The following is a 60,948-nucleotide window of genomic DNA, read 5'->3' as shown; positions in this document are numbered from 1 at the left end:
CCATTCTGTGTAAAATCTAGACATTATTGGTTTGAAAATCCCATTAAAACAGCATTTGGGTTGCTGCCATGTAATTGGCTGACTGGATAATTGCATGAAAGTACTGATGTACACGTGTTCCTTGTGAAGTGGCTGGAAAGGATCTGAATGCTTTGAACGATCAGTATTATTGGCACTAGTAATGTTTTATTTAATTTAAACTCATGATGCAATGCAATGCAATTTCCGATGGTTCTTTGAACTTAATGCTTCTCTCCAAACTAATCCTTTCCACTGCTCATTCTGCTCAGTTCTGTTTGTCACAGCTCAACATTATGTCATCAATAATTATTATATCATCTATTTATACAGCAAACAAATAAAGGATATGAGAAAGGTACTAAATGAAGGCAACTTTTGCAAATTATGCAAATTATATCAATGACGCATTCAATCATATTGTCATCACTGTCTCCAAAACACACTTCTTATCCGTGACAATCTGCATGTTATCTCTCAGACATCACCCAAATGTAACAGGCTGCACTCACATTCATTGCTGCAATGGCATGTCACTATCACATAACTCTGGCACTCTTTAGAATTGACTTAATATACTAATATCAATGCTGTAACAATGGTTTAATGCAGATACTAATTAAGCACAAGGAAAAGAACAAAAATTTAATAAATTGATAAATAAATTAATAAACGAACTACAGAAGAATAATGCTACATATATATATATATATATATATATATATATATATATATATATATATATATATATATATATATACACACCGGTCAGGCATAACATTATGACCACTGAGAGGTGAAATGAATAACACTGATTATCTCATCATGGCACCTGTTAGTGGGTGGGATATATTAGGCAGCAAGTGAACATTTTGTCCTCAAAGTTGATTTGTTAGAAGCAGGAAAAATGGGCAAGTGTAAGGATTTGAGTGAGTTTGACAAGGGCCAAATTATGATGGCTAGACGACTGGATCAGAGCATCTCCAAAACTGCAGCCCTTGTGGGGTGTTCCCAGTCTGCAGTGGTCAGTATCTATCAAAAGTGGTCCAAAGAAGGAATAATGGTGAACTGGCGACAGGGTCATGGACAGCCAAGGCTCATTAATGCACGTGGGGAGTGAAGGCTGATCCGTGTGATCCCAATCCAACAGACGAGCTACTGCTGAAGAAGTGGATGCTGGTTCTGATAGAAAGGTGTCAGAATACACAGTGCATCACAGTTTGTTGCGTGTGGAACTACATAGCCGTGCCCAGGTGGTCATAATGTTTTGCCTAGTCAGTGTAAATGCTGTCATTATATGAATAGAATCATACTGCTGGTGTTTTATTATTATTATTATTATTATTATTATTATTATTATTATTATTATTAGCTTCCAGTATATTTATGCAATTATTCCCAAGTAATGTCTTTTGAATTCGTACTAATAATGTTGTCTCTGAGAACTTTGCCATTATCTCTGCTGTCTCTGTAGTGTGTAGAAACTACAAATGAACTTATCTAGCTTTATTAGAGGTGTAAATAATGTAGGATAGAACAAAAGCTGTGTTTTGTTTTTTATTTAATATATATGTGATTAATGCCTCCGGGAAAAAACAAAACAAAAAAAACAATATGATGCTACTTTGGCTAATGATGTATCTTCTCCTTTAAAGGATGACGTAGTCTCTCTGAGTTTCCAGCTCGCCGGGTGAAACCCCTTACAGAAGAAGGAGTGTTTGTTTATTTTTATTTCGGTGTCGTCAGGTGTTCGTCAAAAAAATCTGCTGCTGAGACTTCACAGACAATATGGAGTTTTTAATAGGAAACCCTTTTGGTACACCTGTAGGTCAGCGAATAGGTGAGTGAAACACTTTAGATAATAAGACTGGACGCCGATTAGCCAGTGTGTTACACTTAATAGTAGCCATTACAATGACACATGCATTTTCTTTAAGTTTATTGCTGCATATTATAAATATATAATATCTTAAAAATAGCGTTTTAACAACTCACTAAAAAAATGCACCGCATTACGGATGGAATAAAACTTGACAAGCAAATGCACCGTTTAAGCTTAATCCTAGACTGACACCGCATCTGGCCAATCACACATTGGAGGTGGGATTAAATGCTGCACCTCTGTTTCTGATTGGTCTATTGTGAATCGCTTTGCTGTAGCTGATTTATGTGTTTTTGTATTTGCTGCAAAATATAACAATTGGGAGGTTTTTCTGTTTGTGCTTTGAAATGTCTGATAAATGGGTGTTTTTTTTATTTGTTCATTTTTACCCTGTACACTCACAACGATTAGTTTCAGTAGTAATGATAATAAAAACCATAATGATAATAGTAAGGCAGTGGTTGTTATTAAACAAAGCTTTTTACTCAACAGTGTAGTCAAGTCTTACACACCCTTCTCCTACATTCCAGCAACATCCCCTCCCTTTCAGTTGATCTATTAATTTGCCTGAATAAACCAGTGTGCCCAGGCAGCTGCCAGTAGCAGCGAGTGTGCCAAACCTAATGAACAAAGAATGAATTTAAGCAACACAACAGTGACTTGGCACAAACCAAATACTGGCTCAGTAAGAGCAACCCGAATAGCAAAAGTTAATCCTTTTGTTTGGGAGTTTGTTGCCCTACCCAGGTCCCAGAACCAATGTGGAACAAGAGTGTAATCAAATGGGCAGTAAATTACAGCCTCTGCCTGAAGCACTGGCAAAGCCCTATGCATCATAGATTCTTTCTGAATTAAATCCACTTTTCATCTAGCAAACACTCCGATTCAGCCCTAGGACTCATGCCTTTGTGCAAAATTTTCATATCTTTTTTTAAACTAAACCATTAGTTATTTTAGCAGTTCTGGCTTAATATTTTGCCAACAACCAGTTCATTGCAGTTTCAAGGTTGCAGCCACAGCTCTGAGTTGTAACATGATCTTACTCTAGCATAATAAATGAGGCAAGGGAAAGAGACACCTGTACAGAATGAGCTTTCACTTTTGCTGTAGGCCAAATGCATATTTCTATGCCCAAGGCTACTTACTGTAGTTTTACTTGATGCATATTTTACGTTACCCTCCCTAGCATACTTGTGATCTTATACTATCTGTGTTTAACTTAATCATGCATGAATCTATATATAATTTGGACGGTTTCTGCATGATGGTGTGAATGTGTGTGTTAGAATATGCCACAAGTTTGCAGTCTGAAGACTGGGGACTCAATATGGAGATCTGCGACATCATCTGTGAGACAGAAGATGGGTGTGTGTCCTGTCAATTCCAGCTTTTAGTATTTGTTTTCACTCAAATAGGTCATAGTAATTTTACAACACTGTGTTACATTTTTGTATTTGCCATATATTACATTCCTGTTACTTTCCTGTTGTGTTTTTTTAGCCCTAAAGATGCAATGAGAGCAATAAAAAAGAGGATTGTGGGCAATAGAAATTTTAAAGAGGTCATGCTGACATTAACAGTGAGTAGCTTGCTTTTTCTCCCTTTTAAAAAAGTGTTCAAATAGTGAAAGATAAAGAGAGATAACACAAACGTTTGTTCAAAAAGATGATATACATATACCCTTTTGATCTTATGTGTAACATCATATATGTGGTCTATCTCTTCCAATTGTCCTACACAAAGGTATATATTTTTATCCTTTTCAACTTTGGGAGTGCAAACCTTTTAACTCCATTGTGCATACATACTTAAGTCCGCCATTGACAGTTTCAACAGTCACTTAAATGACTGTTTCACTAACTAGAGCTGGTTACTAAAAAAATATCAATACTGTTAGAAACGCTGGTTCTATTACAATATACAATACTCTAATACTGACCAACTGCATTGTTACTCACAGGAGCAACTAGCTGTATGTTTCTACCAAATAGTTTGTCCTCATTTACAAATGAGGTAATCTGTGTGGTATCATAGTAAATTTGTTTTTCCACAGTTACCATATATTGTGAAAATGTCTTCAATCAATTGTGATATATTTACACTTTTCCCCGTAATGGTATGTCAGGTTCTGGAGGCCTGTGTGAAAAACTGTGGCTACCGGTTCCATCTCCTAGTGTCTTCCAGAGACTTTGTAGAAGGGGTTTTGGTCCGAACTATTTTAGATAGAAACGAACCTCCTTTCGTTGTTCGTGACAGAATACTGAGTATTATACAGGTAAGTGTCAATGTGGTGCTACCACATTATTATTATTATTATTATTATTATTATTATTATTATTATTTTTTATTTTTATTTTTTATTTTTATTTTTTTATACAGTAGATAGATAAGTTACAGTACACTAATTTGATTGGACAAGCAGCGCTCCAGAAATGCATAAAAGCACTGGCACATATCACTCTGCTTGTCTGCATAAAAGTGTACTTATTAGAGGCTGTCATTCAGCCTGTGCACGGTAACACTCTATCCAGCTGTGGCCTTTTTTTGGGAGCTATTCTTGTAATATTTGTTCATATTGTGTCTGAAATGTCAGTCCCTCAAAATGTATGAGTTTTAATAGTGCTGTTGTGTAAAAGCAATTGCATACTTGCAATTGAATTCAACATTTGGAAACCACATCCGTGCTGATATTCAGTACAGCAGCACTCTAAAACTCTAACTCTAAATGTTTGTTGTGAGTGTCATGCCACACAAAGTGCCATCCTGGGTGTGTCCAGTACCTCCCTTACTTTCTCTTTCTCTCTATCCAGGCCTGGGCTGATGCATTCCGTAGCTCTCCAGATTTGACCGGTGTAGTTTATGTGTATGAAGATCTCAGGAGAAAAGGAGTTAAGTTTCCTGTGGCTGAGTTGTGCAGTCCAATTCACACCCCTAGCAAGGTACATACACTGGCATTTTTTTAACGTCTTATTACATTTTATGCACTACCTACAAATAAATAAGGGAATAAACTAAGCACATATTCAGTCAAATGCCTGAATCTTGATATAAGACCTTAAACAGAACTCCTGGACTCTAATTAGACTAATGTACTGAGTGTTTTAGTACCTTTATTAAAGCCTGAAGGCAAATATATGTTGTGTGACACTGCTATGCTATCTGCTATTGGTATTTCTATTTATAGCTAGATTTCTTTAATGAAATAAAGTCAAAACATTTCTCAGTCCACTTAGACCCATCTCTTAGATTTTCCCATATCTTAGCATCTTAACTAATTATGCACTGATCTAGAATAAGAGCATATAAATCCTGTCACCATTATGTATTAGATGTTTTGTATAACTTGCAGACAGAAACATGAAGAGAGTTGACTTCCTCATTGTAAACATGCCAGTATCAGATTGGTAGTGCTTTATTGAAACGTAATATTTAGAGATAGCAGGGTTGATATTGTTTATAAAGAGCTCCTCGTGTTTAATACCTATACTGTATCATTTCTGCCAATTTTGTCAGAAAAATCTCTAAATTTATATAGGCCTTCCTGGGGCTGTTTTTTCCCCGTTTTATTTCTATAATTTGTTCTGTGGTTAATAGTCATATACTGCTTTTAGGCAATCCAAAGGTGCTTTACAATACATATAACAGTAAAAAAAATCATCATGGAATACAAATGCTGACAGCTAAAAAAAAAAAAAGAGCAACAAACCTTAGGGGATAGTTTAAAGGGCAGCAAAAAAAAAGATATACTGTACTTTATAAACCAAGATTTGAAGGTAGTGTTTGAGATTGGCTAACTGCACAAAGTCCTTGGACTAGAAGCTAAAGGAGAAAACATTAAAAGTGAATGTGCTGTTTTATAGGAATTCAGACTGATTTATAGTGAGAAGCCTAGGAGTTTTAAAAGCAAGATTTTGAGCTGATAATAGCGAGGAGAAGATTACAGTGGCTTACCGATTGTCGTTAAGTTCTGTTCCTTCCATCAGATCATAGTCAAAGCTCTTATTTAAGCTGAAGCACCTTAATCAGTTTATTGTGATTGCATTTAGAGATGAAATTGCTCTCAGTATTCTACTTTGAAACATACTGTATATACTGAAGGGTGTCAAATTAAATAAAAAGAGCATAAACTGTCTTAGTAAGGTGCTGCACCACTTTAACACCATTCATGTACCTTGGAATAGCTTCTACAAGTCTCTCTACTAGAAGAACACTATGAAGTATTAACACTAGTTTTCCTAAAGATACACTATATTGCCAAAAGTATTCGCTCACCCATCCAAATAATCAGAATCAGGTGTTCCAATCACTTCCATGGCCACAGGTGTATAAAATCAAGCACCTAGGCATGCAGACTGTTTTTACAAACATTTGTGAAAGAATGGGTCGCTCTCAGGAGCTCAGTGAATTCCAGCGTGGAACTGTGATAGGATGCCACCTGTGCAACAAATCCAGTCGTGAAATTTCCTCGCTCCTAAATATTCCACAGTCAACTGTCAGCTGTATTATAAGGACATGGAAGTGTTTGGGAACGACAGCAACTCAGCCACGAAGTGGTAGGCCACGTAAACTGACGGAGCGGGGTCAGCGGATGCTGAGGCGCATAGTGCGAAGAGGTCGCCAACTTTCTGCAGAGTCAATCGCTACAGACCTCCAAACTTCATGTGGCCTTCAGATTAGCTCAAGAACAGTGCGCAGAGAGCTTCATGGAATGGGTTTCCATGGCCGAGCAGCTGCATTCAAGCCATACATCACCAAGTGCAATGCAAAGCGTCGGATGCAGTGGTGTAAAGCACGCCGCCACTGGACTCTAGAGCATTGGAGACGCGTTCTCTGGAGTGACGAATCACGCTTCTCCATCTGGCAATCTGATGGACGAGTCTGGGTGTGGCGGTTGCCAGGAGAACGGTACTTGTCTGACTGCATTGTGCCAAGTGTAAAGTTTAGTGGAGGGGGATTATGGTGTGGGGTTGTTTTTCAGGAGCTGGGCTTGGCCCCTTAGTTCCAGTGAAAGGAACTCTGAATGCTTCAGCATACCAAGACATTTTGGACAATTCCATGCTCCCAACTTTGTGGGAACAGTTTGGAGCTGGCCCCTTCCTCTTCCAACATGACTGTGCACCAGTGCACAAAGCAAGGTCCATAAAGACATGGATGACAGAGTCTGGTGTGGATGAACTTGACTGGCCTGCACAGAGTCCTGACCTCAACCCGATAGAACACCTTTGGGATGAATTAGAGCGGAGACTGAGAGCCAGGCCTTCTCGTCCAACATCAGTGTGTGACCTCACAAATGCGCTTCTGGAAGAATGGTCAAAAATTCCCATAAACACACTCCTAAACCTTGTGGACAGCCTTCCCAGAAGAGTTGAAGCTGTTATAGCTGCAAAGGGTGGACCAACGTCATATTGAACCCTATGGATTAGGAATGGGATGTCACTTAAGTTCATATGCGAGTCAAGGCAGGTGAGCGAATACTTTTGGCAATATAGTGTATCTCTTTAGTGCATCATTTTATGACTTCAGCAAGATACCAGTTTGCATCTTACAAGAACATTGTCATCTTTATTGTACAGAGAAGTCAGAACAGCTTTAACATTTAACAGAAGCATAAGCTTGATCACAAACCTCTAATGTGAGGTGAAAGGAAAAGTCTCTCCATCACTGAATGCACTCTAAATCAGTGTGTTACTGCATGTTGAAATTCTTTGTTACCCCATGCAAATGATGTTTTGCCTTGTTTTCTTACAGCTTCATGTTTCCTGCACAGGTGTTCTAGTAATCCCATTGAGGAACATGATGTTGTATGCACACAGTGCACCACTCTGACCCAAAACCTTTATATTTTTGCCACTCTAAATGCTAGAACTTTTGATTGAATTACAGAAGGCACGTTGGCTTAGTGGTTAGCACGTTTGCATCATACCTCCGGAGTTGGGGGTTGGGGGAATGATTCTTGCCTCTGTGCTGTGTGTGCAGACTTTGCATGTTCTCCCTGTGCTTCAGGGGTTTACTCTGGGTTACTCTCACAATATAAAGATATGAGTTTTATGCTGATTGGCATTTTTTAATTGTTTATAATGTGTTGGATAAGCAGTACAGACAGTCGATGGATGGAGGGAGGGATTAATTTAATTGCAAATATACTATGCTATTTGTAACTTATCTATTTGTTGATTAGTTATAAAAATAGCTATAGGTGCACTAAATTGCCAAAAGCATGTGGATACCTGACCATCACACCCCTGCCCGCTAACCACCCCCTCCTCATTTTTGCTGTTATAATAACCTCTACTCAACTGGGTAGGCTTTCCTTTAGATTTTCGAATGTAGCTGTGGGATTTTGTGCTCATTCAGCCACAAGAGCATTAGTGAGGTTGTCAAGTATGAAGACCTGGTGTGTGATTGGTGTTCCAGTTTATCCCAAATCTGTTCAGTGGCTTTAAGTTCAGGGCTCGGGCAACTCAAATTCGTTTACACTAACCATGGCAAACCATGGCTTCATGGACATCACTTTGTGCTGGAACAGGTTTGGGTCTCTTCTTTCCAGTAAAGGGAAACTGTAATTCTACAGTGTACAATGACATTCTAGATACTTGTGTGCTTAAAACTTTGTGGCAACCAAATATGGATGCACTGGTTAGGTATCTACATACTGTTGACCATATAGTGTTTATTTTGACAATTAAGTATTTATCCAGTTGGTTCGGAGCTTGAGTGTAATCAAGTTTTGAAATAAAATGTGCTTTAGAAATTTAGAATTGTGATGACGGTAGAGCTCACATGCGAGAATGTGTTTACAACATTTTTTGGAAGTTTTAGAAAAACCTACTTATCCAAATAATATTGTGCTCCCAAGTGGTCTATTTCCCCTGATGGGTGGATGGGTATAGGGGTGGCTGATAAAGCTGTACAGGGAAACATGTGGTTGGAGGTACAGTCAGTAATTTAATACCTACAGTGTGCACCCATATGGTAGCTGTACCTGGTAAATGAGTGTAGCTTCAAGGTAGGAGTAATCTAGTAACCTGCTGTATTAAACATTTGTTACACAGTGTAGCAGGTGTGCTTTCTATTCTGCTCTCCCACTGATCTCTCAGTGATTAACTGCTTTTATAATTATTGGTTCATTTTGCAGGTGAAAAAGTTGACGTCTGAACTGAAAACTGTTTACAGTAACCTTAAAGTGATGTCAGAAATAATGAGTTGTCCGGATGTCAGGAATCCTGGGCGCAATCAGCAGTCAAATACAGAACTCCTGAAGGTCAGAGAATGCAAATACATCCTGCAACATACATGTTGTCATTTAAAACAATGCTTTAACATATTAGTTCTGGCAATAATCTTGACATTTTCTGTCCTCCATGTACAAGAATGTAGATGAACCTGACTGCGTATCTTTGTTTACTTTTCTGTCAGTAGCAGTTGTACTCCACATGTAAAGAGAAGCAGGACCAAATAGTTCATCTCATTCCCAGAGTAACTGACGAGAAACTGGTAGAGCAGATGTTGGTTGCTAATGATGACATGAACACAACCTTCACAGAATATCACAGGTTAGACACAGCTTCAAGAACCTAATGATTAAACCATAATTGCAATGTTATAGTAATGCTGTCTATTTAATACAAAATGGTTGATCACTGTGTACAAGAAAAAAATTTTCGAGCAGTGGGAGGTTCGTAGAAGAATCTACTCAAGCATTTGTTGTGATCTTATCCACAAAATGTCAGTGATTTTGATTATTGTCACTCATTCGGTTTCCAGTTTTGAGAAGCGTCTCAGCAGGCAGAATTCTAAACAGTTGGTAAGGAGGTGTAATACATTATTGTTTGTAAATTCATTTTGTGTTGTGTTATATGTATATTTTTTTACAACATTCTCGATTTTATTCAGGCTGCCAACCTCATTGACCTCGAAGCACCTTTTAAACCACAATGCCAATCACAACTGGAAACTCCTGTATGTGAACCAATCAGTCAAACAGTCAGCAGTCTGTCAAGTCACATGTCACATCTGAGTAAGTACTTATATTTTGTTCTCAAACTGCTAATATTGGTGTTATGGAATCCTGATTAATTTTTCTACAGCACAGTTCTGACAGCTGCCCTGACTGCAAGCTAAAGTACAGGTTTATATAAAGGCACTCACTCTACTAAATTTGATAGCAACACCCTTCACAGAGACATTCAAGGCAGATGCTCTATACTAACTGAGTTAATAAACCATATGTTCTTTTTTTTGACATGGTGTAGTCTTATGTGAGGTCTCCAGTGGAGTCTCCAGGGTTAGCATGACCTAACAGTCAGAGGTAAAGGATAAAAACAGAGGATTTTGTGGTTTCTTAGTCACATGACAGGCTGACGCACTTGACACATCACAAGAATGGAAAAAACAGATTTTAATGTGGAATCAGTGTTTATAGCTGTTTGGTTGTTAGTTAGTACCATTTATTTAATCAGGATAAAAAATTGAGCGTCTATTACAAGAGTCACATCACCAAGGAAAAAACATACATATGTACAATCGAAATAACTTCCATCCTGATTGTAATGCCATAAATTTAACAACGAAGGCAGCACAATAAATTTAAAGTTGTTCCTCACTGATGAAGCATTAAAGTTAAAACTGTTTATTCCCAGCTTGGATCTAACACAAGCCAAGATAACGTGAAGTAATGTTCATATTTTACAGAAATAATGTCCACCAGTCCTCCAACTTTTTGATAACAGGACCTTCTCTTGCATATGATTCAAAACCTTAAATGTAGTTATTATCATCCTTTGTTAAAAAAAATGTTAATGCTGAAAGATTGTTGTTGTATAAGCGCAATAAACTTATAAAACACTCATTTCTAAGAATATTGCTCCAATTTGGGCCCTGCCCATCACACCACCCTGTCATTGATTATCTTTCTATAATTTACTGTAAATAGTAATAATTCATCCTTATTGATGATGATGATTTTTGTAGGCACAGAGGATAAGGAAATTATTCAGAGACATGATTCACCAGAGAACCTTCAAGATGGGTAAAATACTCGATCAGTTATTTACTTGATTATTCATTTACAGTATTTACTTGAGATATTTACTACTAATGACTTGAGTGTAGCAATTTTTTGTGTAAAAGTGGTATGTTTGTGTTTGTGTGTCAGGGAGAGTGTATTAGATGAACTGGCAGCAGGAAGCAGTCAGGTACACAGTGCTGGAGGGGTAAGCAGCACTGATTTTATGCTTTTCTAAAATACTTAATACATGTACTCGGAAATCCTTTCTAACGTGAGGCATTCTGATTTTAGTCATAGTTTCTAGTATAAGTGCTTTAGTAGCTTGCATAACTGTTATGCACTTAATATAATAGCTAGCATAAGCCTTATTTATGTTTGTGATTCAGGAATTCAGATTTTTTTGTAGCATAGCCATTGTTCGACATTTCTAGCTGAGTCTGATAGTATCTGTCAGTCACTGAAAAACCTGTCTGTCTATGTGAAGGATAAGAGCCTAGACTCCACCCTCCTTGGCTCCTCACCCCAGTTTTATTGGATGGTGGAAAAGGGAATGGTGGGTCTTGAGCATGCACTGTGCATGCTTTTTGAAAATGCTGAGCCTGCATGCCCATTGCAAAAGGGGTGTTTTGTATGTGGTTTCTTTTAGGAGTGGCTGAATCTCTTTCATTCTAATATGCAAAGCGGAGCCTTACAGATCATTCCCTGATGTTCTGTGAGTGCTTTTTCTAAAGGTGGCAGGTGGCAGGTGGCAGATCTCTCCTTTAATAACTATTGCATTTGCTGAATGGATCACATAATTGCTTTTTTTTTTTTCTTAAAGCAATGCAAGGCAATGTTCTGTATTCTTGTGTAGTGCTGCTAAAACTACTGTGCATGATGGGTGTCTTTTTCTTCTCAGTGGCTCAGTATTATAAACTTAAAGGTTATGATCAAATGATTTTTCAGCACCCAGCTCATTTTTTTTGTATTTTTTATTTTTTATTAGATTCCTGTCAATCAGAGTGACATGATGGAGAATATTGAGCAGTGGCTTGATGTAGATGATGTGGATGATGTGAGTGAGAAATGACGTCCTACACACAATGCACTTACACTATGCACCACCTAGCGTATGAATGTTAGAAGGGTAGTGCCTCAGATGGAACACCAACTTTTTTTTACTAGCCAGAAGTATAAATAAATGATGTAAAATGCATGACAACGTTAGCTTTGACAGAATACAATGATTTTTAAAATGTTGAAAAAGTCACGGGCTAATTTTTAAAGACATTTGTAAGATGCCTTGTCCATCTGAGTGTTGTGTCCAGCAGAGGGCCATCTTTTTCATTTTTCATCCAGCGTCAGGGCCTAATAGCTTCGCTCCTCTTCCGCTATGTAAGCAAAGCTACAAGCCTTGAGTGCATGAAGTGGCCCACATTCTACACTTCGCCTTTTCAGTTGAATAAGTGCATCATCCGGATACCTAAAGTGCACTTCTTCTTCTTCTTCTTCTTGGAATTTTCAGTGTGAACAAACTACTCACACAGTGTAAACTACAAAATGGAAATCTTGGATATACCTTTAGATTGCGAGCTATTCACTGCACCATGCATCACTCTTCATACCCAGATTGCTTTGTGAGTTCATGTGGTGTTTAAAGGATTATTGTTATAGTTACCTAATTACACTACACACATTCCATTGTAGATTTTCGTGTAAGTGAAGAGTTTGTGAGCTTCATTAGCTTCGTAAGTTCATGTGGCATTTAAAGGATTGTTACTGTTACCTAATTAAAGTACACACATTCCCTTGTAAAGTCTCCGTAGTTCATAGCAGTTACTGAAGACGCAGGACGCAAGTTCAAAAAGTCAGCAAGTTGTTTATTAGGGTTAATCCAGTCCTAGAACAGGTTTAATGGAGAAACTAAGGAAAATGTTGAAGGTCAAAACCAGGAATCACAAAACATGCAAACAAGAAAACAAAGCTTAGAATTAACGCCACGAATGTGCAGTAAGACAAACAGCCAGGAGTGTGTAAACTCACAAACTAATTACAGGCTTAACACTGAACATATTAACACAGTTGAGAAACACACCAGTGACAGGACGAGACTAGATTGGTGTGTTTCTAGAATGTGAACTCGAAACAAAACACTAAACCCTTACTGACAGTAGAGTATTAATGACTAGAATAAATTAATTTGTAAGAGCATGTCCTTAATAAATTCTCTCAGGTCTGTTTTGAAAATTCCTCTCATTAACTTTAGCTTCCACTAAAAATAGCCACTCGTGCATTCCAGTCATAACTCCTTGACATTCAAAGACACACAAACACACACAGAGTGCAGAGTTATGATCCAGATAGTGCTAGTGTGGGTGTTAACATGCCCACTAGAATCAGTGAGATGTGCACATATCAAAATTGTATATACATAACATTCAGACAGAAGGCTCTCAAAACTAAACACTTGTGTCATTAACCTTATAATGTTCAATTAAACCAGAACTTCTCAAGCAAAATTTCTGCTCCATCAATCTAATCTATAGTAATGTAGTGCTTAGGTGTAGCTTACTCTTGCATGGACTGTGACTGCAAATGCAGAATAAATGTACAGGAAATTGCATTATTTCTCAATGTACTGAAGGACAGCTTAGATTAGTTATTCTGCTTATACTCTATGTAGGTTTTAGGATTAATATTAATGATCCTAATCCTTGTTAAAAGATATACATGTTCACGCATCTTTGATAAAATTTACTGAACTGGAATCTGATCCAAGAGTGTTGTGTGCTTAATAGATCGTTATTCTGATCAGATCAACACAAACCTAGACATATAACCTGTAGAAATCCATTCCATCCATTTGACTGTTTTTATTTTTCCACAAATCACAGAATCGTTTATATCCACCAACAGGAAATGAGAAAGAAAGAGCATTCTCTCTCTCTCTGATGTAGTACTAGATGTAGAACTTGAATGTGCTTTTAGAATGCAATAAGGGCTTTTTTCTGTTTTCGGATATTTGGATTGTATAACACTTCTGCTTGTGTCTGTGATGCAGGATGATGACTTGGAAGATGGGGGTGTCACAAGTGAAGGTATGTTTTTTGTTTTTTTTCTCCCCAACATATTAACTTTTTACATTTCCCTTTAGTATTCCAAAGAAAACAGTAAATATTCAGCCTAGCAGTGTAATCCGGCGATGAAATAGGGTGACTAGTAAATATGTACAGTCAAAACAGTGAAAAATTATCAGTTTTTTCATAACCAGTAGCAGCAATATTCTCATTTTCCTTTACCAAAAAAAAAAGGTTTTTCACAGAATAGAGCCTTGTCCCTCTCCTTGACTTTCCTACAGAGTTTGATAAGTTTTTGGCAGGCAGAGCGAAAGCAGCCGAGCGTCTTCCCTCGGTGAAACCTTCATCTAATGATCACATGCCCTCACGACCATAGTTCTTTACAGGAGCACAGTCATCAACCCACCGTCAACAATATGTAGCATAAACTTCATTGGTTTGTGCCATTATGCTTTATGTAAGGGGATTTATATTGTATTTATATGGTGCTGTATCATCTGTCCTTCTTGCACATTTTTAAACTATAGGGTCATGTCGTTGTTATAATCTAGTTTATATTGTTTTGGGTTTTTTTCCTCACATGGGTACTGTGTAGTGTCATAACATGAATTTGAAATGTTCCACTGACGGTTTATTGGTTTGTAGATTTCAACTGGCTATTAGAGGTTATCCCATTACGGTTATCTGGAACACAGAACAAACTATTATTTTAATGTATAAGTTATATGCAGTTCTCACAAACAAAAAGCATTACAAATACAAAGTTCACTCTGCTTCATTCTTAAGTTTGGGTTAATGTTGGTGGGTTTCCTCAGTTCTCAGATATCTTCCTACCTCCCAAAAACATGCTGTACTGACTATACTAAATTGCCTCTAGGTGTGAATAAGTGTATGAATGTGGTTCTCTGTGATGTACTTGTGACTTATTTAGGGTGCAATCCTGCTCTCATGTCCAGTGTTCCTGGGATAAAACCATTAGGATGGATGGATGAATGGGTGGGTGCATGGATGTATGGATGGATTTGAAGGGATGGATGGGTGGGTGGGAGTATGGGTGGATGAATTATTGGATGGATGGATGAGTGGGAGTATGGATGGATGGATGGATGAGTGGGAGTATGGATGGGTGGATGGATGGGTGGTAGGATTCTATTACAATGTCTGCCAACTCTAGTCATTGTCATCTGCAAGTGGAGCTCTAACGCACATCCAGGCTCAGTATAGGTGGTGCCATATCTGCCAAGGAGTGTTGTGTAACGGACTACATGCTGAATTATATCTGATATCTGATTACAACAAAGGATTCGTTTGAAAATACACTTAATTGAACGAGTTACTTTTTTATGGATTACTTGGTTACATTTTTAATCAGTAATTTATTGAGAATGCCCTTAAACTGTCTTATGTCTATGTCACTAATGTCAGAGAGTTGCCTAGTTATCTGCTAGCTATCTACTGCAATATTAATTGATTGTCTATTTCATCACATTGCTTTCCTATTTATTTAACTTCCACCATGCATTTAGTAATCTCAGCTAATAACAGAAGGCGGTGTAACTTTTCTGTAGACAAATGGCTAGGTTCAGGTTGCTCTAGTGTACCCTTGAGTACAAGATTGTTTTGAGTTTTAAGCTGATTCTTTTTATATAGATTGGTGTATAGGTGAAATCATTTAACAAAGCACAAAGTTCACATTCTTCATTTTCAAAACAGACACTGTGTTCAGGGAGTGTTACATATGAGACCTGTAAAGCTGCTTTGAGACAATGTACCCCCCAGAAAGTTAACTAGCCAACTAGCTGGTCTGCATGTTGCATGTTTATTTGTAGATCCAAAAATTAGTTCTGTAAGTGTAATTAATATTAAATCCATATTAAACAAATAGTTATTTTTCAAAATTCTAATGGTTTAAAAGGTACATGTTCAAGAAGAACTTTTTATTTTATTTTATTTTATTTTATTTTATTTTATTTTATTATGGCACATGGAAATGTAAAACATTGTAGAATGTTAATATACAATGTATATAATTATATGTATGGGGGGTGAATAAGCCATGCTTTTAGATGAATTCTGTCATTTTATTTTCTTCTAATGAAAGGAGTGTTATTCTACATTCTCAGTACTTAAGGTTATATTACCTAAAATATAATGAGCGGGTAAACTATATGCATGTTATTAATAGTTGCTAATGTATTTCTAATTGCGCACAAGAATATGAAGCCAATAAATCGATTAGATTCAAGGCAGTCCAAAATAAATCCAAGAGTTCTCAGACTATACTCCACTAACATGATTTGTCAGTAATCTCCCCAATACCGCTGTCAATCCCCTTCAGTCAGGCACCTGGAAAAGTTATTGAAGTTAAGGCATTTTTAAAAGTTTCATTAATCAGTAATTATGGACTCCATATAGGTGAAATGTAATCAAGCAAAGTGGAGACGAAGAGTTCAACTGGGGCGAGTGGTTATGTTTTGTGTTGTGAAAGTTTGATAGTTTGTATGGTTTGGATTTGTACAAGGTTATAAAATATTGTATGTTATAGTACATTAATAAAATATCTGAAAATCTCTGGACTGTGTTTTTCTGCCTTATATTAAATACTTTAAAGAATTTTATATTAAATGCTTTAAAGAGTTTCTGGAGTAAATTAGCCGGTCATCACCCTGATTTATTTCTAATAAATAAGTGCTTCTTGACAGTACTATCCACCAGGGGGCGAAATGCTGCATATATTGTGTACAAACCCTGTCCTTCCAGAGGAAAACAAACAGTCAAACAAATTGTGGAGTAATTAAATACACTGTTTTTGTGTCTGAGAAAACATTATTACCTTATTGGAGATATCCGTTCAAAAAAATTACACTTTAAAGTTACTCTCAGAAAACTGACATCTAAATTAGACATGGGTAATATCGGTCATGAGTCCAGCTGAAGGGACGTATTAACGGACTAGGCCTCCAAGAACGTATGTTTTGTGTCTGTGCATATAGATTAGGATTAGGGCTCTGCTCTTGTACAATACTCATACTAAACCCAACAATGGTGTGTAGAACTCTAGGATGTGAACGTGAACACATCCAAAAAGTCATTGCTTAGTACAAATTCCTCTGACTGCAAAAGTGGTTGCCTGGTGATAAACAGACAGGGAAATACAAGAAATATTTTCTTCATGTAGCACTGCAGTAATTATAGAACTAAAGGAGTGAATTCTTTTTAGTAATATATTCCCTTTCACAATAAGTGAAGAATGGATGAGACCACATTAAAAAAAATACAATTAAGATCCAAAATCAAAAGTTATTATTCACACCCATACCTTACAGTAGATGTTACCTGTTTGAACCCTGAAAAGTATGTATTAATAAGTTATAGTCCATTTGGAGGACTATGCCCACTTTGGGGCTTTGATTATATATTTTTTTATATATATTTTTTTTTTTATATATTTTTCCCCCCACTATCTCTCTCTGCATCACTGAATTTAAAATATACTAGAAACAGGTCCCCAGGTCTTTTCAAAGATAACTGAATCAAAAACAACAAACAAAGAACAAATAAAACCCAAAGGTTTATAACAAGATACATTAAAAATGTTACATGTGGGAACCTAGCTATCTGGATGACAACTAACCAAACGATAAAGCATGAATATAAAAGGTGTACACACAATTGCAGGTTTTCGTGATGTAAAAAACAAAATTGAAACCAAGATAAATTATGTCAAAGCAAAAAGTTGACAATAAACCGGTTGCATAAGTATGCATGACCTTTTAAAATGGGGAATGTGGCTGTGCTAAGAACAAACCAACTTTTGGATGGACCTTATGAAACTTTAATCTGGGTCTAAATAAACAAATGCAGGCATGAATGGGGCCTGGTTTTAAATCTCATTCTCACCCACTTCCTAAGGAATGACAAATCCAGCTTTAATTAGTTCTGTTTCCTAAAATATAAACAAATGAGTCATTTAAAACCAAAGTGGTGCTACCCTGGATAAAGCAATTACAAAAAATGAATGCTCTAAATGTCATGCAGGGACCCAGTACACTAGTGGACCTCTTTTTTTATTCTCCTTCAGGTATCATATCTGACCGCCATCTCCCACCCACATGACAACACACCTGATTTAACAAATAAGCTAATTAACTGTGTGTGTGAACAGGGAAAAGACTTAAATGTGTCTGAAAGGGTTTACTTTTACTAGACCCTGTGTTCTAATACATATGAGCTTAATGAGCAATTTAATACACCCACCCCTGAATGATGCAGAAGCAAAAAAAAAAAGCCCTTTTAAAAATTATTAATCTATGACTATTATATTTCTATATATTTCAACACGTTTGCTATGTATCTGTTCCAGATCTTAATTAGGCGCGTGCACGTTTGAACCTCTCTACTTGCATTGTCGCTGCATGTCTAATACGTCTTAGAAAATTTCAGCGTTGCACGGCGTGATATTGGGTTGTTATATATGTAATATCATGTGCATTTTCCTTACTATTCCACCCCCAACTGCAAATGAAAAAGTCAGCTTAAACTTTTTCTAAACCAAAGAGAGAGAAAAAAATACATTCTCCAAGTAGGAACCTAATGTCTTGTCCTCTGTTGTTACAGTTAAAAGTCACCCCCATAATGAAGCGAGTGCTTACTACCGATAGCGGACTTCTTTAGTCGGCGAAGCAGTACTTTTTAAATCTCCATCTGTCGCATGTAAAATTGATATATATATATATATATATATATGTTTTACTGAGATCTATGATTAAGCAAGCTGACGCATTTCATAGGATTTATTTTCAGCATTATTGCTATCTGCTAGCCATAAAAACAACAACAACATCGCGCTGTATTCGGATGACGGCGAGCATCGTGTTTGGCTGCTATTTGGGAGTAACACCTTCTGCAAAGGGTGGACATTAAGTGAGCTGTTCGTATGAAAGTCAAGTACTGACTGTCGGTTGAATTATGTCCACGTTGTCTTTGGATAAAGAACTGCAAGAGCGCTTAAGAGAGGCGAGTGCTATTGGAGACCTTGACGAAGTGCGGACTTTAGTCGAGAGCGGAGTGAACATCAACTCCCAAAATGAAATCAATGGATGGTAGGTTCTGGGGTTCAGGTCACTGTGGGATTTGTGTTAATATTGTTCATCCGATTCAACAAACTGGCTCTGCTAAATCCACCGTTAGCTTAAAGCTTGTTGCACTGGAAATTCAATCAATACGAGCTACACCCTAAGACTAGCCAGCTAGCTGCCTGGCTAACCCGGCTCTGTGGTCCTGTGGTCCAGTTTTATTGTGTTCAATAAACCTGCTTTCCACTGCACACTTTGCGAATTGCAAACCAAACAGTGCTTTTCTTTTGTCATTGACGCTGTAATAAATTTGGTACAGTTTGTGTTGTAGGAGTTGTTTGTACTTGTTGTACTCTGCTTTTGGTTGCACAACTACAGATAAAAATCTTTACACACCGTATGATGGTGAAAAGTAACCAATGACGTTGTAGGCTAATTTGCATATTCATAGATTCCTCGTGATTATTTGCATATCAGACTTGTTGCAAGATTTCATCAGGATATTAAACAATAAATTATAACATATGTGTTTATGTATTTCCAAAATAATCAAACCTATTTACACAGGCAATAGAGAAGGAGTAATGTTTACACACACACATTTACATTTACACATACAGCAACTGCTGGTGACTAGATGTGGGCGTGTCTAGAGAAAAGTTTATCTTTATGCAAATATGGAGCAACTTCCAACATGAGGGAAGACAGTAGAGAGCACACTATATATATATATATATATATATATATATATATATATATATATATATATATATATATATATATATATATATAAATATTAAACCGCTGAATTTGCTATACAAACGCCATGTATCCCATCATATTGTTTTATTCAACTGATTTGTCGTGGAACGCTAGTCGTACCGCCTGCTGATAATCGTTATTACTATAGCAACAAGTGGTAGGAACACATCCTGGTGATTTCATAGCACAGTGACTGTGACGTGCAGCAGTAAAATCATTGTATGTATAACACCGCTTTGGTGAGAAGTTGGGAAAAGAAATGCTTTGGAATTAGCTCGCTTTCTTTATTTGCAAATATAGACAAAATGAAGAAGTGGCGCACAGGTGGGGTCAAAAATAGTGATCAATGATTGGTCGTTGAGGATATCAAGTGACGTAAGCACAACTTAGTCAGATTTTACACACTGATCTCTCTGTTCAATTAACCAACAGCTGTGGTATAAGAGAGAGCCATGATGTGTACAGGACAGTCGCTAGCATATGCACAAAAAGCCACTCTTTCTTTCTAGGCTCTTTTACTATTATTATTATTATTATTATTATTATTATTATTCACTAAAAAGCTATAAGTATTTTTGCACCAGTATTGTTATGTGACTAAACTGTGTGGTAATCCGTTGTATATTTTTCCACACAGGACATGTTTACACTGGGCATGCAAGAGAAACCACAAACACATAGTGGCATATCTTCTGAATTCTGGAGCAGACAAAGAAATTCTCACCGCAAAAGATGAGTTGGCCGTGCAGTTGACCTCCAAACCCGAGATCAGAAGACTGCTCGGAGGTACAGTATGTCATCAAATCCAAATGCTTAGCTTTAAGCCCTGTTTGTGCTGGTTTAGTTTAAGTAATGTAATATTTAAGGGATTTGACTGGCTGCCTTATATGGGACACTCCTACTACATGTCTGTACTTAAATTATTATATATAGCTGGAATTGACACACGTGTTATGCACCAGGACAGGTTTTTACTCGAATTAATTCTTGCATTGCAGTAATGCAGTGTTAGAAATGGAGATCTGTGTTTTACAAAGTATTATTTTTCAGAGTCGAAGTTGTAGTTCCTTTCCTTTCCTTTCCTTTCCTTTCCTTTCCTTTACTTAAGTCACAGATGTTTATAGTAATCATCATCTTAGACAAAATCTTGTTCAGCTTGAAAAAGGCAATGTTTATCATCATCTAACCAACTATTTCACATTATTAAAACAATCTGTTCATGTTTTTTAATTGACTGTTTAATGGAGCTGCATATCTGTGTTACGTTATTTCCTGTAGTGGAGGAAGAGGAGACTGAGCCTGAAGCAAAGGAAGCAGAGCTGCCGATTATTCCAAACTATATGACTAACCCACCCTTCTTGTACTGCAAGAAGGATAAGAGTGACCTGAGTATAGCACGGCATGTTTCCCAGAATGGCACCAGTGACCATTTGGAGGATGTAGGGTCAGAGCCGGCCACTTTATCCCCCATACAGGAACAGCAACAACAACAGCAGCAGCGGTTGTACTCGGACAGCCAAAGCCAACCGGCATTGTCCTACGTCTCCATGGTAGAGCCGAGCAGCATCGTGCCAAACCAGGTGACTAATGGGACTATGTCCATGGAGGTCTCCCAAGAGGTTCATCACAGCAACCATAATGATTATGTTCACAATCACAGCATCAGCCAGAACAGCCCTGTTTGTCCCTCACTCCCTTCAGCAAGCGCAAGCTCCAATCCTACCATTACCCGGCAACAATCTCTGCCTCATCAGCTGAACGGCTCTCAGCCCGGTGGCTCTATGCCTGCCTTCCAGCCCTTCTTCTTCACCAGCACCTTCCCTGTTAACGTACGGGGTATGTAACACAGAGAGCTGATTTGAAAGCACATTTTGACATGCCTATAACAGGTGGCTCAGATGATTTGAAATAAATGTTTTTGTTTTGTTCTTTCACTTCTTTTCTCCCAGAACTTGTTCTAAAGGTGCGTATCCAGAATCCACATGCCAGAGAAAATGATTTCATTGAGGTGGAGCTGGACAGACAGGAGCTGACATACCGGGCGTTGCTGCGGGTCTGCTGCCGTGAGCTGGACATTAGCGCTGAACATGTAGAGAAAATACGCAAGCTCCCCAACACAATGCTCAGAAAGGTGTGTGCATGCTTTTTGTTTTAACTTAAAGCTTTCAAAACCCATTTGGTTGCATTAATGGCTTTTGAATATGCACAAATATGAGCAAAGTTCATATTTTAACACATCGGCTGCTTATGTCTGATTTAAGATTTAACTGAACAGCATCTCACTGCTTGACATTTTCGGCAGATGGACTTTAATAGCTATTATGTCATTACTTCTGCTTGGGCAGTGATTAGTCACTGAATTAATTAAATTTACAAAAGAAATAAAAGGAGAAGCTCTGCACATTTTAGAGATTGTTTAATACAGGCCTTAGCACTTTTCATACCTATTGTGATATTGTTGGAGTATACAGTACAACCTTTTATGCTGTTTGATGATGATATTATTATTATCATTAATTCAGCCTCTCTCTATGCATCAGGACAAAGATGTGGCTCGGCTTCAGGACTTTCAGGAACTGGAGGTGGTGTTGGAGAAGGCGGAGAGCTTGTCTTTGTTCTCTGGCCCAGGAGGGCTGAACGACAGACCCTGCTACAACATGAAGGCCTCGAGGCTCACCTACTAGCTCCCGCCTCCACCCACAGCACGAGGTGGACTGACTCGCTGCCCCACCTGGGACTGTAGTTCCAAATGCCTAAATTCCATACCTAGGTTTTGTTTATTGCCATTCAACACATCAGATGCCATTCTTCCATTATCATCCTCTGTCTGTATACAATGTTAGTCATATACCCTTTCTCCCAAGCCTATTGTATTGGCCCATGCATGGTCCCTTCAGCCATCTGAAGAACGATGTGAGGCCCACCTGTAATCCTGGTTAGTTTTGTCACAAATCTTTGCTTTTAAACATTTTTTTCAGCATGACACCATTTTTGAATATTCAAAATTTTCTTGCCCGGCGTTGAGCCATATATCCAAATGTGTCACCTCCCGTGCTGCTGGCCTACATGAAGTTTTCAAATCTGCCTCGCTGCTGTGTTTGCTTATGAGGCCACTGTGTGGTTTTGAGCACAGCTCACAGGGACAGTTGTGACCTGTACCAGCACTTCTTGTTGTCAGTCATGGTCATTAACATATATATATATACACTCCTTTCCCAATAAAGCCTCTTTTAATTTGCACTGGCAAAGCACACAGCAAAATTCGCTTGATGGCTAACATTCTCTTTAAAGTGTGTTAGCTTTTTTTTTTAGTTCCACTTGGGAAAGCCATTGTAGTTTGATGTACTAAAATACAGCAGCTTCAGAATGGAGACGGGGGGGTGTTTTTCATGTTCGTTGTGTGTGTTTGCCAGATAATCTCCAGTGCACTTTAAAAAAAAAAAGAAGACAAATAGGAAGTCCTTAAAATACGCATGGGGCTTTTCTAATTTTATTGATTTTTTTTTTTTTTAATTCATCAGTGGTGTGTTTTGCTGCCATTGCTGCTCCTTCAGTCACTGCAAACCAAAAACTAAAACCGCTGGTCTAACTATCCTCACGATCTTGTATCAAGGCCTAATCATTTTCATTCTGCACTGAATAATGTAGCAAAGACGGCTGTTATTTTATTTAAAAATCTTAATTTTTAAAGGAATGAAAGATTCAAAGAACAGGGTTTCATGAATGTGAGCTTCCACAACCACTTTATTCTTTTAGTTTAATAGTTCTAATAAGAGGGACAAAGTTACTCTAATGGATATGGATATCTTTGGACCTAAATGCAGCACAGATTTTATATTTAGGAAAGCAAGATAGCTTCTTGATGACTGACTGGTCCGTTTAGCAGCAGAGCCATTTGACAAATAATTCCATCAAGGTTTATTTTGTGATTCTAGTTCCGAGATAAAACTTGCAATACTTTGTCATTTTTGTTCAAATAAAAATTGTATATAGACCAAGAGACACCTTGCAAACAGAGACAAGGGGATGTTGTACATAGTGAGGAAGTATAAATGTAGGAAATACAACAGTAGGCACTGTGTAAAAGGAGAAGGCATGGCTACATTTTTATTTTTTATTTTTTTCGTTTTAAACAAACTAATTGGAAATTCTGTTTTTGATTTAGGATGTCTAACATCTTGTGTCCTAATAGAAAAAACTCACTAAAAATGCAGAAAATGTTCAACTTTGAATCAAGTCCCTCTATATATTGTATTGCTCTGTACTATGGATTTGTTTTATATATTATTTTATACATTTGACTGGAGAAAGGAGGATAGAGAGCACACTACAGCTGAAATGGAGCCAAGCATTTGTCTGTCTGCCCGTCTGTGTGTCTGTGTATCAGTCTTCTGTTCTGTATGCTCGTGAATTCAAATGCTGTCTATTGAAGGGGTTGAGAAAGCTGCAATGTTTCTGACTGATGTAAGGCATCAAAAGTCTCTGTGTACTAACTGGTCATGTTCGGGATGATGAATACAGTTTGACTTAACCTATGCATCCACAGTCTGATATTGCATCTGTGTCCTCGCTGGATTTTCTTGTCTTTAACGACACTCAAATGAATATATACTTGCTCTGCTTTGGTTTAGTATAATGTCCCTTTGATATGCTGTCCACTTTTCCTGTTATGTAAAGATGGATATTTTCATCGACGGATGGCAAAAGTTAACTATGTAACTATGAGGGGTAGTTTTCGAAAAGGTCATCAGCCCAAGTACTTTTTAATATGTTGGATAGTTCCTCTTCTTTTAAAAAGAAAGTAGTTTATTTTATAGAATAAATACATCAGATTTATACATATTACATATACTTAATTACAATTATGCAATCTGTGTAGACCTATACAAGCTAAGATAATAAACTAGAGGTAAACTACACTCACTGGCCATTTTAATAGGTATTATGTAATCAGTTGCAAATAAAGGTCAACAGCTTCAGTTAATGTTTGGCTGGATTGATTATTTCAGTAATTTTTTGTATACCTGCCTTTTATATATACACTTCTTTTTTGCATTTTGGATAAACTAAAGAAATCAGACATTTCTGAAATACTCAAACCAGACCATGTGGCACTGATGATTATACAACGGTCAAAATAATCTGAAGCTGTTGACCTCTATCTATATGCTTTTATGCATCATGCTGTTGCCTCTTGATTAGCTGATTGGGTGATTGCATGAATGAGCATGGTAAGTGGCTGGTGAGTGTAGTTTACCTTCTAGTCCACCAGAAGTATAAAATATGCTTCAGGCTGAGAAAAATACTTTCAATAAGACTACATCATGACCTCACTTGGATACCTGTAGAGACCTTGCCATATGCTCCTTTCTTCTCGTCTTGTACACCATATGGCAATAGCTGCATTTGACAGAACGAGACAAGGGTCAGAGATACAGGTGTCCTGTCCTCCAAAGCTACTCACTGTTTTCATCTTCTACAATCTGCCACGGTGAGTCTTCTTTTCCTTTCCTTTTACCTCCATTTTTGAAGAAAGTTCCAGAAGCCCTGTGTAGCATCTATGGGCACAAGGGCAGAATGTGAGCTCAGGACTGAACTAGCAATACATCTGGCCCTAAAATTCCTTTGTCATGTGCTAGTCCACCCAGACAGTCTTGTGACAGTCAGATCAGTCAATAATGAAGGTTAAATGGCTATCTTGACCTTTCATGTTAGCTCTTCTTGCTATTCTCACTGAGATCAACTGACCTACTGGAACTGTACAATGGTGAGATGGACAGTGCATATTCCTGAGAGAGTGGGGGCTACACACAGAAGTAGATTCCTGGATCTTTTGACAGGTTTGGCAAGGTGCAGGTGGATGTTTTCACTGATTCCAAGTCATCATATTGCCTATTGTGATTCTGCTTTATAGTAAAGCTAGACAGCTCACTGGAACAGGATGCACTGGCCAATGTCTGCATTCTTTATCCACTGTAAACCTTTCAGTCTTCACTGTTGATTCTTTCCATGTTGGACAGAATTTAGGAATTAGGCCACAGAGTGTCTTAGAGTTAGCTGCCAAGTCTCTATTCATGCCTTGACCTTTTGGCAGCTTTTGCCAACACAATGGAATACAGTCAACAATTGCAATATTCTTTTAAATATTACTGTTAAATATTACTATGACCATACAGCTTCAAATTTACACCAACGTCAAATGAAACTTTTCATGACTGTGCTGACTGCTGTTCGAGCTGGTATCCTTTTGCCTGGATTTACCAACAATTCCTATAGAATGAAGCCTCCTAAATAAAAGCAAAACAAGAATTCTGCATGTTGAAGTAAGTTATCCTGGTAAATTTACTGTCTAGGTTTGGTTTCGTCACTAATGCTACCTCATTAATTCAAACAGACATATTCAGAATCGGCCACTAACTTTCTAGGTTTGTCTTGGTTAGCAGAATATTTAATACATATTTAATGAGACAAATAAACCAAATTCTATTCAAAACTGTTAATTTTTGATCAGTTATAATCTTCACTTGTACGCTTAAATATATTTAAATATCTATATATTTTGATACTAGGTTTTGCTAGATTTTGCTAGATTATACTAGATTTAACAAAATTTTGGATCCATGCTTCTACTTGTGAAAAACACTGATGCTGTGGATGGACCTGTGGGGACAGCCTGTGACCCAGGAGACAGCCATGGACAGAGCCACTTGGGGACTTTCACACCGTCACAGATCTGCCGTTACATCTGTCAGCTTGTGACAGCAAGGAATTAGTGCCTATAATGAACTCTGAAACTACACTGACCTAATAGTGACTCATGGGCTGTTGATTGCTGCTGTAGAAAGGACATTAATCAGTTACAGTTACATTATTTACTGTCCAGTGTCACCCAAGTGAGGACAGGTTCCCTTCTGAGCCTGGTTCCTCTCAAGGTTTCTTCCTCATATCATCTCATTTCTCTTCTCACATTCATATCATTTCTCTTCTTTTGTAAAGCTGCTTTGAGACAATGTCCATTGTAAAAGGCAATATACAAATGAATTTGAATTGAATTGAATTGAATTGTAACAGTAACCATGTTTTACTTCAGCAAGTTTTACGTAATAAGTAGTTGGTTTTTGCTTCCTTTTAGAAATAATACTAATTCATACAATTTGAATGCTTTTTCTAACTTTTTTTTTTTTTTTTTAACTTTCACACGTTTTATAGAAATTCTGGAGAAAGGTGATTGAAATAATCTGTGAAGAATTGTTATGTTAATGTAGCTTAACACGAGCAATATGGAATTTAGGTGATGAATAGTTTTTTTTTCTTGGAGCTAATAACACAAATTGTAAGGGACTGCATGTTTATGGTGAGTGATCACTTGGTATGTAGGGCACTCAATCTAGCACCCTAAAAAGTTCTTTGGCTTGGCCCTTTGGGTCAGCCCTTTAACAGAGGGTTTCTATTTCAGAAATGCTTCCAAGTAGATCCCCTTTAGAAAGCTAGAACAGTTAATCATCTAAAGAATGTGATGCTTGCTACAGGGCATTTAGTTTTAACTCCAACTCCAACCTAACCAGGTTCAAAAATTAAAAAATATGTGTAACTGTTCTGATTTACTGTATCCAGTATATGTATATATTGTATGTTTGGAATGGTTTGCAGAGGAAAATAATTTGAGAGAGAGAACTGAGCCTTTCCCCAAAGAGAATGAAAGTGTTTTTGGGGTGACAGATAACATGGTAAAAAGGAAAAGGTCTATAACAATACTGAGTGGTGAAGGTGGGATGGTGGTCAAAGTCAAGGTCTGTCTGTAGAAAGTATGTTTAGTAAGAGCGCTCTCTCTCTCTATCTCTCTCTATCCAATATCTGAAACAAATTTAATATGGTGTAGGTGTTATGTGTGGAATGTTAGCTCTTTGCTTTCCAGGGGTGAAGGTTTGAATGGTCTTTAAGCTTAGGGGCCACTCTATTGAAAGCAAAGTGGCAAGTGCTTTAGATAGATTGATTAATGGTATACAGTTTGTAAGTTAAGAACTTCACAATATACTGTGAGCATTTATTACTATGATATACTGTTTGTTCAATTAAATGTTTTGTGCTTCCATATATTTTCCAGAAGACAATTGCTAGTTTTTGGTTGATTTAAAGTCTTTAATGATTATGTAAAATGTAAATTAAATGTGGCATGTTCAGCTCTAGTGCCCTTTCACTGCCTCTGAGACAGTGTGTTTGTGTGTTGAGGGAAGTATGTGCATGTGCAGAGAGCAGACACAGTGGGTCTCTGAAAGAGGTTAAGGACAGGGGACTCTGGGCCTCAGTAACCCAGCATGAGCTGAGCCTGGGAAGCACAGACAGGTTTTACATATATTACACTAGCCATAGTATCCTCACTAATTGAAAATGTTTCCTTTGTGATGATTGAGACAAATGCTCTTACAACTTTTCTACAAAAGTCTACCAAGTTCTACTAAAACATTGTAAATGTAGAAAGAATAAGAATTCATAAGAATTTTTGTGCGTACCATGTTGTCACCTCACAGCTTCAGGATCCACATTTTGAACCTGAGTGTAGGTTTCTGTTTGTGTATAGTTTCTTTGCATTTTCTCTCTGCACCAATGTCAGTTTCTTCAGTTTCCTCCCATTTCACCAAACCATGCTTTGGATTAACTATGGGAAATTTCTCCTAGGTATAAATGAATGAATGAATGAATGAATGAATGTGTGTACATGGCACCCCACCATGGACCCACTTCATACCCAAGGTTCACTGCATCTCTGATCAGGATAAAGCAGTTGGTAAAGACGAATAAAGGAACAAATGAATTAACACATGTCTTTAGTTCTTTCCTTATGAACATCAACTGCCTCAACTAAACACTTCAAAGTCAAGGCTAATACTATGCAAAGACCCAATTCATGTGACCTAATACCCCTTTGTCTATATCTTTTAACCAGATGACCCCTTACTCAAGAGCTTAGAGCCTGTCTTTGGCTGAAATATAGCCAGTCTTTGGCTATTTCAAAAAGAACAATGCATACCTACTAATCATCTGTTGTACAGCCTGTAACTTTTAGCATCAGACTGCTTTAAATTCCTGACAAATCTCATACAAATGAGACCAATTACAAGTTGCTTCATACACTTTGTATTTATCAAGGCCGTTTGCATTGTCAAAGCTAGCTATTAGCATTCAGCTAGTTTGTACAGACTAGAGTTATAAATGGTAGCTAACGTTTGAAAGACTGTGAATAAAACTGTTCTTAGTTAGCCTTTGCTAACGTTTTTCCATGGTTATTTGGTGAAAATGCGCCAATTTACGCGTCCGTAACTAACGTGTATGAGTCCAGGGATACTTTTTTTTGCATCATTCTTGTACTTTCATAGTACTTCTTGTACTTTCTGTGAATCATTCTTTCTCTTTCATACTTTAAGAAAATGTAATAGTTGGAGGAACTTGAGGGAAGAGGACGTTTTTAACCATAGCCCCCCCCAACAATAAGAATCATTTGTGCTAATACATATACGGCTATTAAAGGGTTAAAAGATGTTTCTGAGCGTCGTATAAATTAATTTAACTTCAACGTGGTGCTTGGTATTTGCTTGTAATCTGTAGACAGCCTTTCGAAATCCTGTGCTAGATCTTAAACCACAGGGTTCATGCACCGCTACCTAATCTCAAAGGGCTATTAAAGGTGGTGTAGTGCATCGACTTCTCTCTCCACCACGCTAACTCTCTGGACGGACCTACACGTTCGTGTTCACTCAGAGCAAACCTATGTGTGACTATACATCGAGTTCTTTCGTCGCTTATTTCCAGTATCCTTCGTTCCGGACGTCTGCAAGAGTTTAACTCTAGGAAAGGTTTTGCGCAATTGAACGAAACATTAGAAGATGTGGTGGATGTTGTTTCCCCGATGGATCTGGTTTTGTCTTGGGCACGTCTGCGTTTTGCTCATGCATCTTCGGGTTCGGGCAATGACTGTGTCCAAGGTGGTGTATTCTCACGCTGGAATGTGTCCTAATGAGATGAACCCGAATCTTTGGGTGGACGCCATGAGTACCTGCATGCGCGAGTGCCAGTCAGATCAGGTGAGGATGGTTTCGGTGGCACGCGCCTTGCGCTCACTGTATATTGTTATAAATTGCAGTGTGCGTTCACTGTGCGGACGAAATCTGAATTCTCGACTGTGCTTTAACATAATTTATTCTAGATCATCTCATTATTTTTTTTCCCGCGTACTGCTTCCTTCTTAAATTTGCGGATCAACAGGTTGACAAACTGTTCATTTTCCATACACCCATAAAAACAAGCTTAGTTCCTTTATTTTTTTTTCTTCGTTAAACTTCCCTAAACTAACATCATGGCGTTCGTTAATTATCATAAAAAATCCAAAGCTTCAGCTTTAATAAGCTGTGTAAAAAATTTTTTTATTTAAACATCAATGAATATTTATAATATAGATTATATATAAATGTTCAGTTCATAATCCGATCGTATGATAAAATTCCAGCATGTTTCTACTAAATGTTGATGAAAAAATCTATAAATAAATATTGAAACTTTCTGTTCAGCCTCAGCTCTAATTTTTTGCCAATTAACAGCAATAAACATATTAATTAAAGACTTGGTTTATACTTCAAAAATGTATTGTTTTTTTTTTTTTTTAATTCTATATTTCATAATGGATATTCTTGTTGTTTCCTTGTCCCTTAGGACTGTGAGACATTTGAGAAGTGCTGTTTAAACGTGTGTGGAAGCAAGAGCTGTGTAGCTGCCCGCTATAGGGACCTGAAGGGAAATAAAGGACCAGTGGGAATGCCAAAAGAGGCCACCTGTGACAAGTTCATGTGCACCCAACAGGGTTCAGAGTGCGACATCTGGGATGGGCAACCTGTGTGCAAGTGCCGTGACCGATGTGAGCGGGAGCCTCGTTTCACCTGTGCCTCAGATGGTATGACCTACTACAACAAGTGCTACATGGATGCAGAGGCCTGTTCCAAGGGGGTCACACTTACTGAGGTCACTTGCCGGTTCCACCTGTTGTGGCCCAACAGTAGCCCTCCACCCGAGAAGACGACTATGCTTCCTACCACTGTTTACCTGGAAACTACCCCTATGGATGTCCAGGCTCCTACAGTACTCAGTAATCCAGGGCAAAACATTGTGTTTGTAGGTGAGACAGCAAGCTTCCTGTGTGAAGTAACTGGCAAACCCAAACCAGAGATCACATGGGAGAAACAAGTGGAGGGAAAAGAGAACACAGTCATGAGGTCAAACTACGTACAAGGTAACATAGTAGTGACTAACATAGCTCAACTTGTCATCTACAATGCCCAGCTCCAAGATGCTGGCATTTATACCTGCACTGCTAAAAACTTGGGTGGCTCTATACAGACCCACTTCATGCTGTCTGTCATACGTCAGGATCAATCCATGAATGAGAGCTTAGTGAATTCCACACGTCTTCCTGCTGAGGAGTGTCTGAAAGCACCTGACATGGGCGACTGTGGGGAGGAAACCATCAGCTGGTACTATGAAGCCAAGCGCAACAACTGCTTCACCTTCACCTATAGCCAGTGCAACAGGAACAGAAACCACTTTGACACGTACAAGTCGTGCATGCTGTCCTGTGGAGCAGAACTAGCTGCCCCTTGCTCCCTCCCTAGTGTCCAGGGACCCTGCAAATCTTATGAGCCACGTTGGGCATACAACCATCTTCTCAAGAAGTGTCAGTCATTTGTCTATGGTGGCTGTGGTGGCAATGAGAACAACTTTGAAAGTAAAGAGGCCTGTGAGGACATGTGCCCTTTCCCTAAGAACCACAACTGTAAGCTGTGCAAGCCAAAACAGAGGATGATTACCAGCTTCTGCAAGAGTGACTTTGTGATCTTGGGTCGCATTACAGAACTGACAGAGGACCACGATTCAGGCCATGCACTCATCACAGTAGATGAGATCCTAAAGGATGAGAAAATGGGGCTGAAGTTCTTTGGACAGGAACCCTTGGAAGTGACGCTGCTTAACATAGACTGGAGTTGTCCATGTCCCAACATCACTAATGCTGAAAGCCAGCTGATTATCATGGGGGAGGTGCATAATGGTATGGCGGTACTGCAGCCTGATAGCTTTGTGGGAGGCTCCAGCAGCCGACGCATACGCAAGCTGCGCGAAGTCATCAACAAGAAGGCATGTGCTTTTCTCAAGGAGATTGGCAACACACAATAGTAATAAGCTCACAGTGAAATGCAACGGACTCTGTGAGACACCATAAGTACCCGTTCCCACCAGCCTTTACCTAGGCATCAACATGAGACTCCAGCATTATCGTATTACACCAAGGCATTCAGTTCCATTCCAGTGTTTGAATCATGCAAACAAGCAAAAAAAAAAGTACAATTAATTCTGCATTAATGCATACACAGTGTTTCTCCATGTACAAATTACTTATTTACTCTGAACGTTACTGTTGTCAAGCACTTATTTTGTAAAAATTGCAAAAAAAAAAAAAAAGTTTCATGTTTTAGTTACACATATTGTGTGCTGTTAACTCTAAACTCTAATGACAGAATGCCTTATAGGCACTTAAGCTAAATCCCATGGCCTTTAACTTAGTGAATTATAAAAAGAGCTCAAATCTGCTGACTAACTTTATCCCTTCTATTTAGCATCATGTTAGTTTGAATCAATAAATGTCCTGTCCAGTTTGTCTTTGCACCTTGTATTTACATTTTAATATATTTGTCCCACCTTGATCTAAACCTTATTTCATGATGTGCTTGTTATTTATTTTACCAACCTAACTTTTCATACCTACCATGAAGTGAATTACCACATAACCCTATACATGCTTTACAAAGTTTTTGTATTTTGTAAAGGTATGGCAAACGTTTATGAGATAACTATTAATCAACAAAATGAATGAAGAAATGTATCTTTCACTTCTTTCCTTTATTCTTTCTTTTTCTTACATAACTAAGTAGTTTAAATATTTAATATTTCAGCATAGTAGTTTTTGTGAAGAGGATATTTTATGTTAATTTACTTGTTCCTTTGCTCCACTCACTATTAGTCAATGTTGGTCTTGTACTTGAGCAGGCACATTCCAGCTGGACGGTGGTGGGGGTGAGGGGGAGTTCTCAGGGGACACGGGGGGCAGTCTGATCCTTGTGTTATGTCTGGGTCTGGGGTTCTCTACTCGCCTGCTGACCTTTCATGTGAGCGCTGGGGCTCTGTTGGCCGAGCACCCCGCTGCCTGACCCTCTCATCTTCTCAGCCCGACTCCAGCCCTGCCGTGACATCGCACTGGCAGGGAACCTTTTCCGTACACATGTGTACACACACATATACACATACACTGCATTCTGGTTTAAAGTCCATTCTTTGAACTCTTGACTTGAGCTGGATGCGAGACAGAGGACCAGTGCATACTTGTTTTCCCCAAGGTGGGCCTCTGATGTTGGCTCCCTCGGGCTGTCCAATGGGGCCCCGGTCCATGACCCTGTAAGAGGCTAATGAAAAGGAGGGAGAAAGAAAGAGAAAGGGGGGAGTGTATGAGGGAGAGAATTCATTAAAGTTGTTGACAAGTGTCAAGTACAGCAGTCAGGCTCAAGTTCACTGGCTCACTTGATCTATTTTCACTAATTACGAACCTTTTAAAAATACAATGCAAATAAAAAAGACATGTTAGCATCAAGCTATCAGTTTATTAGGTATGTTATTTCCAGCTTAGGAATTAATTACACATAACCAACTTCTTCACGTTATGATTCCTAGTACTACACATCTTATATAATCTGGCGATATCATCATGTGATAACTTTGTGATGACTTTAAGGACTATATACAGTACAGTCATTGAGGCATTAGAAACCTGAATTAAAATTCATTCATTCATCTTCAGTGAAAACTTTACTCTGGTCAGGTTTGTAGTGGATCAGGAGCATATCACATGAACACTGAGTATTCAGTGGGGGCATCTGAATAGGATGGGATACTACTGAGTAGATAATACATGGTAAACAAATATGAACACATTCATTTAACCGGTGGAATAATCTTTTTTTATTATCACATTTTTTTTGCTTGAGAAATCTTGCTTGATGAAGCAGACTAGTGAGAAGACAAGACAAGCACATGAATAAGTGCATTTTTTTGAGCTCGTGAAGGCTCGTGGGAGATTTGTTCAGATCCACTGAACAAAGGATGAGGCTTCAACAGAAGCTGTTTTGGGGATCTTTAGGGTATTCATGTGGGACCATCCACAACAGCAGAAGGGGAGTCAAAGGGGAGTCAAGTGCAGAAAGTCAAAGCTCAAATGTTCCAGCTAACAGCACTTCTTTGGTTACATTCTTCCATTACTGATCATTTTGGTGTGACCAGAGGACAGAGAGGGAGATAGGTGCATTACTGTGGGCAAGTGCTGTAATGGTTTATCTGCAGTTTGGTGTGTGTGTGTGTGTGTCTGAGAGAGAGAGAGAGAGAGAGAGAGAGAGAGAGAGAGAGAGATAATATATACAATATAGATATTTCATAGTTTCCAAGAGTCCACCTATCTCTGTTTCAGAATCAGGTTACAGTGAAGGAAAAAAAAAAGTAACGACACCTTTGTTTTTTGCTATTTCAAAAACTCCCAGCAATTTTATACACTTAAAATTTATACACATAATGTCTTTTGACACTGTTCTTATAAATATGAAAAAGAGAATGTGCTCATAATCATAAGCAAAGAAAACTCATTCAGATCAGGAGTTTGGCTAAAAAATACAAAGCCTTCCTGAGTCAGTTTAACTGTATGTTTAGGGCTTGTTCCAGTTTCTTTGGCCCGACAATATAAAAATCCTTGTAATATCTCATGGTACATCACATCTGTCGTTTTTCCTTCAGTGTAATGCCATGCCATGACTCTCCCACCTCTGTACTTCACTAAATGCTTTTAGACATGTATCTACCTGCTTCATTTTTAGCTGAGGAGTTTAGGAATGGAGATGATTGTGTTGCACTTCATTGCTCATTGTTTCTTTTGATTTCAGCACCTCCTACAACCCTTTTCTAAGTGACTGTTGGCTTATAAAGTTATCTGACCTTCCTTATCATTTTTCAGAGAGCATGTTGTGAAATCTTGCATGGTACAATTGTTTCGTGAAAATTAGTTAGGGCTCTATGAACCTTCCACATGAATATTATCATGTAAACCTTCACCATGATTGCGACTTGTTGAGTGAAATTTTTCCCAACCATTGGCAACATCTTTTATAGTGACAGCAGGTGCTATATGCATGCAACTATGTACTGTAGCATGTATATCTAGAGCTGGATTCTATTTTATGTAACCTTTACAGATACAAATGAGGTCAAAATCTTACATTCATCTACAGGCTAAATATAATTAAACTCATTGTTTTCACAGCTCCACACCGTTCATGTTACCTAACAATTCTTTTGTTTAATCAGTTAGATAATGTACTTTATTTCCATAAGAGATAATTTCAGAATAAGCGCTAAAAACACATATTTTAGATTTTATTTACTATAGCAGATTTTCAGTACTTTGTAAGTATTTTGTATTAAACAGGCTTTTTAATTACTCAAACTTTTCCCCATTCCTCCTGACAGGACTGGTGTAACTCAGTCAGGATTATTCTCAGTAATGTCTTTTTTTTTTTTAGTTCAGTCCTCAAATGATCTAGGGGATTGAGGTCAGGGCATTGAGATGACCATGTCAGTGCTTTCACTTTGTTGTCTAAAGCCATTTTATTACAACTTTACTTTCTGGCTAATGTCTTGGGCTTTGTGTCAGTATTTCTAGACAATCCACCTTCTTCAGGATTCCATCAATGTTGAGTATTCTAATTCCTTTTCCAGCAAAACATCCTCACAACATGATGCTACTAATCCCATGCTTCACAGTTGTTTGTATTTTGATTTTTCATGCATACATAGCATTGATCAGTATGGTCAAATAGTTAAATATTTGTTTCCCCTGACCAGGAAACACTCCAATAAGCTGGTAATAGGACTTTCTTTGTAGGACAGCCTTTTGCGTCATGGTGATGTAGGACTATTTATGTATACCCTGATCAAGCATAATATTATGACCACCTACCTAATATTTGCTGCCAAAACAGCTCTGACCCATGGCATGGGTCAGAAACGTTGTTTCATTTCACTATGTACTGCGCCAGCTATATGTGGTTGAAATGACAATAAAAGCTTCTTGAATCCTTGAATCCTTGGTCTCCACTATAGCCCTAAAGGTGTGATGTATCTGGCACCAAGATGTAAGCAGCAGATCTTCTATGAGTAGATACTGACCACTGCAGACCAGGAACACCCCACAAGAGCTGCAGTTTTGGAGATGCTCTGATCCAGTCGTCTAGCCATCACAATTTGGCCCTTGTCAAACTCGCTCAAATCTTTACACTTGCTCATTTTTCCTGCTTCTAACACATCAACTATGAGGACAAAATGTTCACCTGCTGCCTAATATATCCCACCCACTAACAGGTGCCATGATGAGAAGATAATCATTGTTATTCACTTCACCTGTTAGTGCTCATAATGTTATGCCTGATCAGTGTATACTGTCTTTTGGTACCTTCTGACTGTTTTGTGTTTTGTAATGTGTTTGATTAAGAAATCTTTGATCAGATATCAACCTAAGCTGGGTTTCTCTTTCTTTCTCCCTTTCTTTCTTAACACCAATGATCTTCTGTGACATACAAACATACCATACACTGCATATCTCTTTTAGCCATGTAAATCTGTACGTATTGTAGTGGTACACATAACCACTGATCAGCTTCAACTAATAACTTCTGACTCTCCCCTTCATCACACAGGAAGCTGTTCTCTAACTCTTACAAGCCTTGATTGCTTTTCTGACACTTACTCATGAGTTCATGCATGGCTGAGCAGAAAGGAAAGTGCTGCAAGTGATGCAATGATCATTTCAGGTAAAAGTGAGACATCTGGCCGATGATACAATGCTCACATTGGTAACCTATTTTAGCTGTTGAACCATGTCATTTAACATGTAGCGTTTACCGTACAAATAGAATTTCTTTTTATTGTTTATAATTATATCTGATAGGACACATTTCCTATTTCTATGTTTTACAAATTTACAATAAATCTCAATTCTGGATAGGTGAAACATTGTCATCAACGTACTGTCTTCTTTTCTCCACTAGATGGCAATATAGTATTTGCCTGTTCGTATATGTCTACGCAGATTATTTTATTTTTTATAGGTTGAAGTTACATATGTAATACATGTTCCCATTGATTTATTTTTACATCATTTCTTTCTACACTGAGATACTGTTTTAGTAGATACGCCTAATAAACTGCAACCCATTGCACCACATGCTGCATTTATTATCTACAAAATGTGTGTACCTAATGAACTAGAACCTCAGTATATTACACAGTCTCATTGTGTGTGGGTTATAAATGTACAGCAGTCATTGGAGGTTTACAGATTTGGTCATATTAAAGTAGTCTGCAGGCTGGGGAAGCAATCTGCCTCTGATGTGTGGCTACAGCAATGAAACATGAGATGATGCAGAAAGCATGACCTCATTTGTCCTTGCAGTTGTTTTGGTGCCTGAGCAATGTACAGGCCTCATTAATTTACATGTAACATATAGATTTTCTTTTCTTAGCAGGCTAGAAAGAATGGGAGAATGGGCTCAGTGCGTCCTTCTGTATATAATGCCTCCAAGCACAATTTGATCAGTTGGTAGGTCCAGACCGATCCTCAATCTTGCAAATACATGCATTATTGTAGTTACTGAATATGTGGTATGGTGAATAACTGCTGAATATCATGCTTAGATTTGAGAAAAGACATTAATGTATATTATTAAGAGTAAAACATAACAAATCAAATATCTGATGCCCACCTTATGAAATATGTGCGTGTCAAGCCATTCTTCCAGCTATTTAGTGTGTGTGTGTGTGTGCGGTCTCCTACATACTATCATGCCTGTTGTAGAAAACACATCGTGGTGGATATTAGGTTCTTTATTTTGGATTCATTTTATCGACATGGCTGTTTTGTATGTATGATAAAACAACCTGAAGCTGCTCTCTTGCTTGTTTTACCTCTGGCACGCTGCACAAAATATGGAGATATCAAAATCTGTAAAGCCCACTCCACAGCTGCTCTCTGCTCTTTTTGGAGGCATGACACAGATGGGCAGTGAACTCTGCTCCACTGCTCGGTGACCTTCTTGGCTAGTAGGAGTGCATCAGCTTGTCAAATTCATGTCCCATAATTACTTATTGCTTGTAGCAGGTGGAGAGAAACAGGAGGATGTGAACGGCCTACTAACTAGAACGAAGGAGAATGGAGTAGGGAGTAATTTAGTGAATGATCAACATCATAAATCATCTGCTTTACTGATTCTGAAGTCGGGATCAATACAGCAGATTCTGGAAAGAGAAGACGCACCACACTATATCATTACGACACTTTATGAACATCCATGACATATAAGTGTTTACAAGGATAAATAAATCCTCTGTTTAATACTGCCACAGTCCATATAATGCCCTGAGAAAAGACATGTATGTGCTTTGAATTCATAATGTTCTTGCGGAATGAGATGATTGTCTGGCAGTGAGAAGAATGAGAACGCTGATTGGGTACTGTGCCTAAATATTCATATATGTTACATTATATGAGCATATATTACATGAATCATTCACCATTTGTACACTGTAGCACCCCATGGATATGGAGGAAATGAGAATGTAGCCAAGATCTCATTTAGGCCCCAAACCTGCTTCATTTTCTGTTTTGTATAAATGAAATATATTGAGGTCAGGTCATGAAATGGAATCGGAGTGCTAAAAAAAATCTACTGTCTATCTTTTATGAAACCGTTATGACCTTACTCTACACATAGGCAGATATATTTCATGCAGTATAAAGCAAAGAGACCTGTTTTAGCCAAAGTAAAAAAAAATGTATACAGTTTTGTAGTGTAATTTGTACTTTGATTGGATAGTGTATAATACTTAATCCTAGTTTATCTTCCAGATGTATTAATTAATTATTGAGAATGTAATCCACTTAATTTAAGTTTATGTACATTTTCAGTCACTAACAGTGATATCGATGTGTCAGTGAAGCAGGCTTGAATAAATTATCCTCCAGCTAATTATACACCAAATTTCGGGGGAATGTGTAATCACTCGAAATGGCTGTCAACAATACTAAAGGCTAAACTTTGGGCTAAACTCTGGGCTAGAACAGAATCAGCCCCACCATATCTGCTTTTTTTTTTTTTCATTATGACTGCTGGGGGTGTTGTTATTATTCTTTTCTCCACCTAAGTTAAAATTAAATCCACTTACAGCAAATTCTATGGCTGAAAAAACATTACTGAAACTGTCTTTCTTTTCATGAAAGACAAGAAGGGTTTAGACCTGCTAGCCCAAGTATACGAGCTAGCCCTGTTTCAGATACACAATGTTTAGTATGACCTGAGGATTCGTAGACAGTTCCAGCAACAGATTTCAGTTATATTTTAGATCATTTAATACATAAATGGTCATATTTAAAAGGTAACATCAAGTATACATATTTTACATCTATTCAGCTACTGGACCATGTATGAAATATTAGCAAGGTAAAATTATCTAGCCCTAGAGCATAGATCATGAAACTTTTTCCTATGTCTGCACTTGAGACCACTGGTAAATATAACTCCAGACTTCACACCATGACATGTCTTACTATGCTATGTGTGTGGTGTGTGTGATCATCAGGTGCTTCTTTATATTTAGAGTGAACTGCCAATAAGAGTGCATAGACTCTTGGTAGAAATCGCTGGTAGGGATCACCATCATAAGCGCTGCAGCAGATGGCTTGGTAAATCGTCCTGAATGTGCTGCACTGCCTATGAATCATCCACCAGCCCCTGCTGCTGCTAGATGTTCTCTGCTTTATGTGCTGATTTTCACTCTAGTCATTCCGGGCTACAGGTATTAACACTGCAGTATTAAAATAGAAATAAGGCACACAATGACTCTAGACTATTAAAGCTGTATAACTTGTTGTGGACATTTTAATCACAGGTAGAGCTACGCCATTTAATGCTCTGGAGAGAAGAGACATATTGAGTGGGAATATGATTATGGAGGATGGCATAAAGGAGGATAATTAAAGTAACTACAGAAAGGAATGATAAGAGAGACAGAGCTGTGCTCATCAGTTCCTCAAGTCTGTTTCTTCTCTTACTCGCTCAGGATTGTCAGCAGGAAGATCAACTGCTCTCTGTGTGTTCCCTCCGAAAGTATTGGAACAGCAAGGCAAATTCTTTTACACTGAAGACATTTGGTTTTGTGATCAAAAGATGAATATGAAACAATAGATCAGAGTTTCAGCTTTCATTTCCTGGTTTTTACATGAGTGGAGTTCAGTGGCCTCCACAGTCACCAGATCGTAATCCACTGAAATGACTTTGGGATGTGGTAAAGGCAGGAATCTTGCAGAATGAATGTGTAGCTGATGGACCAGAACTTCAAATGTAATGTTTCCAATACCAATTTCAAATTCATGAAGATTTGAAGCTGTCCTACCCAGTATTCATTTATAAAGTGGCCAGTGAGTGTAAATGCTAAAAAAAGAAGAGGGAAAATGTAGTTTGGTGACTGACCAGCTAGCAGTCAAGTACAGAAAAGAGGAAAATATGAAATACAGAGAATGACTTGGCACAAATATCAGCCTCCAGACTTGGCAGAATAGTCAGCTTCCAGAGTGAGACTGTAAATCGTGGCTAGTGGTCATGGTACTGTTGACTCAAGCCCTTAATCTTTATTTTTGGCTGTCTGTAAATATAAACCTTGTACTGTCCTATTCAAAGACTTTAAGTTGATTGGGAATTCCAACTAAATAATACTTGCTATCCTCTAATCAAACCGAAAAGACTCTCAAATTGGGTACAGTCCTCTGGATGACTTCTTGTGTGAGGCTTGAGACAGAATATTGTAGTGCTTCCAAAAAAAAAAAAAAAAAACCTAAAGTCATAGCATACACATATGAACTCAAAGACAAATGAAACAGGGTGGTGTCAACTTCACACCCTTCTGTGACTTATTGCTACTCACCAGTCTTCTTCTATTGATGTGTTCTCAGGATGAAATGGCATAAATTTTGTTTATGGTATGCATGCCATAACTCTTAGGGCTGGAAATCTTAGTGACAGAACACTCTCACACTCTACCCCTCTATAAAAGTGCTAGGTGTTGGGATTAGAAATAATTGACTGTCTGTAGGAGGTTTTTATGATGTTGATATCTTATTCCAAGTCATACATTTAGTGTCAATTAATTCAGATTGTCTCTAAAAATTATAACACATTATAATACTGTCTCACAAGACTAATGTCTCTCTAATATTGCATGTGCAAAGGTTGGCATGATGAAGATTAGGTTGAATTTTAACCTCCTAAAACCTGAGCTTGCATTTTAGATTTCTTCTACCTATTTGGGGTAATGAGGAACCAATAAATTTGATAACCAGATATTATCTTTGAACATGAAGCCACTTCTTTTGTGTACAACAGGTTCCAGTTACAAAGAATTAAGTATTATGGTGCACAAAACCAAAAATGTGATGTCCACGTATGTGGACGCCATTTTGTAGGAGGTTAAAACCGAAGTGCATCGAGGTAGAAATCTCTGAATGCAGAACATTCTTATAGGTCATTCATTCATTTATTTCCAATAACCGCTTTATCCTGGTAAGGTTCATGGTGGATCACATGTAACTCAGGGCACAAAGTGAGAGAAATCGTTCTGGATAGAAATGATTTGCCCACCCAATCCAGAGAACATTATTTTATCTGTTTTATATTCTTATGCATGTGCATGTTGACCACCATCTTTAATTCAGATCACAGGTTTTGGTTGAAAATTGTGAAACAATGACTTTCCCCCCAAATAGCCGTTCTATGTGGATTTCTATGTATGTTTAGCCTCATTATTCACCTACAGCAATGATGTCATCATAGGGCCATCAATCCTAAAACAGCTCCAGAGTGTCAATGATCCCTATATGGTGGGTGTCATTTGTTTTCCATAGTTTGTAGTTCCCATTTTTCATAAAACATTTTGATAGAGTGCATGGCCATCATGTTCAATTTTGGTCCAAATTCCAGCTGTAGCTCTACAACACAGACAATCTATCAAAACAAACAAAAAAAAATTCTGAATCAAAAATCTGAAACTTGATCTTTGGAAACATATGCATTTTCTTCCTGGTGAATGTACAAATGTACCAATTTGTGTTTGTTGCTCCACGTACATAATGTCCATTCGTCCATTGTCTATTCCCGCTTTATTCTTAATTAGGGTCACAGGGATCTGCTGGAGCCTATCCCAGCACACATTGGGCAAAAGGCAGGGGTACACCCTGGACAGGTTGCCAGTCCATCACAGGGCCACATATAGACAGACAACCACACACACACTCACTCCTATGGGCAATTTTGAATTACCAATCAACCTAATGTACATGTTTTTGGACTGTGGGAGGAAACCGGAGTATCCCCACTCAAGCACGGGGAGAATATGCAAAGGAAGGCCCTGCCTGTTCGAACCCGGGACCTTTTTGCTGTGAGGCAACAGTGCTAACCACTAAGCCACATTGTTGTGTAAATGCACTGTACATGATCCACTATTTCAATGATCCATATAAACAAAAAACACTAACTTAGTTTATGTCACCTATGTATAAAGTGAACATTGATTATAAAATGCAAGTGTGCCCATGTATAATACTGCACAGGCCACACTAATGCAGATTGTCTTATTAAAACAGTCTAACTGTTGTTATAACTGTTATAGCAATGTGTTCTGTAAACAGCAGCAACAGCATATGCAATTTCTAAGTGAAACGTTAATTGACACTAATGCTAAAACATTAATAGGTGCTAAAACAATTGTAAATGCAACTACTTAGTATATGCAGCATAATTACTTTAGTGCACAATCACAAAATATGAACAACAACCAATAAATTACCGAAAAGATTCGAATATTCTCCACAGAACCCTCCAAAATCCCACTATGGCCCTATAAAGCTTCTGTTCACTGACTCATGAGAAGGCGGGGGAGAAGTAAATTTACATTTAAATTAGTTCTCATGTTCTTCTGGGCTGTTCATGCGCTGAACGGCTGCCTTTTTGTCATTGTTGCCTGCCAATGAGGCCATAATTAGCGCAGTGAGGAGCAACTCTGCTTCTTAATCAAATGACAGAGCTGTGACGTATGCTGGGTTTTATCACTTCAGGGTGCATGCGCATATATCTCTATTGCAGCTCAGAGTGCTATAAAAAGCCTATGGAAAATACATTTACCTCTTTTGAACCTTGTGCGTACCTTTTTCATAGCCTGAGGAGACCATGCTGCTGCATATTCATGATGCGCCGTCCTGTGTTTTATGAAGCAGTGTTTTGTGTGTGTGTAAGAGTGAGTGTGTATGTTATAGAGAGAGAGAGAGAGAGATAGAGAATATTCGAGCAAGCAAAGTGCATTATTATTTTTTTCTGTTTATTTTTGTTGTATAGTGTTTAAATCCCTATTATAACTATTATGTAAGCCGGAGGGCTTCCAATGTGCTTTAGTGCATTATCAGTACACAGAGAGTGTTCCTTTAACACTAATGTTAGATATGTGGCGGCAACATTACAGTAATTCCAGGATAATATATAAGGCGAATGCTACAGCAGTTTGATGCATATCCCTGATGTATACACATGTGTTAGTAATGGGTATAGGATGATATATTTGTGTGTGTGTGTGTGTGTGTGCGTGTGTGTGTGTGTGTATATGTGCCCGCCCTCTGTCGTCAGCAGTATGAAATGCATGCATGCAGCACTTGAACAGAGTGTCCCCTGGCTGCACGCTGATGCGCCGGATGGGTGGTGTAAAGCAAGGCAGTGTTGCTATTATTAGATTCTGAAACTCTGGCCATGTTTGGTTCCTGAAGGCCTCTGGAGACCTAATGGAAAACAATGATCCAAGCACATAATATACAAACAATCTGAGGATCTGTTGCAGGACACTACCTCAGCTACCTCTGCCACACTGAAGAAATTTATGGGGATCAGTGAACATAGACAAATTTGTGAAGCTTGTTGTATTAACGTGAACATGATAATAAAGCTGATAATTAGCCCTGTTTTACATTCTGTTCTACTCTGCTGGAGCGCAATGCCATCGCTTTACCATCTCTAAAGGGTAATCATCATGCTGTTAATCAGCTTTTGGCTCATAAGAACTGTGAAACATCCTGGGACCACATTCAAAATGAACGCCTTCATAATGAATTTCTGTCCTGGAGCAGATATCCAGAAAACTTTCAAATATGACTAGGTACGCTTCTAGTAAAGTACTCACAAGGCACATGAATGTAAGCTTTGAATATATAAATAAACGTGATTTTACTTTTTATTAATCCCTGTAGCTCTTAAAAGGAAATGATTGACAGCTGTGCTCTTATTGTTTAGCAGATGCTCAAACTATTATGCATAAACCTCCATTTCCTCTCCATGTCCTGACAAAAGAGGCCCAGCCACTATAGCACTTGAGGCTAATTAATATGCAAATAAACAGCCACTGGGGGGAGTCCTCTGTCCTCTGGGCTCCTCTACCTCCAAAACTGTTCATCAGGTCAGTTGAAGGTATCTGCCAGTTCTGTCTCTGAGTTCACAGACAATCGGATGAAAGCGAAGGCATTGGTTTGCTCCCATGGCGGGATCCCTGGGCAATATCCTGCACAGCTCAGATTGGAAGGGGATAATCTTTGCTGAGAGTTATGCACTGAATTGGCACGCAACCCTCTAACATTCTGCCATGGAGAGAACTGCTCTGCATCATATTCAGTCCCTTTTTGATTTCAAAGATAGCAGCGTGAGAGGAAATGAATGTGGGCCCAAAAGGACAAGCTGTTCCTTTGGTAAGAATTAAAGGAATCACGTGATGACAAAATGCCATATGGAAAGATGGCAGGTTCAACATGAAAAAAAACAAACAAACAAAACAACAACACTGCACTTTATGGACAAATAGCCACATAAAAGTGGATAGAGAGAGGGGATTTTCAGTGCTGGCAAACATTTTGTCTCATTTTCCTTTAATAATAATAATAATAATAATAATAATAATAATAATAATAATAATAATAATAATAATAATAATAATAATTATTATTATTATTATTATTATTATTATTATTATTATTATTCAAGCCATATGTCTGCTCACTTATGTACCATTAAAATTTAATGCCATTTAATATTTATTAAACATACTCATAGTAAAGATGTAACTGCATTATTAAATGACTTTTAGCATGTAAAACTTGTAGACTTTTACCAACAGTTAGTTTCAGAATACTGTCTTGAAGAAGGCACTGGAATGCTGCAGTGAATACGAATACACATGCTTATATAGAGAGAGGAATAGAAAACACTTAACATTACAAAGAAGATGCGGTGGTATAGATTTCTGAGTCTTATTTTGTCTGGCTTAGTTTTGTCTGGCAGGAAATGTAAGACAGCCAGAGAAATATAAAAAAGTTTACAGGGTTTACAATTTATACATTCTGCTCCAATAAGAATGCAGGTGTATTAAATTATATGCATTAAATTAAAGTACCATGTTCATCTCCTGCAGCTACCACATTAGTAGAATGGGTGTGATTTGCACAGACAATCATTTTGAGATGTTTCCCTGTACTGAGAACAGAAATTAAAATGAATTTCTAATGGAAGTGGAAGTTCTGGAGCAATAAATAAAATGTTAATGTGAATTTTTTGTGGAACACCTCCATGAATTCATCGGTTAAATACATTTATGTTAAATGGCAAATCTTTTCAGACACAAGAATGTGTGTGTGTGTGTGTGTGTGTCAGTGTGCCTACAAAAGTGAACAGTTAAAATTTGGAGAATGACCAAGCAATGTTTTTTCCAGTCTTCAACTGTCCAGTTTTTCTGGGCCTCTGCCCACTGTGGCCTCAGATTCCTGTTCTTGGCTGAAATGAGTGAAACATGATGAGCTCTTCTGCTGTTGTAGCTCATCTGCCTCAAGGTTCAATGTGCTGTGTGTTCTGAGATGATTTTCTGCTCACCACGGCTTTAAAGTGTGATTATCTCAGTCACTGGTGTATTGCTACTCACTGGATGTTTTGTGTTTTTGCACCATTCTGTATAAACTTTAGAGACTGTTGTGTGTGAAAATCCCAGGAGATAAGCAGTTTCTGAAATACTCAAACCAAACCATCTGGCACCAACCATACAACAGCCAAAGCCACTGAGCTCACATTTCCCCATTCTGATGTTTGATATGAAAAATAACTAAGCTCTTGATCTGACCCTTGATCTAACTGCATGATTTTATACACTGTGTCATCGCCACATGACTGTCTGATTGGACAACTGCATTAATGTGCATCTGTACTGGTGTTTCTATATACACTGATCAGGCATAACATTATGAGCACTGAGACGTGAAGTGAATAACACTGATTATCTCCTCATCATGGCCCCTGTTAGTGGGTGGGATATATTAGGCAGCAAGTGAACATTTTGTCCTCAAAGTTGATGTGTTAGAAGCAGGAAAAATGGGCAAGCGTAAGGATTTGAGCGAGTTTGACAAGGGCTAAATTGTGATGGCTAGACGACTGGATCAGAGCATCTGCAGCTCTTGTGGGGTGTTCCCGGTCTGCAGTGGACAGTATCTATCAAAAGTGGTCCAAGGAAGGAACAGTGGTGAACCAGCAACAGTGTCATGGATGGCCAAAACTCACTGATGCACGTGGGAAGACTGACCCGTGTGATCTGACCCAACAGACGAGCTACTGTTGCTCAAATTGCTGAAGAAGTTAATGCTGTTCTGATAGAAAGGTGTCAGAATACACAGTGCATGACGGGTCAGGGCTGTTTATTAATTAATATTAAGCAGGTGGTCATAAGGTTATGCTTGATCGGTGTATATGACTTATGACAGAAAACATTTTATAAAACCGATATGCAGTACACAGTTAAAATATCATGCATCTAGTCACATTCATCTAATATTTCTTATAATAAGATTACACAATTAATATTAGTCCTAATTAATACTTAATATTATTGAAGATAAACCAAATCTAAGATTATTACACCCATTTTTAGACATTTGACTATTTATTTTTCTTTTTATCTTTTTAAATAATTTCTAAAAAACAACAAAATATCTGCCGATGAAGCTAAAAACTAATGAAATATGCCTAGAAATAGGTTTAATAATCTTAGATTTTGTTTTGTTGATCTTATAAAAAAGAAAAAGTAGATAGAGTTGAGTTGATGCAAGATATTTGAACTTTTTCAAAACATTTGTGGATGGATGGATGGATTATAATTATAAGTAAGACTTCAGCAACAAGATTTTCTCTTGTTTTCTTCAAAAAAGCAAATGTTTGTGAAATCCTTGTGGTAATCACATATAATGAGGAAAATTCTGCAGAGATTAGCTTAAAATAGCAATGAAAGATTTCTATAATCTTACTATTATAGCTTACTATTTTAACTACAACTGTTTTTTTGTTTTTTCTTTTATCAATTTGTTGCCCATTAATAGTTGAAAAAGTGTTCTCTTGAATCACTTTATGAAATCATTTGCAGTGCAAATACAAAGCCAAGAGGATCTAGAGCACTCAGATTAATCTCAGCCAAGCATCAAAAAATAATGAGCCGTGATTATGAAACAATCTCCCTAAACAACACTCCCGAATACAGGACAACTCTGTCAGCTAAATCACGCCCCTCCAAGCACTGTCACCATGACAACGGCTCGCTATGCCAGTGTCCTCAGGCAAACATTTGATTTCATTTCTCCTGATTGCCTGTCCATGTAACCGTGGGATGAGTTGGCACTTGGCAGGTGAAGTCCTTAGGGACAGCTCATCAAAGTATCTTATTGCCTCACCAACACAGTAAGAACAAAAAGTGACCTCGTGGACTAAGTTCGGTTATAAATACATTATAAAATATAAGAACATGATGGGAAAGTGGCACATTGTTGCCATCACCCAGCTCCGGGGTCACTGGTTTGATCCTGATCCTCAGATTACTGTCTGTGTGGAGTTTCATATTCTACATATGACTGTGTGGCTTTCCTCTGGGTTCTCCAGTTTCCTCTTATCTTCCAAAAACATGCTGGTAGGAGGATTGGCTATTCTGAATTACCGCTCAGTGTGAATGAGTGTGTGAATGTGTGTTCATGGTGACTGGTGATGGACTGGCATTATGTCTGTAGTGTATTCTTGACACGTGCCTATTGTTCCTATGAAAGACTCAGGATATGCGGTTAATCTGGATAAGTAAATGAATATAAGTTCACACCATTGTCTTGGAGAAACTGTTGCACAAATTTATTGTGAATGTTCTGTTTTTCAGAAAGAAACACATGGCGCAATGGGAAATTGTCTCAGCTGTACTGCACTCCTCTGCTCTCCCACTGTTCATCTCTAAAATCCTTAACATGTGTAAGCACAATCTCTCTCTCTTTCTCTCTCCCTCTCTCTCTCTCTCTCTCTCTCTCTCTCTCTCTCTGTCACGCATACATACACGTGCACAAACACACAGACACACACACAGACCCAAAACTACCTCTATTACTAAAAATGCATGCACCAGATGTTCTCGATGTGTGTATGTTTGTCGACTTCAAATTGCTGCCTTTCCAGTTTCTTGCTACTGGCTGGCTCAGAGACTATTTCTCATAAAGGGCAAACATTTTATTAGACACAAAAAAAATACATATTCATACTGGCTAAAAGCATAAAAATGCTCAGCTTAAACATTAACATCCTCTTGAAAATGTATTTTCCGTCCTGCTCTAAATTATCTACTGTACTAAACAATTTAACTACTAACCAGAGCTGTAATTTTCACATTAGGAGGCATTTTGTTGTAAGACAGTTTTGAAATAATTCCAGGGAATTTCAGGTGCGTAAGATAACAGAAGTGAGTATATTTTTGAGTGAAATATAAATCCAAAGAAGTAACTGGTTTTATAAGAACAATGAAATGCATAATAACTGCTGCACAGGAAGAGCTTTAATCCTCTTAAAGTACCATAGATACTTTAACACACACACACACACACTATAGGAATAGGAGTACACAGTGAATTGATCCTCATTATATAACACAGGCAATGTCCTTTGCTGTACGGTCAAGGTTGAATTGCTAACATCTAACTACTTTATTTCTCCCCCCATTTCTCTACAGTTAATCCAATTCACACTCTGTTGCCACTGTTCTCTCATAGACACTCTGACTGACATGAAATCAATAAATATAAGTCCAGAACACAATAAATTGTAAGTGAACTGAATCTGTGTGTGTGTGTGTGTGTGTGTGTGTAGAGCGGTTGGGCTAGAGGAGGGAGTATGTGTTTTTTGGGGGCCAAATATCCGCTTGATGCCAGGACATTTCAGGGAAATTAGCACATCACCATGGAAGATTGCATTAATATAAAAATACATGTTTAATTTAAAAAGCAAAGGGGGGCAAGGGTGAGGTTTGACAATAGGGATTGATTGTTATAACCAGAGGGAAATAAATCTTGCATATATGGAGTTTGTTTGAAAAAAAAAAAAAGAATCAAACTCTCTCTCCTGCCCCCCACCTCTCTCTCTCTCTCTCTCTCTCTCTTTTTCTCCTGTCCATTGTAATGCCCAGTTGTTTTCTCTGAGCTTAGGGCAGCCTGCCTGTGGGGCCTCCAACCCTGACCTCACCCATTTTCTAGCACCATATCCCATCCGCTAAACACACACACACACACACATACACACACACTCACACACACACACATCGCACACATACACACACACAATACTACTGTCACCACCAACGCAGCACATGCTAGCAAAAAAGCAACCAATCACTGAGCATATGTGAGGGGGCCTATGTGCAGAGCAAGGCTATGGCTTTTGTGCTTGTCCTTCCAGAACAGGCTGCCTTTCATTTCGCTCGGTTTTGTTAAAGAGCCTACATATCAGACATTCAGAATTCAGCATTGTCTGCCAACTGTGCTGTCGTTCACATGGAAATTAGTACTCTTTATGCAGGATGTGGAGGCAACAGTGGAGTTGGCTGCTTTAAGAGTGTGTCTTGGTTCAATTCTAAATCAATTCTATATTTAACTGTAGAGGAAAGAGCTGTGCAGAAGAGTGCATGTTCCCAGTGGGACTTTAGGTTTCCACTGCTGCAGATTCAGGTTGTGTGCTTGTTTCTCCACAGGGAATGCGATGGAAGGTTTTCATCTTAGAAAATAACAAAAGCACAATCGAAAATGCTTACTTTAACATGTGCGATAATAAAGCATGCTGCTTTCCTTTCTGTGAGCTAGCAGGGGCAAGCCACTAAACATAAGGACAATATAGTAATACAGAGTACAAGTACTTTTATTCCGCATCTATACTTATCTTTACAACAACAGCCACCCGCAAGAACCATAATTCTGTCTGTAAGTCCTTTTTTTAAACTTAAACATAAAATTCAGGAGGATTTTGAAAACTTGTTCAGTTTGTACTTAAGGATCGTCTACCACAGAAAGAGTTTCTCTGGAGAAAAGGCGTTTGCTAAAGAAACGCTGGAAACATTTTCTGTGAAGTCATTTTCTGTGAATTCAAAGGATTGTACAAGTTGTTAAAACTATTGTTACAAACTTTATTGTGCTAAAAAAAAAGTTCAGCATTTCCCTCATATATGGTACTTTCCTTGAACTCATAATGTTTAGGAAATGGCAGAGATCATTTTTCATGTGTTTTTTGCAAGCATCAAATAACAGAAAGTAACATACTGTAATTTAGCTATGCTTGAGACATGTACTTGAGATACATCAGACATTTCCTACCATTATAATTTTACACATTTCTCACAATTGCATCAAGCCTATAATTACACTTGAAACCATGAAAACACTGAATAATAAACAGACAGTCAACTACATACTGCATACTGCAGTTATTAAAACACAAACACACACACACACACTCATTAAAAGCAATGAATAATAGACTACTCAAAAGGAAACCAGGATTATTTTGCTATAAAAAAAATTATAAATAAATAATAATAAATAATGCTGTAATGTTATGCACAATAAACAATAAGAAATGTGTAAAGTACCTAATTAATACATTATAATAAACACATATAATGTAGTTCATAGTTTGGTGTATATAAGGCCTACATAGAAAGTGTAACCAACATGCCTTTTAATACAATGTACAAATGTAGAATTGATTTTTTTTCCTTTCATGCTAACCCTCACAGAATGTAAATCCATGCAGTTCCTGTAGTCCGGTTTGTTTTGAGGCTCCTGAGTTGTTTTGAAGGTACGTAATAATTTGCTCCCTCGAGAAGGGGTATGCATGAGTCACTTTGCCAATTAAAGCAATAAAAACAAAAGTACTATGAGGGGAAAAAAGGGAGGAGAGAGGGGAGGGGGCATATTGCTTGCTTTAATTTGTATGATAGAAAACTGTGCAGGAGTCTCGTCCAACATTCCCAGCTTCTCTTATTGAAGCTTCACGGTATGTTTTGTGATAGTTTAAATGAAAAAATCAGGTGGTCTGTTAGTGGAAAAGGGAATCCCAGTTTCCGCATTATCTTGGGGAATTTGAGTCTGTCGAGGGGGCAGTTGGAGTAAAGTGGGAATGCACTTTGGAAGGGAAACATCATCTGCATTTAGAAATGAAATTAGCATGCCAATGTGGCAACCAGGTACAATTAACCTCTTGATCCACCCTCAGAGGATCAAGACTTACTTTTTCTTCATTCTTCATAACTAAGAAAGTAAGGAAAGTTAATCCTTTATCCTATTCAGAATTACACACCGCAACATTCAGATTATTCAAGTCATCTGCACTTTATTGTCAGAAAAGTTGGCAGAATTTTTTTAAGAATAGGTGTCCAAGACAGGGTTTTCTCAGCAGCTTCTAGAAAACCGACTTTAAACAAGCTCAGAACTGTATGTAACTAAAAAACTCCTGGGATTTTTTTTTTGTATTGGGTGTGTAGTTCTCGTGCAAATCTCTGAATTATCTGTAGTTACTTCTGAGATTTAAGTTTCATTAACACATTAACTCTGAATGGAATGTCTCCCAAATATTTTATTATATTTGTGACTGATTTATTAATAACGGCTACTGAATAATGTGCTTAACGATAAAGAAGTGCATAGTAAGCTAAAGGTTTTAAGTCTGTAAGCAATTAATACAATTAGTAAAATAAATTTTATTTTGTTTAATAAAAAACATTTCAGTGGAAAAAAGGAAAAAAGCGAAAACAAATTATATAAACAAATAATTGAAAAGGCAAAATGTTTGAGATTTAAAAACGTTATAACAAGTACTTGGTTTAGTTAAGGGTTAAACTACAAATGCAATGCAAACATAGCAAGGACTTATGCATTTCGTATATTCTATAAAATTATATAAGAAAGAAAACATCAGGTTTATATTGAGAATAACAGCCACAGGCATTTAATGATGACAGCAATAAATAATATAACCTAAGAGTTGTATGGATGGCTGTTACTGAATCTGTATCACTGGCTCTGAATAAAAGTTAAGTTTTAAATTGAAGAAAAGTCCACCAAACTGACCTTGGCATGTAACAGCCTTGGCAAGGATCTTATAAAGGCCAGTAGCAATGCTTACAGTATGTAATAAGACCTTTTGATGTACATAGATCTTCTACATAAAAGCAGTGGCAGACATGTAATAATCGCTGTGATTTACTGCTCTGTTTGAGTTATGTCTCTCAGAATGTCTTTTTCTCCTTCTAAGCCGTCAGTTATTGGTTGTCTCTGCAAACTCTGTGCTGCTTTCTGTGTGTGTACTGGTGAGTGTGTGGGCAAGCGTGAGGTGACCCTGTAGATCAGTGTCTCCTCAGCACAAATGCAACCGGCTAACCACAGGCTCTACTATAATCATAGTGTCGAGCTAAGCAGAGTGAAAGCTCAGGAAACAGTAGCAGGGCACAGTGCAGTCCATTCAGTGGGGAGAGGAGGCCCGGCCTGGCCAGAAAAGCTCAGATTACAAGCCACATAAAGGTAAACCTGTATCAGCAGGGACAAGGGTGACCTCGTATTATACAGAAAGTCCGGTTGTTTGTGTGAGCAAAAGCGTGAGAGGCGGAAATGCTATTGTGGGCAGCTGCTTCATGCCAAGTGGCAGAAAAAGACAAAATGTGTGATAAGACAGCTGTCAGAAATGAGCTGTCTATACATCCTGGTTAGGGAAGTTGAGGTGGAGGGGAGAAGTGTGGAAGAAGTGAGGCCAAGTGCACAGTGTGTTTCTGGCAGCCTATGAGTCAGCTGAAATATGCACTCTTGTATAGCACAGTGTTATCTCAGACCTTGCAGAGAACAGCGCTAGCACAGCAGGTTTATAGATGATTTTTTTTTTCATGGAATCCTGTCATTGTGTTCAGTCATTTACTAACACAAAAGGTACCGCCTATAGGAACCACATAGCTATCCTAACAGTTGCTTTAAAAAAAAGACGTTTGCACTATATATTACTATTTCACTTAATATTATGCCCAGCATTCATCAGCACATCACATCCGAAACTGAATCTCTTCATCCTGGGTCACTGCACTACATATGCACCATATGCTAACCTTTGGCAGTGCTCAACATGTCTGACATTTCTCAGTACACCTCTATGAGTCAGACATGTTCCAGTGCCCGCAGGAAAGGTCCTTTAGTCTCCATTCCTTGTTCCATGTGTACATCCTTGTACTTGTTGCACATTTTTAGGATTCATGGTCACAGGTTAAATTTCATATGAGAAACAAGTCAAGTTCGGCTTGTCTTTTGTTGTTGTAAACATATCTCTACTGTATGTGCATTTTCACAGAGAAGGATTGATCAAGACCAGAAAAGCTAAAGTCCATTTGCTTTAATCTCATTTTAATGGCAGTTTTTTTCAGGATTCTACTATTAAGCATTTTAAATACAATATATGGCCAAACGTTTACAGACACATGGCTTTCACACACATGTTTTGTGAACATAACATTCTAGATTTAGTCTGCTATTACTCTCATAAAGGCTCTCTGCTAGATTTTGGAGAGTGGCTGTGGGGATTTGCTCATTCAGTTACAAAAGCATTAGTGAGGTCAAGCACTCATGAGGTCTGAGGTGCAGTCAGTGTTCCAGTTCATCCTTAAGGTTTTCAGTAGAGTTGAGGTCAGGGCTCTGTGAAGACCACACCAGATCTTCCATTCCAACACTGGTTAATGTAATGTATTCATGGAGCTTGCTTTGTGCACAGGGACATTGTCATGCTGCAGCATGTTCAACTGAATTGTAATATTACAGCATATAAAGACATCCTGTCCAAATTTGTGCTTCCACCTATGCGTCAACATTTATGGGTGTGCTGAACACGTATCCTCAAACCTTTGTGTACGTAGTTTAAATTCAGAGATGCAGCTTTTATACTCTAATTAATATCTTTAGATGATTAGATGATCCAGATTTGAGAGAATGTCTTACATAAGCTGATTTTGTGGTGACCATGAACAAAAATTAAAGGCACTTTATGTTTATGTAGCCCACCTCTACAATGACCAATGATACAGAATCAGTATTTTATTTACAGAAACCTTTGACAAGATAGTGAATTAAAAGAATTTTACAAAAAATATCTGTTTATCTTAAACACAGTTTTTGGAATGTGAGTTTCTCTATGCAGGGAAACATGATGAAATCACAAAATGCTTTTATGGGTGGCTAAAAAATTTGCTTGGAAAAAATGTATTAGTCATTCGAGCCAAAGGTACATTAACATGAATTACTCCATAACCTCCCAGAATCCCTTAATGTATAAAGCTTTCTTTCCTGTTCAAACAGCACTCCAACATCTCCAGCACTGTTTCTTTTTTTTTATAGCAAGACTGATGAGAAGAGAAACAGAGAGACTGCATTGCCTAATGAAGAAATCAGAATTAAGTGTGGAAATTTCCTTGGCCCTTCACAACTAGTGAGAAGTGCAGCAATAAAAGCACTGTAGAATAAGAGGAAGGAAGTGCCTTGAAATGAAACAACACAAAGTAAGTCCTTGGTTTCTTTCAGGTTTGATTGAATAGAAACCTTTGTCTCATGCTTTTGAGTAAAAGAACCACTTTTCTAAGCCATGTTTTCTCTCTCTCTCTCTCTCTCTCTCTCTCTCTCTCCCTCTCACAGATATACCATAAATAGTGAGTTCTAAAATCTGACAGCTCTACTGACAGTGCTTCTATTTTGCATTTGTTTTTCTAATTCAATACAACAATTTTCAAACTGTACACAAGAATTTTACATGTTATATAATTGACAACAACTTGAGTAAAAAGAAGAATCTCATTTTTACATGAATATTTAAATGAAGCACCGAGTTTCTTAGTGTTTGTTTTGTCTCTTTCTTTGCTTCACTGACAGTGTGCTGTATGGTAATGGACTCCAAGCTTGTGCAAAACCGTATGATTCATTTTAGATGAACTCCAGAAGAGATTATACATGAGAAAAATCTGACCTTTTGTACAAAGTAGTTAACATGGTCAGTTAACATAGTATGGAAGTATAATAGTGCCAAACATAGCACAAATTTGCTTCCATTTAAATAGGAATAATATCTTGAATATAAAGACAGTGATTATTTAGTTTATTTGTTTTGAAGATCTCAGGATACTGAAACCATGTTTGTTTCCAATTTTTAATTGAAAAGAGAAAAAAAACATACCAGATTTCAATGTAGTCTTCAACTACTGTAGATATGCATACATACATGGCTTGTACATGGACACGCATACAGTGTCCATACACACACACACACGCATGCAGACACAACTAGAGATACACAAACTGTGGGTGTCCTCTGGCTTTGTAGGACACTGCTGTGATTTGCAGTTCCCTGAAGTGTTTTTGGCTGTGGGTGCAGGCATGGGAGATAAAGGGGAAAGAGTACATCCAAGGCTATTTATACACAAACAGACTCTATTTGACTCCTGAACTTGGAAAGAAACAATTATTTGTGTGTTTGTGGATTTGCAGTTGGGTCAGGGCTCAAGCTCTCTACGTCAAGGCTAAACCAAATACCTGGCTTTAGACCAGTAAATTTCAAGTTCGACCAGAAACAGCTGTACTGACCTCTCAAACTGACTGTGGATGGACATTTAGAACGATCAAGGCATGTTATGCCCCGAGACAGAGATTGTTATGTGTTAGCATGGCAGACCTGCTTCTTCTGTGCAATACATTTTCATGGAGAATGTGTTTTCACATTTAATAATCCAGGAGGCTGTGGTTTGCAATTTTGGTAGCTGATCCCCTGCAGGCAGTAAGAAGATGCTTTCTTACACACAGACTAGCCTTGGCACTGGGCACAGGACATTTTACTTTCAAAACATTTTACGTTCAAATCCAAACACCTAATAGTACTCATGTGGTGAAGATAAAGCTGCTGTGGAATCCATGTTGACAGACTTTTACAAGTAAACTGATGATGTTTACACATTTACTTTGAATTGGGATGTATTTCATTTTTGTACAATTTCTTTTTTAATGTCTAGTTCCACTGTCATTAAATATTTAAATATTCATAAGTAATAATTCATTGAGAAACCACTATAATGTCTATGAGTACACTGTATTCTGCTTCTTTTTGCCCCCCAGAAAGTTACAATAAGCAAGTTTTTGGCTGGTTGCCTGGACACACCTCAGGGCCATGACTCTCTCTGAGGTGGCAGTTTTCGGTTACAAACAAAACAGAAGCTCTGATTCATGACAGCAGTTCCCCATTTTAACAACTTCTTTAGGCCAGGACTTTATGTTTAAAGATGTTTAAGGAGGTGGATCTAGTTATTGGTGCAATATGTCAACCTCCAGCTGATAGCATTATTGCAGATGAACTTTCATAAAGTAAAAACTGCTATTAAAGATCATTCAAAATAAGGACTGTCTATTGGCAACCGGGTGAAAATACCATTGGACACAGTACAGCTATTTGTATCCTTATAAAGACACACACACATACACACATACACACACACACACAATTCACCTTTAATTCTTGACATTATTTTATGTTTAGAATAAATTTAAAGATACAAAGGTCAGAATTAATCTTATGCTTAGTATAAAAGTACTTTTTGCACTTTACTTGCTAAGCATGGGGCTGTGCTGGTAATTAGCTTAAAAGATGACTTAATTTTGCAGCAGTCTGTATTTGATTTTAGTAATTAACCAAGTTCAACCTACCTAACATTAGGTTAATTATTACACTACGTAATTAAACCAATGATGAAATTCATGAAGCTAGTAAGTCTTTTTAGTGTGTGATTAAAAATAATTGCTAGCAAGGAAGCTAATTTTAGGTTACTGTGTTATATTTGGAATAGCTCGACGTAGGTGTATTGAGTGTATTTCCATTGTTTACAGAAGTACAAATAGCATCTGGCTTAAAATATGAAAAACAAAAATGAATGTAACTAAGGTTAGGCTGTAATGGAGCACAAGTAAGGCCAATTTCCAATACAAAGCAGCCATTATGAAAAAGCAGAATTGAAAATACATTTACTTTTTACATTCCCATATAGTAATATTGTAGAAAACATTACTGAATACATTTAGGAATGTGCATTCAGTACCATCTGCTATCGATATCATTTCAGGGTATGTGATCTTTAACATTATATGAACATTTTAGAGAGATTTCTGTCTTATAAACCTTTAAAACATGGGCAGAAATGTAACTGACAGACACCAAGTCATAAAATAACAAGCTGAACTTTTGACTGCAGGGCAAACAAAGTTAAAACTCTATAACTGTACTCTCCTCAAACTTTCCAGTGCCAGCACACATAAAGATGTCCTGAAGCGAGTAAGGTAGTTTTAACTAGCATGGTGGAGGTGGCATAGAAATGAGCTCCGCTATGTCCTACAGCCAAGCGGTGTGTTCAGCTACTTAACAAAATCAGTGTGTGTGCTGGACGCTGCAGCCTTCTGTGACACGAAAGCCCTTCAACATTCCTCCCCACGCTTGCATGTTGCCAGGAAACAAAGTGTGTGTTTGTGCACGTGGGAGGATGAGAAAGAGGGAGGCGAGAGAGAGAGAAAGAAAGAAAGAAAGAAAGAAAGAAAGAAAGAAAGAAAGAAAGAAAGAAAGAAAGATGGGTGGTCATGGTGGAATGTTACACATAATGTCCATTTAAGGTGTTCTGAGAAAGTCAAGGGCAATAACTGAAAGGTTGCAGTGAATCTTTCGGGGAATGGCAAGAGGTGAAAATGAACCAGTAGGCAGAGAGTGAACACTTTTTCTCAGGTTATCTTTGTTTTCGTAATAAACTCCACAAGTGCCAGAGACAGCTCAGGGTTGATGAGCCTGGCTATGAATAATTCACATTCAGTTGAATAAATAAATGCAGATTAGCCTATCAGTATTGTAACAATGGAGAAGCTGTGATGTAAGAAGTTTATGCAACTCACTCTGCTTCAGTAACCTGAATTGAAAATAAAGCAGTGGCTATGAACCATGTTCATTTTTCCATACCAAATAACAAGATACATTTTTCATATCAAAAGTAATTTCAGATGGTTATTACTAGGTATATCTTCTCTTTAGAACTTAACAATTAAGGACGTCTTGATGTCTGTGTCACCGGACATCAAACATGGGTTTGTGTTAGTAAGTCTCAAACTCAATCGGTAAGTCTCAAACGTCTTCAGTCTACAGCCAAAAAACAAATAAACTGGCCTTGATTTTCCTATAGTGTTGGAGGGTATATATATATATAACTGCATGATTTTATACAGTGTCATCGCCACATGACTGTCTGATTGGACAACTGCATTAATGTGCATCTGTACTGGTGTTTCTATATACACCGATCAGGCATAACATTATGAGCACTGAGAGGTGAAGTGAATAACACTGATTATCTCCTCATCATGGTACCTGTTAGTGGGTGGGATATATTAGGCAGCAAGTGAACATTTTTTCCTCATAGCTGATGTGTTAGAAGCAGGAAAAATGGGCAAGTGTAAGGATTTGAGCGAGTTTGACAAGGGCTAAATTGTGATGGCTAGACGACTGGATCAGAGCATCTCCAAAACTGCAGATCTTGTGGTCAGCTCCCGGTCTGCAGTGGTCAGTATCTATCAAAAGTGGTCCAAGGAAGGAACAGTGGTGAACCGGTGACAGGGTCATAGATGGCCAAGGCTCATTGATGCAGATGGGGAGTGAAGGCTGGCCCGTGTGATCCGATCCAACAGACGAGTTACTGTTGCTCAAATTGCTGAAGAAGTTAATGCTGGTTCTGATAGAAGGGTGTCAGAATACACAGTGCATGATGGGTCAGGGCTGTTTTGGCAGCAAAATTGGGACCGACACAATATTAGGCATAAGGTTATGTCTGGTTGGTGTGCCTTTGTGAGGTTCATCTGCAAGGACATTCACTCCAAAGGTTTCTTTCACTAAGAAGACTGACCTTATGTCTTCAGTGTTCCATTTATGTTAGTTGTTGAAAGACATTTACTACCTTTTACTAAATTGACTAAAAAATATTTTTTTAATGTGCATTTATACATTTACCTCAGAAGGTTTTGCCTAAAACTCTGTTGACCTCCCTGAAAATCAAATTTCAGCTTTTAGGATTCAAAAATAAAAAGTCTTGGTTTCAGTCTAAAGATCAGGTCAGTAATGCTTCAAATGGAAAGGGTTAAATGGGAAAGTGATTTATTGAGATCAGATTTGTTTTGGCTAAGTTACATATGTTATTTTTCCCGTTAAAAATATGAAAACCTTTGAAGCACATTTGTAGATGTTTGCAGAATTCAGCATCAAAATAACAGAATATAAATGTAAAGGTTTTTGGGAAGCAGTGTGTATCTATAGCAGCAAACTGTAACATAGCTACAGTAAAAAAAATTGTCTAAAATTGTATTATTTTGCTATACAATTTGCAGTATATGTTTATATTTTTACACTGTAAACTAGGGTGACCATATTTCAGTTTTCAAAAAAGAGGACAGTGGGGGCAGGAGGCAGACGGACACCCACTGTGTGCAGAAGGATTGGGATGGGGTTGGGAGGGTGTAAATACTTGACAAATGCGTTCACAACCATGAAACTATGTTACTGAACTTTAATACATAAAGTAATAACATCCTTTCCATTCAACTTTTGGCCCTCACTAATAGAATAATAACAAACAAATCCACTATTACTACAAAAAAAAAAACACTATTTCAGTCAAAAATCATTTCAGTCCTCCTGATGTTCTTTGGTATACTTTCCTGAAGAACGAATCTTTCCCAATATGTCTTCCAGTGCTTTCAGAGCTATGTTGACCAAATGTGGCACTATCACAGCGTTAACAATTGTTTCAGTCTTCATACGAGCGCTTGAAAATTTTTTGCGCTGTCTCAGAATCAGGGAAACCCTTTTTTAACAAGGCAGATGTGCAGTCGATTGATCTATAGCTATTTCGATGCTTCGTGGTGTGGGATGCAAAAACTCCCTCCGCAGCAGTAACAGCATCATCTGTTTCACCTGGTCTCACAAAATAAGTGAGACCAGCTAAAACAGAGAGAAAGGTAAAAGTAATGCAGAAACGCATACAATAAATGATGAGTGTAGAAAGCAGAAGCCGAATCCTGGACATTTTAGGAGATTTAGAAATCCCGGCCGGACGCATGTTTTTAGTCCCAAAAGGAGGACATGTCTGGGAAAAAGAGGATGTATGGTCACCCTATGTAAACATCATTCATTCACAGTTTGTGTGGGACTCGTGATTGCGGTCAGCTTCACAGTAAACTGAAATATGCTGTGAAATTATTGAAAGGGTTTTTTCAGAGAATTTAAACTAATTCCAAGAAGGAATTTTCAGCTCTATTAAAACAGTGTTTCACCAAAAGAATGAAATCTGGCTAGAAGCTAAAGAATACTAATTAGCACAGTGCTAACCATGCAACCACATGTAACTAGCTGTTAGCATGCCATTTGCAACACTTCCTTACAACGTGGGGAGAGACATTCAGCTGTTTAACGGTGTAAGAGTGGCTGCTGTTTTGTTCTTCTCTGCTTTGACACTGTGTGT

The 60,948-nt window shown here is 37.9% G+C and overlaps 3 protein-coding genes and 1 long non-coding RNA gene across 5 annotated transcripts in view; all 4 read left to right on the top strand.

Annotated features, from left to right (window-relative positions):
• The first annotated feature begins 1,689 nt into the window (after positions 1–1,689).
• tom1 (target of myb1 membrane trafficking protein) lies at positions 1,690–16,533 on the top strand. 2 transcript variants are annotated; one of them, XM_058417339.1, is made up of 15 exons: positions 1,691–1,858; positions 3,187–3,265; positions 3,401–3,479; positions 4,026–4,175; positions 4,711–4,839; positions 9,036–9,161; positions 9,320–9,453; positions 9,665–9,704; positions 9,794–9,917; positions 10,871–10,928; positions 11,055–11,112; positions 11,392–11,460; positions 11,893–11,961; positions 13,948–13,984; positions 14,245–16,533. In XM_058417339.1, the coding sequence occupies exons 1-15, from the start codon at positions 1,807–1,809 to the stop codon at positions 14,337–14,339; spliced, it is 1,299 nt and encodes a 432-aa protein (XP_058273322.1). In that variant the 5' UTR covers positions 1,691–1,806; the 3' UTR covers positions 14,340–16,533. The 2 variants fall into 2 exon arrangements, with proteins under 2 accessions (XP_058273324.1, XP_058273322.1); XM_058417341.1 differs by lacking the exon at positions 11,392–11,460 and having other exon boundaries at positions 1,690–1,858.
• Positions 16,534–18,590: 2,057 nt separating this feature from the next.
• ankrd40 (ankyrin repeat domain 40) lies at positions 18,591–23,252 on the top strand. Its single transcript, XM_058375178.1, has 5 exons — positions 18,591–19,065; positions 20,438–20,586; positions 21,079–21,636; positions 21,750–21,931; positions 22,341–23,252. Exons 1-5 carry the CDS (start codon positions 18,932–18,934, stop codon positions 22,482–22,484), a joined length of 1,167 nt encoding a protein of 388 aa, XP_058231161.1. The 5' UTR covers positions 18,591–18,931; the 3' UTR covers positions 22,485–23,252.
• Positions 23,253–29,408: 6,156 nt separating this feature from the next.
• wfikkn2a (info WAP, follistatin/kazal, immunoglobulin, kunitz and netrin domain containing 2a) lies at positions 29,409–32,914 on the top strand. The gene is made up of 2 exons (XM_058406594.1): positions 29,409–29,879; positions 30,505–32,914. The coding sequence occupies exons 1-2, from the start codon at positions 29,682–29,684 to the stop codon at positions 32,014–32,016; spliced, it is 1,710 nt and encodes a 569-aa protein (XP_058262577.1). The 5' UTR covers positions 29,409–29,681; the 3' UTR covers positions 32,017–32,914.
• Positions 32,915–54,708: 21,794 nt separating this feature from the next.
• Positions 54,709–60,948, top strand: part of LOC131369506 (uncharacterized) — an 11,073-nt gene continuing 4,833 nt past the window's right edge. The window contains exon 1 of the long non-coding RNA XR_009207275.1: positions 54,709–54,924. This is a non-coding gene — a long non-coding RNA (uncharacterized LOC131369506). The remainder of the gene's footprint in view (positions 54,925–60,948) is intronic.

The sequence above is a fragment of the Hemibagrus wyckioides genome, linkage group LG02, assembly GCF_019097595.1.
Source record: "Hemibagrus wyckioides isolate EC202008001 linkage group LG02, SWU_Hwy_1.0, whole genome shotgun sequence".
Lineage (NCBI taxonomy): Eukaryota > Metazoa > Chordata > Actinopteri > Siluriformes > Bagridae > Hemibagrus > Hemibagrus wyckioides.
This window is presented reverse-complemented; position numbering and strand designations above follow the sequence as displayed.

Excerpts from the sequence above, each read along its gene's own strand:
- tom1 (XM_058417339.1), top strand. The coding sequence starts at position 1,807 with ATGGAGTTTTTAATAGGAAACCCTTTTGGTACACCTGTAGGTCAGCGA. Across the intron at positions 1,859-3,186 it reads ACCTGTAGGTCAGCGAATAG|AATATGCCACAAGTTTGCAG; the intron begins GTGAGTGAAACA and ends TGTGTGTGTTAG. Across the intron at positions 10,929-11,054 it reads CCAGAGAACCTTCAAGATGG|GGAGAGTGTATTAGATGAAC; the intron begins GTAAAATACTCG and ends TTTGTGTGTCAG.
- ankrd40 (XM_058375178.1), top strand. The coding sequence starts at position 18,932 with ATGTCCACGTTGTCTTTGGATAAAGAACTGCAAGAGCGCTTAAGAGAG. Across the intron at positions 19,066-20,437 it reads CAAAATGAAATCAATGGATG|GACATGTTTACACTGGGCAT; the intron begins GTAGGTTCTGGG and ends TTTTCCACACAG. Across the intron at positions 20,587-21,078 it reads GATCAGAAGACTGCTCGGAG|TGGAGGAAGAGGAGACTGAG; the intron begins GTACAGTATGTC and ends TATTTCCTGTAG.
- wfikkn2a (XM_058406594.1), top strand. The coding sequence starts at position 29,682 with ATGTGGTGGATGTTGTTTCCCCGATGGATCTGGTTTTGTCTTGGGCAC. Across the intron at positions 29,880-30,504 it reads GCGAGTGCCAGTCAGATCAG|GACTGTGAGACATTTGAGAA; the intron begins GTGAGGATGGTT and ends CTTGTCCCTTAG.